This window comes from Lontra canadensis, unplaced genomic scaffold (assembly GCF_010015895.1).
Source record: "Lontra canadensis isolate GAN:19392208 unplaced genomic scaffold, GSC_riverotter_1.0 scaffold64, whole genome shotgun sequence".
NCBI lineage: Eukaryota > Metazoa > Chordata > Mammalia > Carnivora > Mustelidae > Lontra > Lontra canadensis.
This window is the reverse complement of record NW_022631058.1, coordinates 1,348,158-1,420,246: the sequence shown is the minus strand read 5'-3', so window position 1 is coordinate 1,420,246 and position 72,089 is coordinate 1,348,158.

Sequence of the window (72,089 nt, the reverse complement as noted above, 5' to 3'; positions counted from 1 at the left end):
CTTATAAAAAACAAACAAAAGAAAAACCTGCTAAGGACCTCTCATGAAAGGACTCTGGCAACTTAGGGCCCCTCCCTGGTATTCATCCCAGCCAATCTGCTTTCACCCTTGTTCTCCAGAAATCCCTCTTGCCTTAGTCTTGTCTCTCCTCCCCGCAATCCGCAAATGGCTTTATCTTGTTCTCCTGCTTTGTAAAGGCAGGGAGACCTTCTCTGCAGATTGTTCCAGGAAGACCTTGGGTACCACCCACCTCTGTGATCCTACCAGTACTGCTTCCCAGAGATTCTTCCATCTCCTGCAGGTGGGATGGCTCACAAACCATCTTTCTCCTCCAGAGGCCATAGTGCCAACTCAATATATAGTTACAGAATTAAATTAAAGCCAAAATCACTGACAAATTTATAATTTACTTAACAACTATAGCTAGCCCAGAAGAAAACAAAAGACTTTTTAGCACTTTCAAATCCCATCATTCCTTCCCTGTGCCCCCAATCATGCCTAGCCAGGCCTCCTAAAGAGTCACTCGAGAACTTTGCAGGAGAACTGATTATCCCTTGCTGGCAGTGCTAAGTCATTTAAGATTTCTCTCCAGGTCTTTATGCACAGCCTGGTCTCCAACAGTGTGTCAGAGAATAGTGGTCTTAGATTAAGTTTTTAACTTCACAATTAAAGAGAAATAAAACCTTTGAAATACAGCAATTTATACAGCAATAAAATGCAGAGTGAAGCACGAGACTTCCCAGGGTCATGAGTGAGCCCCTACACCTCGTTGTTCTCTCTGAGAGACTTGGGACAAACCCTGCCCAGCCTTCCTGGATCTTGTATTATGTATTCCATATGTATTTTCCAGACTCAGTTTGATGTATGCTAATTTTCCATGTTTCTTTGTCAGTGTCCCCAAGTCAATTCTCATGTGTGGATTTTATGTTTAGAAGAAAATCCTTCAAGAGCATGGACTTTCAATGTCCCCCTTTATTTCTCATGGCACTTCATCTACTGCATACTGAGTAGATGGTCAGAAATGGCTTGTTAACCAGCTTACTTACAGGCCCCTGCTGTGCACGGGGTAGGTGCTTGGTAAATATTATTGAGTGCCTGCCTGACTTTTGAGGCTAATTATTCTTTTACATCTTATGTTAAGGCTCCCCCACATCCTGTGAAACTACAACCTTGATGCGAGGGGTCTCATCGTCAGGCTTTCCACCATATAACAAAGAAGCAACTAAAATGGGAGCGTCTTGCAAACATGAACTTATCATGTTGTTTATTTTATATCCGAAGGTTGGAGCCACAGATTATTTGATGTGCAATAGTAACACAATATCGGGAATGCCGTAGAGTTTCAATAAATACCTGACATCTTGCTGGATTTAAAATTTCACTGTGCCTTCTCTCTCTCTCTCTCTCTCTCTCTATATATATATATATATATATATGTAAGTGTTTGTAAATACCCAGTAACACATCTCTTCTCTGTTGTTGCCTTCTAGAGAATCAGAACTGAGAACAGATGATTCAAATGTGAAAAGCTTAACCTCAATCAAAACTTTTAAAATTGTTTTGTATATAATGGTGATTGGGCTAGATTAGGGATATTGCAAGTAATATCTTCCCTTATTTTCTACTTCTCTATGACTTTTTTCCCATTTTATTTTATTTTATTTTATTTCTTTTCAGTGTTCCAAAATTCATTGTTTATACACCACACCCAGTGCTCCAAGCAATATGTTCCCTCCATAATACCAAGTTTTGAAATAAAAATAATTACTCGATTTATGTATCACCTAAAAGTTTAATTATGTCTTCATTAGATAGATTCATAATGTCATTATTGTGTTATACAGTCTGCGTCTGTTTAATAGAGACCCAACAGCTTCGATCTAGTTAATACATACAGCTAAACAGTTGTGTTAAAGTATGTTTTTAAAACACTTTTTAAAAAAATGCTCTGTACGTAACTTCCTGCTTAAAAACAGCATTATTTTCCGATGTGTGTGCTGTGTTACAGTAGTTGGATTGCTTTTATAGAACGCTCTCTCCTATCCTCATAGACTGGAATCTCTGAGACTTTGGGACACTCTGCGGACTTGGCCGGGAGAAAGTTCTTGCCTATTCAGTTTTTGCCACTGCCTTTGGCACCTACAAGCCTCCTTCCTCTTCCCCTCCTGGGTTTCTGTATAATAAGTGTGTCTGGGTTTCTGTTGCACGGAACGTCCCAGAGCAAGAGACTCTGGGGCAGTCAAACAAAAGCAGGATTTCATTCACCTGGCACGCTGACCCCTTGGATCCTGGCTGGAAACTGGGCACCGGGGCCCCAGGGCTGAGAGCAATGCCTTACATAAGTCCCAGTGCAGGCAGCTGCTGCCTGCCTCATCTGCGACAAGGGAGCTGTTCTCTCACCCAGGTCCATGGATTTCTCATTGTTGGCCAACATATTTCTCCATAATTCAAAAAACTCCACTGTTTTCTGCAGATAGTATTCTCAGTGTCCCTATACTCATATCTTGGCTCAAATGGAAGAGGAAAATGTACTTGTTGATAGTTTAATTAACTATTGGCAAAACTCCCTTAATGATCTTCTCACCCTTTTTCTCTTCTGTGCAGCTGTGACATGGTTAAAATAGCAACAGGACAGGTTTCCTATGAATGTCCTAAATCCCCTATCCTGTGCTATGTACACATTCTCAGGTGACCCCTGAGAAACCAGAATGAGAGCTTTGTGAGCTTTGTGAGCCCAGCCAGGATTCACTACTGAGCCACAATCCTTGAACCTGAGCGGGGGGAAATGAGATTTTAAGCAATTGTTCCAATTACTGGTTATATGGATTGTAGGACCAAATCCCCACACTGGTCCCCCGAGTAGTTGTCTATGTAAGGCACATGTCCCAAGGCCTCTGGAAGGCTGATGGATCATCCCCACTCTTGTGTGTTCCCAGGCATAAGCAAAGTGGAGGCAAAAGGACTCTTCTTGCCACTTGTAGAGGGAACATCCACACCAGCCAGACCCTCCTAGTACTTTTTCATGTGATAAGAGTTGGGGTCTTTTCTTCTTAGAAACTATGAAGCTCCTTTTATAAACCAAACCAAACCAAAATAATTTGGGGTGGAGGGTCTTTAACAGGAAGAGTGACAAATCAACCCTCTTAGACAAGTAGTTCTTAAAAGAAAAAAAAATGTGTATGTATAATGTTTTAAATTCATAGCAGAAGGTTTATATTCATCAGCTATTTGCTGTTTTTTATTTTGGCTGTTGTTCATAGACCACTGCAGTTTGTGTACATAATTTCAACACCCTGAATCCCAGTTTTCGAGTGGATCACTTAGTCATGGGGTTTTTGCTCCTGCTGTGGACTGAACTTTTTAACCTAACATGACATCTGTTCCATCAGGCAGGTCAGTTGGTTCAGAATTATTCTCCCTGCCAATAGGCAGCTGAGTGAACTTGACCTTTCCCTTTAGGTTTAGTTTGGCTTGAACTTTACATTTTATGTTCCCGATCTGGGAGTGGGCATTGAAGTCAAGGGTGAATGAATGACACGGTGACTTGTATCCTAAGAAGTTTGCTCTTTCTGAATGGAGAATTAAAGTTGGGGTGGGGGGAATCCACATAATTCCAAATTGGAAATCCAAAGAGATCAAACCAGTGTACCATGCTGGGAAAGGGTAGAGCAGGTCTCTGTTGGTGATATCCACTCACAGTTCACATGTCTTTGATTATATTAACAAGCCAGCGGGAAAGGTATCTGTGCTATGTTTAGAAAGTTTCTTCATTGCTTATTTCCCTTATTCCCACAAACACAATGTTCATTTTCAAGGAGAATGGCTCAGTAATTATCTGTTGAGGTGCGTATATACAGGAGGAGGGGAATAAAACCCCAGGTAAGAAGAGGACATCTTCATGTGTCTGGAGTGCATATAGACTTTGAATAGTAAAACCTATTCCTCCATCTCTGGATAAGGAACAAGGTGGACCTTTTCAGGCCTCTGGATGAGGCACAGTCTAAAAATAAGAAGACTTTGAAGGGGAATGCTGCACTTGGGCCAAGAATCATGAGCTCAAGGATTGGCTTTTGCAGACACGAAATACTCCATTGGGACTCTAATATTACCCATCTTGAGAGTAGTGGTGACCCACTATTTGCACAGTTCCAGCCCTGGTCATATTTTTGCCTGTCTTCATTGTGGCCTTTGGAGTGCCTAGCTGTTCTCTCCACATTCTTACTTTCTGTCTCTGTTATAGCAGTGGGTGTCAGCTGAAAAAAAAAAAAAAAAGTTACTGCTTTGGGAAGTGGGAAGTGTGGGCAAAAAGTCACTTCCTCAGGTAAACAGAGAAATATGGGAGGGGAAGAACTATGGAATTTGGTTGAGGAAAAAGAAAAATAAGTTTATTCTAGTCCTCTGGGAGCTAAATTTGACAGACTCCTGACTTAATAAGGAAACCCAAGCCTCCCAATACTCAATATTATGTACATAAAAGAGAATAGTGTCTTAGGGAAAGGCCTTCCTGAAAACTTCATGTAGGACAATTTGGCTATTCTTGATTTAATATTTTCCATATTTCCCTGTCCAAGTGGATTCCTCATAAAAGAAAAGATTTTGAAAATGGAAAGAGTTCCTCTTTCTCTCCGCTATGTCAAGGCCATAGATGACAGGTAACACTGAAGTAAGTGAATACCTTTATAAGAAGTGCAAAAATATCTGGAGAAATACACAGAAAAGCTTGTTTAATCTGCGGCTTCCCCAGACAGCTTCTAGGTAATGAGATTAATCTTATGCTAAGGGGGAACTGGTGGGATTCTTACATCCTAGGATGTTTGAGCAAATACATCTGAACAAGAGCAGAATCACAGGATGATGACAAAAATGGTCAGAGGAGAACTCGTGCACCCGGGACTGTCAACCACCTTGCTTTTTTCTGCTCTTTGCTCCCAAAAATTGGATTAAAGAAAAAAAAAAAGAAAAAGAAAAAAAGTTGGCCACAATTCATGAGAAGTGTGGAACTTCATTTTGGCTGTGATCCCAAGGAAGGTGTTCATAAGTAAATCATTAATCCAGTCCAGGCATAGATACACACACTGTCACGTTCTGACTCTTAATGTCCCTTGACCTCTTGGAGAACTTTCATGTACCTCAGTGCTTGCTACAATGGCAATGATAATTAATGACTTGCATGAGTACAGCTTTTCAATTTGTTGAGTGCTTTCTTATTTATCACCTTATTTTGAGCCTCATCACAACCTTTTGAAATAGTGAATATTTTGTTATTCTCATTTTTTTAAGGGAAGGAGATTGAAGTATCTGGAAGTTAATTGGCTTACCAAGCATATTGTAGATGGGGAATAGCAGAGTCAGGGCCAGACTCCAGGGTTCTTGATCCTTAATCCAATGACTTCCTATCAGTTCTTAGGAGCAAGTCAGGGAAGAAGTACCCAAATCCTCTAGAGAACTGTATTACACAGGCTTCTCCAGGTTCCACATAACAAAAAACTCAGCTCAACTTCTCTTAAGGGAAAAGGGGGAATTCATTTGTTTATATAACTGATGAGCCTGGGAGGATTGCTGATATAGCTGGGTCCAAATCCTCAGATATCTTGTCTGAAATATAATATGTCCAATCATAATATTCTGGTTTGAAAACAGAACTCTGGGCATTCTTTGCTTCTATGTGTGTTTAATTCTTAGGCAAGCTCTCCCTCTGTAGTATATAGACAATAGCAGCTCTTGGCCTTATAATCTTCCAGTTAAGCAGTTATCAGTGAAGCAGTTCCTCTTGTTTTCAATGGTTACAGCCCAAATCTTTACATTGATTTTCATTGGTCTGGTTTGGGTCATGTACCAGGAAATGTGATGTCTGCTAGGGCAGTCCTGGTTCATGGGCCTTCCATCAATATGGGGATGGAGCAGCTCTAGCAACATAAATTCAGAATGGAAGAATAGTGGTTTCTCAAAGGAAAGTGGGGTGCTGTTTTCTGAAGGGAGGACAGTTGCTTGGCAGAAAAAAAAACAAAAAAGAAAACAAAAACAAAAAACAGCAAATCTCCTCCTAGAGGAGCTATTTTTTTTTCTTAAGATTTTTATTTATTTGACAGAGAAAGACACAGAGAGAGAGGGAACTCAAGCAGGGGGAGTAGGGAGGGATGTAGGAGTAGGGAGGGAGAAACAGGCTCCCCACCAAGCAGGTAGCCCTGGGGCTCAATCCCAGGACCCTGGGATCATGACATGAGCCAAAGGCAGCTGCTTAATGACTGAGCCACCCAGGTACCCCTAGAGGAGCTATTTCCAACCCACATCCCTGGCCAAACCTCCTCTCTGAGAAAGGCTCAAGGAGCAGGTGGGGATGTCTGTGCATAGACAAGCTCCACAATGGTCTTTCCACTACCTCTTCTTGTCCAAGCCACCAATACACACCCTCATATCATGCTATTCCTCAGTTGACTCACTTGCTTAAAATACTCTTTTCTTCTTTATCCCTGTACATTACTTACTCATCCTTTAAAGTTTAATTCAGATGACACCTCAGCTGGAATGTTGTTATGGACTGAACATATGCGCCCCCACCCTCCCACAAAGTTTGTACCTTGAAGCCGTAACTCCTAAAGTGATGATAAGAGAGGAAGAGACCAGAGTTTGCTCTTTCTTGATTTTTCATTCTCTCTCTCTCTGTCTTCCCGTCATATAAGGACACACCAGAAGGTGGCTGCCTGTGTGCTAGAAAGAGGGCTTCTCAGCAGAACCCTTCTGTGCTGGCACCTTGATTTTGGACTTTTTGCCTCCAGAACTGTAAGAAAATAAATGTCTGCTGTCTAAGCCCCCTAGTCTATGGAATTTGTTATGGCAATCTGAGCTGAATAAGGCATATACTGTAGCTAAGCTTACATTCCACACTCACCTCCTTTAGCTCCTTACTCTCCTTAAAGGATAGAAAGTCTTAACCAGAATTTTATTTTACCCAAACTACCAAGGCCTCATCATCTGTGTGGATACTGCTCCAGACCAGGAAACAAACATGATCCATTAAAGAGAACACTGATTTAAAGCAGCATCTGTTTAGCATTAATCCTGATGGTACTGAGGTTCTCCAGGACTTAATGAAAATTCTGATCCCTAGGTTTCAGGCATGATGAATACAACTGAAATTGTATTTCAATTTTGCTGTAAGATCCACATTATAAACTTGTCAAAAAACTTCAACAACTCCTACACTGTTTCAATACTTCAAGTATCCAGGTGAAGCAAAGAAGGGAAAAAACAGATGAACTCAGAAACTTCCACTGTTGTTTTCTGAGGTTACTGCTGATTTCTGCTGGCATTTATCACGTTCAAGATAAGATATGTGCATTCCATGAGGCACCCATTCCAGAAACAAAGCAATTGCTTGAGCCTTCCTGGGGCTACTCAATTTCTGCCATGCTGTACTTCCACAAAAAGCACCACTGCTAAGCCTCTTCATCACCTAATAGAAAAAGACATTTGGTGGCATTGACTCATGACTTTAAAGTATTTGGGCCTTCTCAGGAATGAAAAGCAGTTACTGAATTCTGAGTCTATTCTAGCACTTTACAGTGCACATAAACCATTTACCACTGACTCATCTCTTGGAACATTTGAGATGTACATTGGTGCAAAATGCCACATGACACCAAGGTCTCATGGACTTAGTTCTCAATGACAATGTGATCTACTGTTGAAGAACAATATATTAGCACAAATTTAGAACCCATATTTACCCACATTTCTATGTTTCCAAGACAGGGTTCACTTTAATATCCTTATTAGTAAAAATAAAAATTATCTATCCCTCCTCCCAATACTTTCAATTTTATCAATCGTATGCTTTCCAACTGATGACTAATTACAATGAATAGAGATCTGACATTTAGTATGAAGCACTGAAATGAGCTGTCATCTCCTGCCCTCCACATTATTTCTTTAGGGTAGGAAAGATACTATGAAAAGCTACAGATATGTGTAGCATCTTTCCTTGAGTGAAACATTTGTTCAAGTTAATTTCTGGGATTGTTTCTTATTGAAATATTCTGGAATTACTTCTAATTGAAAAATTCTATAGATGTGTGTGGGAAAGGCCAGGATCTGTGTGATGAGCACCCTTTTTCTATTAGAAGAAGCCAAAACACAACAACACAACACACACACACACACACACACACACACACACACACACACCATTGCTAGGAACTGTATTAATTTTGCAGAATCGTGTCAGAGGAAAAACTTCTTAGCTCTATCAGACTCCTTCCCCAAATGGCTCGCTGTACTCAAAAGTTCACCTCAGAGTTTGCTGCCATGAGTCATAGGCCTTTGCATGTGATAGGAAACATGCTGGCTGCCACTTAATACTGTTCCTGACCCCAAATGAGGATAAAGAATTTGTGGACAAGCTTCTTGGAAGCCCCTTTCTACCTGCTAGTTGGGATGCTGCCTAATTCATGAATTGTTGAATAAAGCCAATCACATCTTCAAATTTTTTAAAAAAGGAATTTATGGACAAGCTTCTTAATTGTCACTTCTGTTTCATTTGCCCTCATATCACCATCAAGTAAATGATCACTCCAAAAGAATGGGGCAGCCAACCAAGGGTGACTCAAAGCAGGTTGTGGGAAGAAATGAACCAAACCACTAGCCAAATTTCTCATTAAACATGTCATTCAATAGCATTCAAATGACATTTATTCAACAATTATGGGTCTGACATATTTGCTTATAAACACTGTAAAGGATGCAGAAAGAAGAACGAGGATGAGAGATTTGTAATTAAGAGAGTTTAGCCAAGGTTCAGAAATTGAATTACGTAGGTGCAGAATTAATCTCAGCTGTTCTGTTGCAACCCTGTGCTTCTCTCAGGGTAGCCTGGGCCATGGTTCTGATTCTTGGCCAGACCTGAGTAAAAGGTACTGTTATAAACTGAAAGTTTGTGGCCCACCCCCCCATTCATATGTTGAGATCAATCCCCATTATGATGATGTTTGGAAGTAGAAACTTTTGGAAGTGATCAGGTGGTAAGAGTGGGACCTCCCATAAATGGGATTAGTAGCCTTCTAAAAGAGAAACCAGAGAGATCCTTCACCCTTGTGCCATGTGAGGTTGTAGTGAAAAGACAGCCATTTATAAACTAGGAACCAGGAAGTGCATTTTCACCAGACACCAAACCTGGTGGCACCTAGACTGTGGACTTAACAGCCTCCAGAACTGTAAGAAAGAAATGTTTTTTATTTAAAAGCCACCCAGTCTTATGGCATTCTGTTGTAACAGCCCAAATGGACTATTTAATCAGCTGATGATTAAGAGCTTTGTGCTAATATCTGAGACAGGCCAGGGGCAACTTGTTCATAAAGTATCCAATCTTGTAGTCTGTAGCTGGATTCTATTACATTCTTCTGTTTTTTTCTTTCCAGTCTAGCCATGCAGCTTACTTCGACTATGTTACCACAGGGATATGAAAAACACCTCTTTGGATGCAAATGTGACTCACCTAATGTTGACAACAACCTTGTGTTGTAGGCAGGACTGTCTTCATTTTATCAGCAACCAGCCTACAGTAATACAGAATAGTCAGGATTTGAATCTAGGTCTTCTCTAAGATCACCAACCTCTATATTTTTATATTCTTTTCTCCTAAATTAACTTCCCTCAATTGTCTTTTTCAATTTAGCTGAGGACTAAAGGTAAAATAATAATATATTCCAGAAGGAACTCAATATGCATCAGTTAGTCTTTGCTGAGATGAATCTCAGAATAGTGACTGCCCTCTAAAAGGTCTACTAATGAGAGCTTCCTCCTCCCATGCTTCCACATTGCCTCCTACAGAACACAACTCTGCCATCCAAGCATCCCTATTTAATAAACAGAACCATGCATCAAGAGTGAAATATTAATCTTACAACTCTTGCTTCAAAGTTTGTAGGGAGAGAGGAAAATCACACTATGGAAAGAAGCTAAAAATACAACACAGGATAATATTTCATTCTATCTGTAATACCATTTTCCTTAGCAAAGAAAAATAGACTCATGTGAAGTCTACCTATAGCATTAGTGCCAAGAGACCAATAGTATATTCAAATATGAGATTTTCCTTGTTAGTTCAGATAAACTAAATTTAGCAATTACTTATTGGATCCTTACTGAGTGGTTAGCACATTCTGGAAGGGTCCTTATCGAGCAAATTGTGATGTGAAAAAAATTTAAACATATTTTCCTTTGCTTCTACTTCTACACACTCTCCCTATTTTTCCAATATCAAGGTGCCTAATTTTGGCAAAATCCCTCCCACCCCGACGTGAATATATGCTCCCAAGGAAGGATTTGACAGGTCCGTACATATAGCCATATAAACCCATGGCCTTTTTTGCAAGATATTTTCTGCTTGCTCCTTCAGATTCTGTCTTTATTCTTTTTCACTATCTGCTCTGCCCCAGACAATCACATATGTAGCTTATATCAAAGAACTCTTTACCCCTCTGGCTTTTGGTTTGGTTTGGCTAACAGAAGTCCCTGGCAACAGATTGGAGGAAGGGAAGAGAATGAAGCCAAAGTATTTAATCCCATGATACCTCCCTACAGGGTGACTCAGGCTTGTGTCTCCTTTCAATGAAAGTCACATCTTCTTTCAAGGTGGTCCTTTCCCCACAATATTTACCTTCTAGGGTCTGATAACTGCTCTCTCTCCTAGATCCTTTGGGTCTTGGAATTGTAATCATCTTGGGATACTGTGTTATCTTGTGTGTGTGTGTGCATGTGTGTATTTAATACTCTGACCACCCTTATAAATTAATGCCTTTACTAAAGCCTTGTGGAATTATCCTAATTTTATTGTGCCATATTTTCTTTCCCATATTTTCATTTTTTCATATGGTACAACTGATGGTGTAATGCACACTTTAAAGGAATAATCCATGAAGTCCCAGGAAACCAAACTTAATTTATGAAATTTCACTCTTGACTAGAGAGAAAGAGCTTTAAGTTATATCAATGATCTACTGCCATAAAATTTATTAGTGTGCAATAATAAATAGTCATTTAGTTCATGAGTCTGCAAGGTTTTGCTGATCTGAGAAAACTGATAATGTTAGCTAGGCTAGTTTATGTATCTGTAGTCAGCTGCAAGTCTTCTAGGTGGCTCTGCTGATCTTGACTGGGCTTATTCAAGTTGTCTGAATCGCTGCTGGCAGATGGCCGATTTAAGCAGGCTTCATCTGGAACAACTAGGCTATTTGGTTCTGATCCACATGTCTCTTATCTTTTAGCAGGTTAGCCAGAAATATTCTTATGGCAATGGCAGAGGTCAAGGGGGGAGAAAGCCAATTGTGCAAGTGCTTTTCAAGCCTCTCTTAACATCAGTCTGCTATCATTTCATTGGGTAAGGCAAATACCATGGTAAGATCTGTAGTCAGAAGGGAATCTCACTATAAGGTTACATAGCAAAGAATAAGCACCCACGATGGGATGAGGCTTTAGGGCCATTGATGCAACCAATCAATTTTTTTATAGCTCTCTGTTTCTTTACTCCACAAAGGAAGTGACATTTGTAATGAGTCTTGAACAATGAGGAGACTGTCATGAGGCAGAGGAATGAGATAACCTTAGAAACATGAAAACACTTGATGAGCCTATGAAATGGTGAATAAACAGGAATGCTTTTTTTTGTTTGTTTTAATTTATATTAATGGATCATACATTATGTAGTCTTGTGTCTGACTTTTTCACCAAACATAAGGGAAGATTCAATATTGTGAATATGTCAATTTTCCCTATTTTGATGTAAAAATTAGTGCAATTCCAATCAAAATAATAGGGTTCCTTTTTAGAAATTAATCAGATAATTATAATATTTATAGGAAAGTCAGCTAAGAGTAGAAAAAGAATCTTGAAGTAGAACACAGTTGAAAGAATTATACTACCAGATATTTCACAACCAAGAACATGGTATTTCCTTTTATTTATTTAAGTATTCTTTTAATAGGGTTTTGCTTTAGGGTTTTTTTTGTTTGTTTGTTTTAGTTTTATTGTAGAACCCTTAAATAAAAGATGCTGGATTTCTTACTTCTATCTCAGTGCGGCATACAACCAATAGATTGGTAAGAAGATGAAAACAGACAGATGGTTCTTTTTTCTGCCTTCTTGTGTTCTTACCCAACAAGATAAAAGGGCTCCATTTTGAAGAGGAGAGAGAAGGTTTGCTGAGATGATGAAATCATGGAGGGGCCTTTGTATAATGTCTTTCTGAATTTGCCTATAAAATTGAGATCCAAGATTTGGGTAGATTTGTAAGCTTGTCTAGAAGTTTTTGAATACAGCAGCTCCACTGATGAATCCAAGCCATGGTGGCATGCATATCCATTTGGGATGTCTTATTCTCATTTCCCATAGTCCCCAAGTGACTTTGAGAATATTTTATGTCTTCTGAGGCTATGAGTAAAACCTAAATATTAGGTAGGAGGAAAAGTTAATATGTCAATCAGACAATCTCAGTGCAGAGTTGGGGCCTGTGCTATCTGCATAGAATGGATGAGGATATAGCTGCATCTTTGTTGGAATTGAGATGCCAAAAAGCTGTAGAGGAGCCAATGGAGAAATTCCAGATAGACCAGTTGCCACCTGTCAAACAAGCACTGGGTATCACCTAAGCTGGGAAACAGAATGAGGACTTTAACTACAGATGCCAGCATGACCACAGAGGCCAAAAATTGTGTTGGTTACTGTGTAGTAGCATAGAGGGAATTGTTGAATCACCCAGAGATTTAGAACCAGAACCAAGAGGGGAGGGAAACAGAAAACACTTTGAAGGAACTAAGGAAGCAGAAAATCCCAAATTATATTCAGTTTTAAATGGAGAATGACTCAGTAATTACTGGACAGCAATAGAGAAAAACACAGAATTAATTGAGTTTACTTTGAAATTTCAAGGCTTAGTACAAAATGAAAATTTTAGGAAAAAAGAAAACCTAGAGTTTTTTAGACTTGAGTTTTGTGGGCCATTGAGACAGTTAATAGTGTGCCCATTTGAGATAGAGAAGTTAATGAGGTGAGCTTTTAAACAGTTTTGACTCACAGAAAGGGGCTTGGATTTTGATGTGACCTATAGAATAAAGATTTTCAAGCAGAGGAGTAATAGTATCATCCCTATTTTATAAATATTCTCTAGTAGGAATATTTATATTTATATCCACTTTCATTGAAAGTGAATGACATTTATAGCACATCACGTAGGAAGCTTTTTAGAAATCCAAGCAAGAGATGATGAAGGCTTAAATCAGAGACTTGAAAGTGAGGATGGAACAGTAGGGTAGAAGATGTTTTTCACTTTAGACTTGTGTATGGTCAGAAGATGAGAAACAAAAAGAGGGTCAGGTTTTGGGGCAGACACATTACTTTCAGTTTTGTACATGGATTTGAGGGGCCTTTGTAATATTGAAGTGAAGATTAGTAACAGCCAGTTAAAATTGTAAGTCAGGAGCTTAGGGTATTTTGAAGGCTAGAGATGTAGGTATGGTGGCTGATTAATTTTTGTGTTCCAAGAACTTCTTTAAGGACAGTTTTGGGAGAAAGATAGAAAGTCTAGTAATCTCTGTTCTCCTGCATTTTGTGAGCAGGTAGTAACATGTAGGGCCCTCTGATATTCCTTGCCACAAATATACCACCCAGATGCCTAAAGACTGACTGCTAGAGATATATTCTTTTGTTTCAAAATAACTTTCACATTGTCCATTTTTTAAATGCAAATAATTATATAAGTGATATGCCATTGAAATCCCTCATGTCTTGGTAAAAGTAATTCTGGAAGAAGGAAAATAGGAAAATACTAAAAAAGAAAGTGAGACAAGAGTGGATGGCTACAATTATACCTCTCCTTCATATTTTGGTGAAGTTTGCTCTGTGAATAAATCTTGGCACTACACCTCAAAGATCCCTTCATGGAAATCTACAACTTCATGGAAATCTGGGATTTCAGTCACTATTTCAAACTTGTGTATTTTTATCTTCTGATGTGGGTCTTTTTCAGTGTAACCTCAGCCACATCCCTGGCCCCTTTTTTTTCTGAAACACTCTCTTAAAGGCACATCTTTAGTGTGTAGTATATATACTACAGCCTTGGTATATAGTCACACTTTGGATGCTCATTGTGGTCTCTTCCAGAAAACTACAGAACATTTGAATGTGAAACCAAGGGCAGTAATGACCTTGCTCAATTGATCTGAGAAGAGTGGAGCTTTGGAGAGAAAAATAGCTATTAACTCTAGATTATTCCAGAATTTTGTTACTGAGACACAGAAAAATTGAATGATTTCCCAAGAGACCCAAAAAACTCTTCTTAAAATCCCAGCTTATCCCATTTATCACAGCTATGAGAACTTGAGTGTCTCTGTGCCACAGTTTCTAAATATGTGAGATGAGGGTAATAGAGTTAATTTTATAAGGTTGTTTAAAGGATTCAGAAGCATAACACATCAGATTAGCAATGTGCTTAGTGCTTTATATGCAAGAACTCTACGAATTGTGGGTGTGTAATGCTCGTGGTGAATACTCCAAAATAATGAGTTTCTGACCTTCATTTTTGAGCCGAGTTCCCTGAAACACATTTCCTTCTGAATGTCTCTGAATAGAAGAATGAGACTCAAAAGAAAGTACATATGAAAAAGAAGAGACAGTCACATGAACCTGAAATGTGTGGAGGCAAGGGAGATTGAGACGTGTACTAACTTGATAATAATGCATCTTCATATATCATTCCTTCTTACTGCTTAGCCAGTTGCACATCTGACAGAACCCCATTAGGAGTGGAAAAGGATGAATCATTGCACACTGTGTCCAAGGGGGGATAAATCCAGGCAGTGGCTGAAATTTCATATTGAAAATGACTTACTCTCCTCTCACAGTGGGCTTTGTGATTTTCTTGGGCAGCATCCTTAGTAGAGCATGTTACATGTGAAGCATATCATCTCATTCCCATCAGCAAAATAACATTCTCTGGTGGTGTTTTGGGAAGGATGTGTAGATGTTAACCAAAACCACAAAGAAAGGATGTTGTCACTTTCCCGTGGCATGTAAGAAAAACATGGATGTTTTGATGTGTCCAGTTACATGCAAACTCAGCATAGCTAAGGAAAAGATCAGATTTCAAAGTACTACTGCACTGAGTAAATGAGGTATGACTACAAAGAAAGGAAAAAATTATGTTTCCAAGTGAAGCAGGTCACATTTGCTATGTGTACCTATGGCTGCTCATGTGTGTGTTTATGTGTGTCCTTTTCAAGCATTTTTGTCTACCACTTAATTTAATATTGAAATAGTTCAATGGATTACAAAAACAACTCCCATGCATTAATACTATATTTTTAAATATCTTATTGCTTGAGTCCAAGTTGCTCATAAATAAGCACCTAGAAAACAGAATATCTGATGATAATAAATATGTACATTTACATGTTTTAAAAAATAGTTTTTGCTATGGGCATTAGAAGATAGAACTTTGTACTCTAATTTCTGGAACCTTACCTATCAACATCTCTTTTGAGGAATGACTTACTGAAGCTGTCTCTTTTATGAATATTTCATATTCATAAAGGGATGGCTTTCTCCTGGCAGGACTTTTCCCCACTCAGCTGAACTGGAAGTCATTTTTCTGAAGAGAGCCTCACTATTGGAACAAAGAACTCACATCACACATAAAAAGCTTTTGGAAGAGACCTGGGATTGGCTCTGGAGTGGACATAATTCAAATGCAAATGCATTTCATCAGTGGTTTGCCTTGGATGCCAAATTTTGGGGCAAAAGGAGAACTAAAACTACTGATCATTTGCTCTTTTCTACCAATCAACAGAATGCCAACAGCAGAACTAATATTCTTTTTTCAAATAAATGTTATTGGGAGACTTGCAGAAAGCATTGTAATGCCCAATCCATCATTATAGAAAGACATTACCAATGATACCCCTATTAGTATTTCTCATTGATCCAAACTTATAAAATTAAGGATAAAAAATTCATAATATAAATGACAAAAATTAAAATATACAATAAAAAGGATAAAATAACCTGTATTTTTAAAAATACTATTAAAAATTTTTATGTATTTCCTTCTTTTTTTGTTATTTTTTTTATTTTTTATTAAGTATTATTTACATTGTTATGGTTTAGCAACCAGCTTTTTTTAATACTTAATATCAGGTATATCTCTTCTTTTTTTTTTTAAAGATTTTATTTATTTATTCAACAGACAGAGATCACAAGTAGGCAGAGAGATAGGCAGAGAGAGAGGCGGAAGGAGGCTCCCTGCGGAGCAGAAAGCCTGATGCGGAGCTTGATCCCAGGACCCTGAGATCATGACCTGAGCCAGAGGCAGAGGCTTTAACCCACTGAGCCACCCACGCACCCCTCAGACATATCTCTTTTTAACAATACTTTTTCGTGTTCATATAGTATTCCCAAATGTAGCTATGTTCAAATTTACTTAACCTGTTTCTTCAGGGAAAGAAATTAGACATTTAGGCACTTTAAAAAAATAACTTTTTTGGGTTATTTCCTTATGATAGATTCCCTAGAAGTGTGATTAATAACTCAAAGGTTATGAGCATTCGGTAAGGCTTTTGATAGAGTGTCAAGTGGTTTCACTCCCCAAAAGTAGTGTACACAAAGGTCTGTTTCTACAAAACCTCACCGTACCTCTTAGTTCATTCTAATTTCTCTAAACCAGTATTTTTCATCTGGATGTGATTATTGCCCCTCCCCACAGGGGATGTTTGACAAATCTGGAGACATTTGTTTTACACAACTAGGGAAGTGCTACTGGGGCTAACCATCCTACAGTGTACAGGGCAGCCTTCCACAACAAAGAACTATCTGGCCTGTAATGTCATGACTCCTTTCTTGCTGAAAATTAATTGTCTTGATTATTTCAATGGGAAAAGGCTGGTTTAAAAGAATGCTAAGAAAAATCTTCCAAGAGAAGGAAGTTGTATGAAAAAAAATGTCAATATAGTTCCAGACATTGTCAAATGTAGCTGAGTGGATAAAGTAGCCATCAGCTGAGAACTACTGGCTTATAGTGTTCAAACTGCCCTGCTCTTAGTTGGCACTTAATGCATAGTTATCACTAAATGTATGGATTATTTTGATTATGATTTTATTGAGGTATTAGTTCCTTCCTTCTTTCCCAAAATAGTAGCTCACAAATTGAAATGCAATTTATCTATTTAGATAAAAACTGAGAATTTTTTAGAAATGAATTACTGAAACACACAGAAATTAGTATTTTAATAAGTAGTGAAACCATCCAGCATTCCTCATAGACAAATAAGTGGGTTTCCTCCAGAAAGAGAAGCTTTCAGCTTTCTTCCAGAAAGAGAAGTTCAGGAGTATGGGCTGATTTATCCAAGGCCACACAATAATTTCCATGCTGGAACTAAATAGAACCTTCTTCTCTTGAGGACATAGGTAGAGCCATCTTCACATTTATCATTTCACCAGCATCTTTTCCCCACAGCTGTATTCCCTGCGATAGAAAAGTCCCTTTGAGAACAAGGACTGGATCTTACATCTACTTGTATTTCCCACAGTGCCAAGCACTGGGGCATGAGTATAAAACGTTTAAATGAGTAATGAAACAAATGTGATTTAAATGAATAATGTTTCCATTTACTCAGGATCTAATTTCCTTTCGATGTCTAATCAGAATCCTTATCTTTCAGCTGTCATAGATCACAGCCATCATTAACCATGATGGAGATTAGCCAAGGCTGTAGATTTATGGTTCTGTGAGTCAACAAGGTACAAGTTTTTGTCTGCACTCCAGATGGTGTTTTGGATGGATACTCCATGAAGTTGTTATTTGGAAGCCTGGCAGCATCCTTTGCAAAGTGGGGAGTCACAGTTGGCATTCCTCTTTTTAGCATTTTGTTGCCTAATAGATGGTCTCAGATTAATTATGTGCCAGGGTCTGGGCAGCAATAATGGAGACCAGCCTTGCCCCAACAGGCTTTGGTGAGACTAGTTGGCTGACTGTCTCTTTCCTTCAAGTCAATAAATATTTATTGAGGCTATACTCTGTGCAAGGCACTTGGCGAGGCCCAGTTAGAGATACAGCCATGGTGTAAGATATATCGCCAAGCATTAAAAGGAGCTCAAAAGCTCAAAAGGGAGAGAAGTAGCGAAATTAGCATAAATCAAAGAAAAGCTGTAATTAGAGGTATGAGTATGGACTTGTGGGGACAGAAAGGAGGAAGATCAAGATCAGTTGATGAATTAGGAAACACAAAGAAAGAATTGGCCTTTGATCTGGGCATTGAAGGATGGATGAGTTTTTGACAGCTCAAGAGAAATTCAAGAAGTAAGATAAGCAAATTCACAAAGATTAGGAAGTATAGGACATGTCCAGTATATAATAATAGTAATAATAATGTGATAGTTAATAAGCATTAAGATCTTACAATTTTTAGATGTATTTTCTAAACTTTATATTCTTTTATGTTAAAAATGGAACCTGTTCATTGGGGAGGGTATGTGCTATGAGTGTGGGGAAGTGTGTAAACCTGGCGATTCACAGACCTGTACCCCTGGGGAAAAAAAAATATATGTTTATAAAAAATAAAATTTAAAAAAAAATGGAACCTGTTCCATTTTTTTCAATAGGCACAGTGCTTAAGGCCCACAATACTCTCAGGGGCCCATGAAAATATTTTAATTTCTTTTTCACGGTCAGAAGGAAAAATAATGCAATTCATCCTGGATTTCATTTGTCTTTATACCAATCCAGTCATAAAATAAAATTTTTTAATATTATTTTCATGGTGAAAGGGCCCACAACAGACATAATGTGGCACTGAATGGAACTATCCTTGATCCCTCTCATTTGTTTCTACCTCCAAAGTATTTCTGAATCTTTCCTTTTTCTTCATTTCCATTGAATCAAAGACAAACCACCAAAAGCTCTTGTATGGATTACAATATGAGCTCTTAAGCAGTTCCTTGCTTTCTGTCTTATCTTCTAAAATCCACTTTCTACACGGCTTCCTGGGAAGCTGTGGTCATTCCTCTTTTTAAAGAGTTCTGGAACTTCCTATTACACTAAAAATACAATTTCATCTTCTTATCTTAACCAAAGGTCCCTGGATATCAATCTCAACTCAATCTGTATTCTCTTCACCATGACCACTGCCATGGTGACCTAGCTGTGTTGGCCTTTTCTCTACTCATGGAACACATTTGCCTCAGGGACTGTTCACTTTAGATTTCCCCAACATGTAATAATCCCACCTCCTCTAGTTTTATATGACTTTTTTTTCCCCAATATTTAGGTCTCATTTCCTATGTGACCTCTTTAAAGAGTTCTTCGTGGCCACAAAATCAGATGTTTCTGTGTATCACCCCATTATAATTTTAAAATGGCATTTATTAATACATGAAAATCAAATGTGTATATGTATATTTACTTGTGGATTTGTTTATTGTCTTTTTTACTTCACCAGAAGGTGAACTTTATAAGAACCATCATAGTATCCTCAGAGTTTAGAAAAATACCAGGCAGATAGTAGATACTATCTAAGTATGTAATTATCTAGTGGATATATATTCAGTGTTTACTACAGACATGGCATTGAGTTTGAGTGTGGAATATAACAAATTTCGTTTCTGCCCTCATTGAGCTTACAGTCCAGTGGGATTTACATTTGTCATCTAAATAAATCCTCAAAAGACATAACGTAAAACTATTATATCCCATTTTCCCTGAGACTGACACTGGGGCTAGAGAAATTAATTCTTGTGCTCAGCTGGGATTTGAACCGGCAGATAGCTCATCTTCAGAATTTGTCTCTGAACACAACATTGAATTCCTGTCAATAATAAGGATACTTGTCCCAAGTTTAGGTAATGGTTAGATAATGTAAAGCTAGAAATTTTGAAGTGTCTTGGATACCAAGCCTGAGAAAACTGTTCTTAAGTGAGAAGACAATGAATAGTTGTTTAAGGTTTTAAACAGGAGTAGGTTTTAGAAAGGATGCTCTGAAAGTAGTAGGGAAGATCAACAAAAGCAAGGGAGCCTGGGGATGGATAGTTAGAAGGCTATTGCTATGGTCTGTCAACCACTCACCATATTTTAAGAACTTAATAGCAGTTCAAAATTGTATGTTGTTTGCACACATTTCCCTAATAACAGCTGCTGGATGAAGGAAGGTTCATTTTATGCATTTATTGAGGACAACTCTCAGGCAGAAAACTCTCCAATTCTATTCTGGAAATATCTATTTCACATATTTTCAAATGAAAATTACCAGTAGCCTCAAAGATGATTATAGCTATTCTTTATAACAATTATCAACTTGAGGCCACAGTTAACTGTATCCTTGCTGTCTTGAAAGAGCTTTGTATTCCCTGTTCCAGATTGACTACAACTGCCCAACGTTTACTCATTCATTTCTTGATTCATTAATCACACATTTATTGAACACACTGTATGTTCAGGAATGCCAAACTCCCAGTGTAATGAGGGAGATAGACCTATTCACTGATGAAAGAAATTCTCTTGAATCTATATTCACTATACCCAGAATAAGAAACTTCTCCCCATCTCCACTTATTACCACTCTATCTCTTCTCACTTGGTTTCTTTTAGTACCTCTTCTTGTTTTTTTCTAGATAATTAATCTCTCTGCTTTTACATTTCTCCCCTATTCTCAACATAGCAACCAAAGTGACTCATAAAATATAAGTAAGATCACATCACTCCTCTGTTCAAAACCTGCATTGGCTCCCCACTACACTCAAAGAAGTAATCATACCTTAAAGAGGACTACCAGGTCCCATTAATCATGAACCTTATCTTCTATTGCTCTTCCCCCTACACACCCATCCCATTCACTCTGCTTCAGCAATAGGGACCTCTTTATTACCCCTCATAATTCTGTGTATGCTCTCATCTTAGGACATTTGCACTGGTTATGTTTCCTAGCATCTACCAATTCCTAACATCCTACATAATTTACTTTTTATACTACATTGTCGGTCTCCCTCACCTTTGCATCCCTCCACAAGGTCAAGGTCTTCCTCTGTTTTGTTTGCTGATGATTTCTCATGCATCCAGAATAGTGTTGACACTTAGCAGTTTGGATGAATAAATAAATATGCACTTATTAAATGCAACATGGTGACTTCAAGGAACAAAGTGTTCATGAGAATAGATCAAATAGCAGAGACTCAAATGGAAAGAATTGTGAGAGAATGCTGAGAAAAATACCCATCTAAAACCAAATATCCAATATTCTAATTCACTGAGACACAGCTGAAGTTAAGAGTGATCTTTAAGTTTATTGAATAGTCCCACATCAAAGAGAGGAGAAGGTCCCTTAGACTAGACAAATGCCAAGCTCTGTTTGCTACCTGATGCCCTTCTATGTGCACACAGACTCCATTTATAGCTGACTCTCCACAGTACTTTCATCTTCTCTAAAATGGAGGCTTATTTCCCATTGTAAATAAACAGGAATTTTGCTTACTGTGCTGATGATTATTTGTTCATCATCCTCAGTGTTTATTAGTTATGTCTTAGGTTAGAAGTGGCGTATGGGCTGGAAGGTAATACACAGGGTCCAGTAAGTTGTTTCCTTACCCCCAAGTATCTTCCCTATCCACATTATATAGAACCTTAAAGTGTTAGTAGAACAAATATTTGTTGGCCTCTTTAAATGTAAATAATCTGGTAAGAGTAGTATTAATCTAATAATATTTTGGAGTGAATATTTTATTAAGTCTTTTCAACCAAGAACTAAGAGAGAAGGTACTGGTGGAGTAAGGAAGGTGAGATGGAAGAGAGGTGGAGTATGGGGTGCTAATTGAAAATGATTACCTTTCAAGGAATATTAAAATAAGGTGTGCATGTGTGTGGGGCAGGAGGAGGGTGGAGGGTTAGTGATTATAGGGCTAAATTAAGTGATGTCGGTGAGGCCAAACCAGGAGAGGAGTTCTCAGAGGGTTGAGGAATTGTGGTGACACTGAAGAGAATTCTTATCTACTATACCAATTATACTTGTCCTAAGCCGGGAGTGCAAGGAACATCATAATTGACTGGACAGAGCACTGGGACTGAGACTTTGTCCTTAGCTTCACCCCTTTCTATTTTTGTCACCCTGGGCTGTGGTTTCTTCATCTACATAGCAGAGATAATAATGTCTCTCTTCCTCTCTCCAAATGTTAGGGTCAAATGCACTAAGCAAAGGAAAAACTATGTAAAACATCTAGAAGCTTAAAAAGGTGCTTCCCACAGGAGAGGAAGAAAGAATGTCAGAACCACCCAAAGGGAGTTTTCACATGACACTAGGTCCCTCCCCAAGCTCCCAGTTGTTTCTTTTTTTCCCTGACACTTTGATTTTTTTAGATTTTTATTATGATAAGTTTCAAATATATATAAAAATAGAAGGAATATTATAATAACTTGCCATTACCTAAAGTCTAGCTTTATCAATTATTAGTATATTGCTAACTTGATTCATCTATATCTCCCTACCATCTACCCTTTCTGGTTATTAACTTTTATAGCTTTACTGAGACAATATTTACATAATATAAATGCTTACATTTTAAGTGTATAATTCAGTGAATTTTTGTCAATATTTAAAATTATGCAGCCATCACCAGAATATAATTTTAGAACATTTCTATCACCCAAATGAGTTCTCCCTTGTCTGAATGCAACCAGTTCCTGCTGCCACTCCCAGCCCCTTTATCAAGTTGAAGAAGTTATTTTCTATTACTAGTTTGTTGTGAGTCTTATCATGGATGACAGCTGAATTTTGTCAAATACATTTTTATACATCTATTGAGATAATCATTTTTTCCCTTCATTTTATTAGTTTTCATTTACTACAATAACTAGCTTTTGGAAAGCTAAACTAAATTTGCAATACTGAGATAAATCTCACTTGGTCGTAGTAAATAACTCAGATTTTTGCATCTCTAAGAGAGTCATTGGCTTCACAGAATGAGTTGGAAATTGTACTTTTCACCTTTATTTTCAGTAAGAATTTGTAAATGTTTGGTATTATTTATTTATTTTTTTTTTTAGTATTATTTAATATTAAAATATTTACTAGAAACCACCAGTGAAAGCCATCTGGGCTTGGGCTTTTCTTTTTGGGAAGTTTTGTTTGTTTGTTTAAGTTTTTATTTAAATTCCAGTTTAACATACAGTGTAATATTAGTTTCAGGTATACAATTTAGTGATTCAATACTTACATACAACACCCAATGATCATCATAACAAATGCACTCCTTAATCTCCATCACCTATTTAACCCATCCCTTCCCACCTCTCCTCTGCTAACCATCAGTTTATTCTCTACAGTTAAGAGTCTGTTTCTTGGTTGCTTTTCTCTCCTTTTCCCTATACTCCTTTGTTTGTCTTTAAGTGGCTTTGCCATTCCCATGCAGTGTTGTCTCTCTGACTCAGTAATTGGCAATACACCAGATGGTAGCTGTTCTGAGATTTCTCATTAATTGCATTTCTTTGTTGTTGTAGGTATTACATGCCCATTTATTTTCTAATTCCATTAAGCCATGGTTTTTTGTATCTTTTTAGAAATGTTTCCTTTTCATTTAATTTAAAAGTTGTTAGTATAGAGTTGTTCATAGTATTCCCTTTTAACCTTAGTATCTGTAGGATTGGTAGTGATGTCTCCTCTGACAAGCTTTCTTGATTTTGTTAATGTGCGTCTTCTTCTTTTTCTTGTCAAAAAAATCTGTTTGTTGATTTTGTTAATTTCTTTTTAAACAACCACCTTTGGTTTCCTTTATTTTCTCAACAACTGTGCTGTTTCTCTGTCTTGATTTCTGCTTTTATCCTTATTATTTCCTTCTTTCTTCTTGCTTCAGATACAGTTTACTCTTCCTTTTCTAGTTTTCTAAAATGCAATCATAAGTTATTGGTTTAAGACCCTTATTCTTTTCAATATAGATGTTTAAAACTACAAATATCCTCTAAGCATTGTTTTAGCTTCATCTAACAAACAATATGTTTAATTTGTAATTGTTCAAAATCATTCTATTTTTCCTTAATATTTTTTTTTTCCTCTGACTCATGTGTCTTTAAAAATATTTAGGTTAATTTGCATATGTTTGGGGATTTCCAACATTTGGATTATTTATTTCTAACTTAATTTCTATCAACAATGGATAACATACTTTTTGTGATTTTAATTATTTTTTTTAATTTTTAATTTTTTTTAAAGATTTATTTCATTTATTTGAGAAAGAGAGCATGTGGTGTGGGGAGGCAGAGGGAGAATCTCATGCAGATTCTCTGCTGAGCAGGGAGCCTGATGCAGGTCTCAATATCATGACCCATGAAATAATGACCTGAGCTGAAACCAAGAGTTGGACACTTAACTGATTGCACAACCCAGGTGACCCTAATTCTTTAAAATTTATTGAGACTTGTTGTATTACCTACCATATGTTTTATCTGAGAAATCTTAGACAATATTCCATGTACTCTTGAAAAGAATGTCTATTTTGCTGTTCTTTGGCAGAAGTTTTTATAAATCTTACTTGTTAATCTGTGTGATACTATTGATCAAGTCTTCTCTGTCCTTGCTAATTTTTTATCTTATTGTTCTCTCAATTATGAAAAAATGATCTATTTGTCCCCAAAAGTTTTTGTGGAATTGTCTATTTCTTCTTTCAGTTCTGTGAAGTGTTACTCCATGTACAGGCATGCCTCATTTAATTGTGCTTTGCTTTATTGTGCTTTGCAGATACTGCATTTTTATGAATTGAAGATTTGTGACAATCCTGTGTTAAACAAGTCAATCATGCCATTTATCCAACAGTATTTGCTCATTGTATGTTTCTGTTCACATTTTGGTAATTCTTGAAATATTTCAAATTTTATTATTATTATTATTAATATTATTATTATATTTGTATGGTGATCTCTGATCAGTGATCTTTGATGTTATTCTTGTAATTTTTATATGCACTGGGAAACCAAAAAAATTCATTGGTCTTACTCTGTTGTGATATACTTTATTATAGTGATCTGAAATCAAACCCACAGTATCTCCAAGGTATGTCTATTTATTAGGACTGTGTTTTTAGCTGTATTTATATTTATAATTATTTTTTTCCTTATGATAATCATTTCTATCATTATCAAGTGTCTGTCATTGTAGGGACATTTTATATGAGTTAAATTTTGTAATATAGTCATTTTCAACTCTCTTATGATTACTTTTTCATGTTTTATCTTTTTAATCTTTTTTTACTTTCAAACCATTTGTGTCTTTGAACATAAAGTATATCTCTTCTAGATTTTTTCTTTTGCTCTGTTTTTGTTTGTTGGTTTGTTTGTTTTAGTTAATCTGTTCTATTACTTCTACCTTTTAGTTGGCAGGTTTAATCCACTAACATTTAATGGAATTATTGACAAAGTAATATTTATATCTGGCATTTTGCTGCTTGTCTTTTATATGTCTTATGTCTTTTTCCCTCTTTCTTTGTTCCTTCTTTTTTTGTTGTTGTTGTCAAACAGACATTTTTTCCATGTATATTGTAATTATTTCATTGGTTTTATCCCTAAATTTTTTAAATTCTTTTTTTGATGATATCTCTAGGGATTACAATATGCATGTTAATTTGTCAAAAGCTACTTTGGATTAATATGAATAATGCTAGTAAAATCCAGATATTTTGTTCTGATACAGCCCACTTCATCCCTGTTCCTTTCAGCTATTATTGTTACATAAATGTTATAAAGCCAACAGTACAATTACTGTTTTTTGAAATTTTAAGTCTGTTTTTAACACAGTTAATATATATTCCTTTATATAGTCATTAAAATTTATGCATATATTACCTTTTCCATTGTTTTGCATATCTTTGAGTAGATACCTCATGATACTATTTCCTTCTCTTCACCCTGATTTTTATATATATATATATATATATATATATATATATATATATATATAATATTTCTTGTAAGGCAAAGCTCCTAAGAAAAACTTCCCTCATTCTTTGTTTGCTTTAGAATATCCATATAATCCTTAAAAAAACTCTTTTTTTTTTAAAGATTTTTCCATTTATTTGAGGGAGATACAGAGAGAAAGAGAGAGCAAAAGAGTGAAGGAGGAGCAGAGAGAGAGGGAGAAGCAGACTCCCCACTGAGCAGAGAGCCTGAGGCAGGGCTTAATTCCAGGACCCTAGGATCCTAACATGATCTGAAGTTAGATGCTTAACGAACTGAGCCACCCAGGCACCCCTAAATAGAATTCTTAGGTAACAGTTACTTCATTATTTTCAGTATGTCATTTCATTGCATTCTCAACTCCATCATTTGTTTTGGTTTATTTTTTTTTTTAAGATTTTATTTATTTATTTGACAGACAGAGATCACAGGTAGGCAGAGAGAGAGGAAGGGAAGCAGGCTCCCTGGTGAGCAGAGAGCCTGATGTGGGGCTCAATCCCAGGACCCTGGGATCACGACCTGAGCTGAAGGCAGAGAGGTTTTAACCCACTGAGCCACCCAGGCACCCCCTATTATTTGTTTTTAAACTCATTTTTTCTTTTTAATTTTTTTAAAGATTTTATTTATTTATTTGACATAGAAAAAGAGATCACAACTAGACAGAGAGGCAGGCAGAAGGGGAGGGGGAAGCAGGCTTCCCACTGAGCAGAGAGCCTGATGCGGGCCTTGATCCCAGGACCCTGAGATCATGACCTGAGCCAAAGGCAGAGGCTTAACCTATTGAGCCACTCAGGCACCCTAAACTCTTTTTTGTTTTTGTTTTTAATATTTTATTAATTTGTTTGACAGAGAGATAGAGCCAGAGAGCACAAGCAGGGAGAAAGGCAGAGGGAGAGGGAGAAGCAGGCCACTGAGCCAGGAGCCAGATGCGGGGCTCTATCCCAAGCCCTTGAGGTCATGACCTGAGCTGAAGCAGATTTTTTGACTGACTGAGCTGCTCAGGTGCCCCACAACTCCATTTTTTATGAAAAGTCAGTCATTTAATTGTATTTTTGTTCTCCGAATGTGGTGAGCTGTTTTTCTTATTGATGTCTTTAAGAGGTTTCCTTGGCTTTCAATGGTTTTACCAGGGTGTGTTGTATTACAAAATTAGGCATTTTGTATTCTACTTGGGATTTGTTGAGTATTGTATCTTTAGATTATTTTTCATTAGATTTTGGACATTTTTAATCATTATTTATTTAAAAAAATTATGCCTTTTTTATTACTCTTCTCTCTTTGGTACTTCCATTGCACACATTTTCATATGCTTGATATTGTCCTACAGGCCTCTTAGGCTCTGCTAATTCTTCTTCAGTTTTTTTCTCTGTTCTTCCAACTGAATAAATTCAGTTAAAATATCTTCAAGTTTATTAATTCTTCTGTTACTTTCAATTTGTTATTTAGTACCCTTACTGAATTTTCATTATCTGTTGTTTTACTTTTCAACTCCCAAATTTCCATATTTTAAAATTTCCATTTCTTGTAACAGTTCTGTATTACTGGCTTATTATCATCATTCTTTCTCTTAATTCTTTAAGCAGAATTTCATTAGTTCTTTGAACATAGATATAAAACAACTCCTTGGAAGTCTTTACCTAAGTCCAAAATGTGGGCCTCCTCAGAGATAGTTTCTCTTCATTTTTTTCATGAAAATGAGATATACTATTGTTTCTTTCCATGTGTTATAATTTTTGTTGAAAATTAAACATTTTTAAAAAATTGAACATTTTAGGTTATTTATTGTAGAAACTCTGGATTATAATTCCACCCAAATTGTTGCTGCTGTTGTTTCTTTATTGCTGCTCTTGCTTGTCTGTTTAGTAACTTGCCTATACTATACCTGTGGAATTTGTTTCTCCACATTGTATGACTATTGTTACCTCTATTCCTTTTTTTTTTTAATTTTTGGTTTTGATTTTAAGCCTGATCAAATAGGGATCATGTCTCTATTTCTGCATATCTCAGTAGTCAGCCAGTGATTAGCAGGAGGTTGTGCTCAAAACACCTCATGACAATAAAATTTCCACCCTGTGTCAATGGATATGTTTGTGTTAGTGAGTGAAATCAAAGTTCAGCAGATTTAAAATTTGCCCAGATTTTACTTTTCTCTGAGTTCTCTAATGTATCTTGTGCAGTTTTATGTAGTATAAAGATCAGTCAAAGATGTGTAGATAATTTAGGCTTTCTCTAGTCTCTCCTGTGCAAATGTGTGAAAAGGTTATGAAGGCCCTATCGATGCTTTATTTCCATATCTTCCCATAAAATTTCTGGCTAGTTTGATGTTTATCCCAGTGAGGAATGCAGCTTCTGGCTAACTGAGCCTCTGGTATTCCCAATTCATTTGCCACTGAAATTTATTTGCTTCCCAGTTCACAACTGTTATAAACCCACTGGCTGTGGGATCTTTTTGTGTTGGGATCCAAATGAAGGCATTTCCCTCCAGCAACAAAGCTTCTTGTTTTATACATTGCTTTGTATTGTAGAATCACTGTGCAGATTGAGCTGGGGTGAGGGATGGGAGTAGTTCCAGAGAGGAATGTCACAGATTCCCACTGTTATTATACAAAGTTCACTGTTTCTGTGTTTTTTTTTTTCTTTTTTAAAGAATACCCTCTTCTTAATTTGGTGTATTATTTTGGTCAGTTTCCATAACCCTGAAAGTTTTTCCAGTTTTATAATTTTTTTGGTTGGGACAAAATTTACTGAACATTTTATTCCTCTATCTAGATTTTTTTTTTTTTTTACTTTTTTCATTTTTTTTTCAGTGTTCCAAAATTCATTGTTTATGCACCACACCCAGTTCCCCATGCAATACTTACCCTCCATAATACCCACCACTAGGCTCACCCAACCCCCTACCCCCACTCCCCTTCAAAATCCTGTTTGTTTCTCAGGGTCCACAGTCTCTCATGGTTTGTCTCCCCCTCTGGTTTCCCCCAACTCACTTCTCCTCTCCATCTCTATCTAGATTTTTATATGCCTCTTTTCCCTATTTTGAACCGTTGTTAGTATGAGCAATTCTTGCTGATTGAGATGTTCCCTACCCTTAAAATTTGTGTTCAAGTGAGCAAAATATGTGATCATAAGTGTGGAGTTATAGCCTTAGAAGAGACAGTTTTAAGAGGGAAAATCCTTGCATGAATCTGGATAGCACAAGTATACACATATGAATGTACTTTCCTCTAGACCCTCATTACCACCTAGGTTCCCCTAATTTCTCTCTTTTTTTTAAATTTATATGGAATGGTAAAGAAATTAAGTAAATGAATAGGTGAAAAAACATCTGCCTACTTGTCCATTAAAATATTTTTCAGTCTAGAGTGACCAACTGTACTCGTTTGCAAAAAAATATAATTACAGGGCACCTGGGTGGCTCAGTGGGTTAAGCCGCTGCCTTCAGCTCAGGTCATGATCTCAGGGTCCTGGATTCGAGTCCCACATTGGGCTCTCTGCTCAGCAGGGAGCCTGCTTCCCTTCCTGCCTCTCTGCCTACTTGTGATCTCTCTCTGTCAAATAAATAAATAAAATCTTTAAAAAAAAATAAAATAAAATTACACGAAAATTTCTGCCTATTAGGAAATCCCTCAGTTCCAGACATATTGGGAGAGTTGGTCATCCAGAACTCAGAATATTCTTTTATAACTAGCCATATTGTGTCGACATTTTTTTGCTTACTTTTCAGTTGTCTCAGCTAGCTATTTGCTGGCAAGCAATTTCGTAACAAACAACGACAAAACAAAACCATACATACAAAATCAAGTCTTTATTTCTCATCTAAGTGATGGTTAATTGGAGTTCTGTTAACTTAGTCTGGGCCCACCAGGCTTGGCTTCAGGCTCCAGGTTACATTCAGATCTAAGGCCAGTAGGCTCCTTGTGTTTGTTCTTCTTATGGCATTGGAAAAAAAATATAAGAGCATTAGCTCAACTGTCCAATCAATTTCAAGCTTTTGCTTATATCATGTCTGCAACCATTCCACTGGCCAAAGGAAATAATCTGGCCAGCACAACATTCACGTGATGGAGAAATAGTCTGAAGATCTAGTCTGAGGATCAACAAAGTTACATGACTGAGGGTATAGACATATAGATAAATACATAGATATAGAAGTGGTCAAGTATTAGAAACAATAGCATAAATTTCCACACCGTTTCTCCCAAATCAGCCTGAGCACAGAAAACATGCTCTGTGCCTGGGTTATAGAACTGGCTCACGCATTTAGGAGACTGTGCCTTTGGGAAAGTTGCTCTGCAGCTTTATATCTAAATTTTCTCATCTATAAAATAAAGATAATAATGGTAACTCTTTCACAGGATTGTTGAAAATATTAAATAAGATTATCCAGGTGAAGCACTTAATGCTGTGCCTAGCATAAAGCCTCATGCCTCCTGGCATATAATAGGAGGCAAGAAAATGTTTGTTGAATGTGTAGAGATAAATGAAATGGAAAGAGTCTCAGAAATATGCAAATGAATATTTAAAATTGTTGGGATAGTATACAATTTAGACTTGGGATTGGGAAGGCCAACTGGGAGAGTGAACTAGGGTTTAGTTGTGGTGAAAGAAAACATATTGGATAGTTGCCTCTGGGTAGAATTAAGGCACTTACCCAGCTAATCAGACTTCATAATAAATAATTTCATTTGACAAGGAAAAGTTCTAAATATTGGCCAGTACCTATTGTGGTAAGTACTCCTGGTGCTGCAGCTGTAGTGCAGTTCTTTGTAAGCATAACTTCACCTCATGTTCACTTACCTGACCTTAATTGTATGTCATGTGACTTTGTGTTTCTTTTTGAGGGCCTTCTAGAACGTCTTGGGAACACACACCAGAAGTAAAGGGAGTTATTGCTCCTGGGACAATCCTCAACCAATGGACATAAGACTGGATAAATGTTTCAGCCTCCCAATTTCATAAAGTAATCAGGAAGTACCAGCAGAATTGATCCCGAGGTGTAGAAAGCATCCCCATATCAGCTTTTTCTCCTTCCTTTTCTCAGTCTTTCCACTCTGTGTTTCATAATTCCTGGGATTATTCCTAAGCAAATTTACTGTATACTCTCTCAGGTTCTACTTTCTGGGAAATCCAAACTAAGGCACACATATTTTTAACTTTTTTATAAAACCACAGTCTGTCCCTCCCCAAATCTGTTCTGTGCTCCTATTTGAGATAAAAACTCTTATTTAAGAGTCAAAGTTTATTCAGTCTATTTTACCTACTGAAATTTTGTTGAAGCTTAACTGGCAACATTTTGTGTTATGAAACCTGTAGGGTTTATTTTTGTTTTCAAAATGCAAATCAAATTATAATATGAAAATTATAGTGTTGAAATGATTTTTCAAGTTATAAAGGCACCTTGGGAATGCTGATATTCTCTTCAAGAAAGTGTCTTCCCCCTGGTTAAGATTTAACAATCTATATGATCACATTTATACTTTTCTGAAAACATTGTTCCAGACCACAAGAAAAATAGTTTGATGTTTTCTGGCAAATTGTTGACCCTGAGGAATACATAGCTATAGAAAGCACTAAATGAAATAATCTTTCTTTAAATAGAATCCTTTCTGCAAGTATATTTCAATAATCTTTCTGGTAAAAGTTCAAAATTCTGTCTTTAGTTTTCATTGTGGTCTTTGCATAATGGATTAATCCATGGAAATTCTATAACTGGAAGCCAATCTATAATGAATTTCTTAATGAATAAATAAGGAAACTGAAAAGAAAATAATTTCCTTGAGAAATTATCTTGAGAAAGAATGGTTTCCCAAAGCTCCTCAACTAATTGTGACTAGAATCCCAGACTCTGAGCTCTTGAGCTGGTCTGTCTTCCATATTTTCCCTACTGAATTTATACCATAAACATTCCCAAATTAAGGTGAAGTTGCACAAAAGGTCCACTCTCTTCGTGTAATCATATTTCAGGAACTCTCTATTTTGTCTGCTATAAAATTTTCTCTTTATATTTGTACTGAGTCTCTTATTAACCTATTGGGTTTTCAACTGCTTTGCTTCTTGAGTCCACCCTCAGCTGAGAGGTTGCTCTTGGTGCCATCTAACCCCTTTCCACCATGCCCAGCTTTGCTTTCTGAAACTCTAGGTAGCCCCAGTGCCTTAGCACCTGAAGAAGAGGAGCCTTACTCATAAATCCATGCTTATTGACTATCAAAGGAAATAAAAAAGTGAGATGTCTCTTTTTCCATCTTTGATGTTTTGCTTCAGATTCTAACCTGAAAATCATCTATAGATACCACTCTTAACTTTCCCATCATTTCTTCATTCCTGCTCATAGACAAAGAGTTTCTTCTCTGATTGATCAGTTTAGAAGAATGAAGTGAACATATTACCATGCTCCTTAATCTCCTTACCCCCTCGCCTTGGAGTCTGTCTGATGCAGAATGCCCACAAGTTCTGCTTTGCTATTTTATTATGAGAAAGGAACATTTTTGTTCACTGCTGTCAGTGGCTTTGATTGAAAAAGTTTGGGTAATCTTGAGAAGCTGCATCAGGAAGCCTCTCATTGATCCACATTTGAACCATGTTCTCCAATAGCTTTATCAACAACAGGGAGGAAGTCTTGACTTTTATCTATTTGATTCATACACTTAGTGATAACTTGTTCCTAAAATCAGAAAAAAAAATCCCAGTGAGATCTCCTAAAATCCCAATGGTAAATCAAGAAAGGGCTTCTTTAAAAAAAAACTTTAAGACCGCAATAACTTCAACAAAGACAATAGTCATGGGAATGATTAATAAAAATAGTAGTTTATTAATAAAAAGAGTAAATGCTTAATGCAAATTAAAAAATGACAATAACATTCAGTGTTTAGTTGATTGGGATTTTGGAAAATTACAGTATCCTGTGGGTTAAAGGTATAATTGGATAAATATATTATTTATGTGGAAGGAGATGAAAATAATCCAGAAACTTCAGTATCATATACTATTACTTCAGTACTTAATATTAAAAGATACCATAATATGTACTTTAAAGCACTCATTTACTAAAATGTTGAAAAAGCCTTTTTATTCTTACCACATTTCTCAAAAGTAATCTTAGTTCTTTCAAAAATTCTTTTATTCTAGAACTGCTATTTCTCCATGTTTTAAAATAGCTCTTTAATTTCTACAACTCATGTTGCAATATGAAATGGCAGAACTCCTGGTCTCATGACTGTCTAACTACATGAATTGGTAGAACTGAAGTGGGTGGGGACTGATTTGAGTTTAGTTTGCAGTTACTTTTGAACAAGGTCTGTGATCTCAGTACATTTTAAAGTCTCCAAACATTTTGCATGTTTGCTTATTTATTTTAATGCAGGTGTTATTTTTATTGTTGATTTAATTTAATCAAATTCAGCTAGAGAATATGATTTATAATGTTTTTTCTTAGAATTTATCAAACCTCACTGTTGGTAATTTTTCTAAGTATTCCTTGTGTACCTAAAAATAATGTACATTTTATTTATAGATATCAAGTTCTACTAAAAATCTGTTAGATAGGTTTTGTTAATTTTATTCTAATTTGCTATACTTAACTAATTTTTATTGGTTTCATATACTGGTTTCTGAGAGAAGTGGTATAATCCCCCCTGTTGGTTGTGGGTTTGTCAATTTTTCTATATAATTAAATCAGTTTTTGCTTTATATATTTTGATTTCAAATTTATTAGTGCATGTAAATTTGTGATGATTAAAACTTCTTGGATTTTTCCTCCATCACGATTATTGATTTTTACTTTAAATTCTAACTTTTGGAATTTAAACTTTAAATTCTAAACTTTTCGAGGGGAATGGGGTGAGAGGTTGGGTGAGCCTGGTGGTGGGTATTAAGGAGGGCACATATTGCGTGGAGCACTGGGTGTGGTGTATAAACAATGAATTTTGGAACACTGAAAAAAAAGAAAAGAAAAGAAAATTTAAAAAAAATAAATTCTACCTTTTTTTCTATTATCATAGCTATATCAGCTTTGTTTTGATTAGCACTTGCCTGATATAAATTTTAATGTCCTTGTGATTTTAACTGTCTGTGTGATTTTTTTAAAATAAAACTGTTTGGCTATATATTTTTTAAAGTTCATTTGGTTAGTCTGTTTTCTGACCTGCAAATTACCATATCATAATAACTAATATGTCTGCAATTACTTCTACTACTTTAACTCAAGCTTACTATTTATTCTTTTTCTTTACCTTTATTTTTCTCTGTCCTTAGTTTCTCTTGGGATAATAATTTACAAAAATTCTCAACTTTTCTGTGCATATTTTCTTCAGGTAGGAGTTATAATGCTTCTACTTTATTAATGATTATCTTGGTTTTTACAAACATTTACATAATATGTCTTAACAAATCTAAAGATACCCATGTTTCCATTCTACTACATGTCAAGGAACTTTAAACTCTTTAAAGTTACACAGGATATCCCTTTTTCATCTTGTTATTAATATCTAGAGTGTTGTTGTTATTGTTTTGTTTACTACTAAATACTGGAGTCAATTTTCATCTGAGGAATAATGTTTTACTCAATTCCAGAAAAGTTTCTTGAAAAAGTTCTGATCTCTTCAAATATCACTTTTCAGTCATTTTTTTAAGAGACTCTTGATCAAATTTTCTTACCTCTTTCTTTCACTTTTATGTGTATACCTTTGAGTCTTCATGTTAAATTCTCAGTTAATTCCTTTAAACTATATTCTGATTTATTTATTCTCAGAGACATTGAAAATCAGCGATGTGTTATATAGACTGATGGCATTTTCATTCCTAAGTAAGCAAGAGCAAACAAGCCTTTCCTATACAAAGTCATACTACAGCTGTAAAACTGGTGATTGTTGTTTCTTCTGTTTTCTTTTCTTACCAGTGATAGCTCAGTGCTGCTTAGTTTCTCCCACCTTGTGAACAAATAAATAACTGATTTACTCAGATGCTGAATTGCTAGCTCACCCTCCTTAACGGCATTCAACTCAGAAGTCGTCCCCACTTTCCTGTCCCTCTTTGGAATAATCCAGGGAATGCCCATACATACTTTCAACCCTTTTTACTGAGATTTTACAAGGTCCATTCTTCTTTGTTGTAGCAAGCTAAATAAATCTAACTTTACCTATATATGTGTTTTTGATTATTTGACTACAGATATGTAACTGATTTGCTGATAGTCTTTGGCTGGTAGGTTTTAAAGTGCCCAGTCTAGATTTCCATGGATATGCTTTTATCTCCAAAATTTCTAATTCTTTTTCTTTTGTCTCTTTTTACATTTTTTTGTTTTTGTTTCATATTTCTTGTAAGTTTTTAATGTGAATTATTTCTCCCTTTATTACTTTAAGCACACTAAAACATGTAGCCTTTTTCAATCTATCCCACAAATTAACTTTTGTGTGTGTGTGGGGGGAGAGAATTTGCATTTTGATTACTGATTTTGCTGGCTTTCTTTTGTTTGCCATTTCCTTACACCCACCCATGTATACAGATTTGGCATTCTTTAATAGTCTCAACCTAGAACCCAAAGACCAAAGTCTGAAAATGATGGATTATTATTTCTGTCGTGTTCGTGCCAAGAGGGCATAACCTCAATGTAATTATGAGGAAACATCAGACACCATAAATTGAGAGATCTGCAAAATACCAGGTCTATGCTCTTTAGGAATCTTGATGTCATTAAAACCAATTTAAAAAAGAAAGATTAATTTGAGAGATGAAAATGACATGGAAACTAAATACAATGTGAATTATGAAGCTTGCTTTCTTTCTTTCTTTCTTTTTTGGCTATAAAGGATACTATTGAAACAGTAACTAACGTTTGAATAAGTTCTGTAGATAATCAAATAGTGTCATACCAATGTTATTTTCCTGATTTTTATCATTGTACTGTGGTTACAGAAATCCAAGAATTTAAAGGTAAAAAATACATAAATTCTGCAACTTCCCCTCAAATGGTTAAAAAATAGTGATTATGTTTACATACATACCTATTTATTTACATGCATATATTTACAGATATATCTACACATAGGTATATATACACATTTACATACAGATTAGGTATACATATATGAGTCAAATGTAGTAAAATGTTAACAATTCAGGCATCTAAATGAGATGTATATACACTTTCTTTCTACTCCTTTTGTAATTTTCCTGTAAATTGAAACTATTTCAAAATTACCAGCCTCCCCCCGAAAAAAAGCCATTGCACCAAGGCCACCATTGCCTCTCTGCTCCCCCTTCATGCACAACTATGCTTTCCTGGGTGAGGAGAGCTAGCCTTTCCTGGCTTCAAATATCCCCTGACTCTCAGTCACTAGTACTCTGTAGGAGCCAGATTTCTGAGTGGCTCGGTCCACTTTTGGCCACAAACCCCAGGAGTCTTGAGCTCTCCTTCACTTATGAGTTTGCTTTTCTCTTTTTATGTTTTAAATGTCACTGCTAAGAGTGTATTGAAGCCTCAAATTATGGAACCATTTTGACCAAAATTTCATTAGGTGGCTTTAACAAAACTACAATCACTGTTGGACCATTAGCAACAAATATTTTGTGTATAACCAAGACTATGCAGAATTCTGATCTTTTGAAGTCATTTCTGTTTTTGAAAATCCAGATTCAATAAATTTATAATCCATCACCTGGGTTATTACAGTATCTATGATTACTGCAATGACCATGGAACAATTAACAAAATCAAAAATAAGCTGAAAATAATTCATGTATCCATGATGTTTGATTTTTAAAATCTGATGCTAGCCCATTAGAAGCACATGCAGCATTCACCCAACAAATACTTTGAGTGCTTACTATGTGTAAGGTAGGTCTTGGGCATGCAATAATAAATCATACTTATCATAGCTTCCAGTATCTTTCACTTTAATAGAAAAGTAAGTCATCAATAAATAACCAAGATAGACTGAAACAAAATTACTCTTAAGAGTTGAAAGAAACGAGAGATGAATTCCAGCTCAAAGGATTAAAAAAGTCCTCTAAGAAGAAAACTTTTGGGTCATATCTTTAAAAATGGGATATTTACAACTTACAGGGAACAGGTAGGAGAGTCTAGTCTTGGGACAGGCAGGTTTATTTAATGGTAGAGCACAATTAGAAAGGAAATATTCTTATTTCCAACAGATGAGTTCTAGTGACATTTGACCATTTTACATGCTCATAATGACTAGGTTTTTCACCCATTCTTTCCCCTCATCATGTATTATCTTCTAACTAATTTATGATTTTTTAATATCTATTTAACTTTAGGTTTTCCTTTGCTAGCCCCTTGCATAGCCATGGTTATTAGATGGTTAGTTATCTGTTACAAGCATACAAACAAATCCCATCACAGGAGGAAAAAGCAGCAATTTTTGGTGATCATTTTTAATGTCTAGCAAGCCCTTTCTAATAAAAAAAAGGAAACCCTTCAAAAATGTTTATTGCTTCTCAAGGAGACGATGCAATAGTTTTGTGTTTATCTCAGCATCTCCTCTGTAATTACACTCTGTATGCTCTGGCAATGTAGCATAACGGACACATGCATTGAAATTCCGCTAATCAGGATACAAATCCTGAGTTTGTTGTATCTTCAGTCTCATGCTTCCCGATTTGCAAAAATGGAGCTACTTCTGTAAACCTTTTAGGCTTGTGGAGACAATGGAACAGGTTAAAGGAGTCAAAGTATTTTGAATAGTTTGTGTAGGACGTAACCCATAAATGCCACTCACTGTTTCTTCTCTTTGTTACACTCTTCCCTCAGTTTTGTATGCCCTCCTTTTCTTCCCCAACCTCTTTCTCTGTTTATGAAAATCCAGTTCATCATTCAAGACCAACTGTATCTTCTATGTGTCCTTGCTTAAATGCCCTGTGGTGGTAATTATTTAAACTTGATCTTGTGCTCCAGCAACATGTGGACTAAACTTTTGTTTAACACTTACAGAGAAGTCACATTGCTCAGGGCATCAGTTAAAATATCCATCTCAAGACCCTTGGCAATGATACTCTTGCAACATCTATATTAACAGGTAATGAAGGCAATCAAACCCCAGAGTCCATGTCTGTGGGCAAATACCCTGGAAAGAATGTGTAACTAGATCTAAGAGTTTTCTTTCATGAATGAGATGTGTCCCACTTCTTCAAGTGGTCTAGCAAGCTGCTGGTGATGCCAATATCAGGGATGACATTGAGAATTACTTTAGGCCATAAAGAAACATCGGACAATAAATAGTTTAAAAAGATCTTACATATGCCGAACTAGACCTTATGGGCACTTGGAAGTCCTGAGGGTAATTTTGACAGTATACAACTTCTGTCTTATATGTTCCCTTTAGAATCAAATGTTGTAAGACATGTCTTCTTTGTATTTCCTTCCTTCATATTTCTTTATCTCTTTTTAATACTACATTGTAACCTCTTGAGGATCAGAATTATACCTGGAATGTAACACATGTTTAATGAATATTTAACAAAATTAAAATTGAAAGGGGATATATTGAAATAAAGTGGTAGCAGAATAAGGCAGAAAGAAATCAGCAGGGAATCTGGCAGATAGTAAGCACTTTGAACAATCACAGCTAATCTTTTATTAAAGGCATAACTTACATTGTGTCCTTTAATCCAGTCCTATTTGATAAAAACAGCTATGATTCCTACCTTACAGAGGAAGAAACTGAGGGTAAGAGAGAGCTTAGGTAACTTGCTTGAGATCAATCTCTGGCAAGTGGCAGAGACAGGTTTCAAATGTAAATCTAAAACCGAATCGAGGGTCCACAGTCCTGAATCTTCAGCCACATTATGTTCCAAAAGTCCATTCCCATCTTCTTTCCCTTCTATTGTAGAAGACTAGAGGATTCTTCCTGCACAATGACAACAATAGTAATTTTCTAACCAACAAGAATTCTTTATTTTACTGCTCATTGAAGTAAGCTGAATAAAGTAGACATGGAGCTACTGAAAACTGAAAGACAGACCATATGAGGCACAATTGTTATCTTCATTTACGTCGGAAAAATCATCTTCTTTGTAGCAATAAATCACATCTAAAGGTGTGCTTAGGACCTGCTTAGGTTGGTGTGCTCCCAATCCTTCTAGAGAGGGATTAGGGAAGAATCAACCAAGAGGAGATTTTGTTTCCTCATGGACTTATGGGGATAACTCTCTCTCTCTCTTTTTTTTTTTTTCTTACTGCAAAATTATCTTACTTTCAACATTTTATGATTCACACAGGTTAGTTTGATGGAGTAAAAGCATGGAGATTTCAAGAAGAAATGTTTTTGACAAAGGCTTCTCTGGGTGAGTTAGAGATTTCCCTGTTCCCACAACATATGAATAGGCACATAGAATATTCTCTTGTGAAAGAGACTGGTGAAGTGCTTTGTTCAAAGAAAGATAGAGGTGAAAGAGAGGAATAGAAGACCAACAGAACTTGGCTCCTCTGAAAATAACTTGTTGAACAGGTTTTTTGCCCAGGAAAATGTTGGCTTTGGCTGCTCTCTAGTGGTGGGCAGTGTACACTGTCAGCAATTCTTTCTATAGGGATTCCAAGTTGAAGGACAAGATGGAAAGATGCAAGCATTTCCAAGGGCACTTAGAGCTGCATTGTGAAAGAAGGGTGTGTGGACCTCCCCCTGCCACACACACACACACACACACACACACACATCACACACACGCAAACATCTGGTAGTCCTGGGGGATATGGTATGAGAGTAGCTTTCTCTGAGTGGGAAATGAGAAAGGAGACAGGAGGATGGAGTCTTCTACTGAGGCTAAAGAAAGTTGGAGAGGAGAAATGCATACTGTGGTAAGAACCTTAGACTTCTGACAGCTATGCCTACCTTCCTCTTTGCTTAACTATGGGAAGTAGCCATAAAAGGACTCAACTTTCTCACTGATGTCCAATCTGAATTTAGATACTGATAATTTCCACGTTGGTATTGTGCTGACTCCAGAATTTTAACTGTTGCTTAAGAGCTGGCTTCTTGCACAACCCTGCAGAGAAGGTAGAGAGAATGGGACATTGTGACCTGCTCTACCCCCATTGAGAAGGAAATACATAGACTTCTCCCATTCTTTGTTCTACTCTGTGTCATCCAGCAAAAGTGGGGTGAGGACAGGAGGTAGTGGGCCTCTGGTGTCACTCAACCATTTCCCCTATATCCAGTATTATAGACAATTAAATTGATGTTTTGTTTCATAAGCACTTAGAGAAAGATAATTAAGTAAACTGGTTTGGGTTTTGTTTTGTTCGGTTTTGCTTTGGTCCATGGTTAACTTATAGCTTGTGTTTGGTCCTGTCCTTGCACTGATTTTCTATGAACATTTCTGTGGTCCCTTGCTCCCATTAGGTCTCAGTTACTACATCTGTAAAATGTACAACCTCCTTGATATTCTAGGCACCTTTTCTCTCTGATATTTTCTGGATATTATGAGTCATCAAAGATACCTGTTGACAATAACCCAGAAAGTATCCTGGGTTATGTGGGAAACTATGTGACTCTCAGGAGGCTGAGTGGTGGTTCATGGAGAGAAGAGTACTCAGCACAGAAGGATACCAGGCAAATGCATAGTTGTGACCTGAAGGCATGTCTTTTCAGAAGAGCAACAATAAGATCATAGCCCTCAGCAGAATAAAGATCCTACATGACAATCCCCATGGTTCTTCCATTTTCTAGATCTGCTTTCTTTGTGTTTGTGTCTCTATATATAAAACAGAGTGGAGAATTAAAGCAATTATTTGGATAATTCAAGGAGAAAGAAAGTCCACAACACCCATATAGGCTGCAATTATCTAGACATCTCAGGCAGAAGTGGAGCTTGAGCCCAAATTACCAGGATAGTGCTTCAGTTCTTCCAGAAAACAGCAATGCTAATTGCATGACACATTCAATGTAGTATCACAGAGGAGAGACAAGAGAATGAAATTCTCGTTTGACGTGACTTAAAAGGAGAGTGTGGAGTAAAAGTATTCCCCATCAGTTAGAACTTGGTAGAAAAAGATAAAGGGAGTGAAATGACTAGAGCAAAAATGGGTTATAAAAGCCAAAGAAGGCTTTTATAAATATGCCTGGGGAAATAGAGAGATGGGGGAAATTGGGGCTGCTAATCAGAGAGGATGGGTACGAAATTGATGATGATTCTAAGATGGCCAAGAGAGCAAACTCATTCTCTGAATCTAGTTTTAACACGAAAAATGAAGCAAACAAATTTGGACTATTAGGATATAATGAAGACCTTGCCAAATAGCTATGGGCAACAATCAGGTGAGGGAATACAGAAGTTGGAAAATTTGCACATTTATAAATCAGGTAGACAGGCACCTGAGATTATAAGGGAATTGGCTGATGCAAAATACTTACTAAACAGCTCACACTTACTTTTAAAAGAGAAGAAGAAAAAACTATATAGCTGTGAAGATAGTAAATGTCCTTTAAAGAAAGGATACCATGGGTCTCTCTTTCTGAAAGTTGTATTATTTCCTGAAAGAGCATTCCTGCAAATCTGAAGTTCAAATAGTAAACACAGAATGGACCAAATATCCTTTATTGTATTTAAACCATAGTTCCCTTTATAACCAATCCAGTCAAGGGGTAAATAATAATGATAAAAATAATAATAATTATTATTATAAGTATAATATAATTATAATATAATAAGTATAAATATAATTATAATAATTATAAGTGAAAACTAGAATAATAACAATAAAACTAAGGAGAGCCAAATAAGATAAAACATGAGTGGTGTACCTGAAAGTGTTATAGTTAATCAATGTTAGAATCCAGGAGTCCAGTGCCTTGTCAAATGAGGCTAGAAGAATTTCACAATGTGATGTAATGGAAAGAGCATTTTAAAAAGATTATTAGCTGTGTGACCCTGATCAATTTACTTAACCTCTCAGTGTCTTAGTGTTGGTACTTTTTGACAGGCCATGAAATTCCCTATATCCCTGAGGTTCAAATGAGCACACAATATGAGTACAGTGTCTAAAATTGGTCTGGCCCTTTGCAAATATTACTTTCCTTATCTTTCCATTAAAATCACCTGCCTTGGGTGTTAATATATGAAATTTGGAGATGTTCTGTATACTACTCCAGTTAATTGTAGAAAGGCATTTTAGAAATAATCTGGGCCAAATATCCTCTTATGCAGATGAAGAAACTGAGGCTAAGGGATACATCGTGGCCTACTGAAAGTCATGCAGACAGTTCATTCCAGCTGGGGCCAGGACACAGAATTTGGACTCTCATTCTCAAGCTTCCTTTCTCTTGTCGTGATGCAGTGATATATCACAATGACATTGCAGAGAAAGAAGAGATCCTAAGGGAGAAAGAACTTTTTAGAGAATAACTTCTTTACTATATGAAGTACTCCAAAACATATAAAAGAGGTCAAAGATGGAAAAGGTAATTTGGAGCCCTGGGAATCCCAGGAAATGACTCTTAGTTGTAAGATTATTGGTACACCAACACAATCCATTTAGATCATAGAATTAAGAATGGAGAAGAACCGTAGAGATTATTTAACATGGCCATTACTTCCAGAAGGCCCTTACTAATATTCTGTGCAAAGGGTTCTCTAATTCCTGATTAATTACTCCATCTGTGATGAAAAGCTTATTACCTTGTCAAGATAGTTCATTCCATCTTTGGGCAACTCTGCTTACATAAAGTCCTTTTTGACTAGCAAAATCTTCCTGCTTAGCTAAATGCTGTAACTTTGACCATTGGTTTTTATTTTAACCTCTATGGTTACCTAAACAATCTAAACTTTTCCTATCTGACCAACTCTCAAATCCTTGGAGACAATCACCTTATTGTCCCTAATGTTACGTCCTCAATTTAATTATTCTTAATTCCTCAGATGATTTTATTTCAGTTATCCTCATTATTCTGCTTGCTCTCTTGAAGTTCAAAGCCCTAAACTGAATATAAGCTTCCTGATGTAATGTAGTCAGTATGCATACCCAGAACACACACACTGGTCAAGCATTTTGCTTGAGCTGATATGACCTAAGATTCCATGAGTTTCCCAAACAGGGACTGCAGTGGAACACCTATCTTGTGAAATGTGTAAGAAATGGGTTCTGTGTTTACATGGGCCTGCATCAGCCTTCTCCTGTTGGAGATTAATCATGTACAAGAGCATTTTAAAGACTGAGAAATTCTGCAGTTTAAAAAAAAAAAGGATCCAAATTTATTTAGCACAGTATTTCCCAAGCATATATGGTAACAGAATTTTTGTTGGTTTTATTTTATTATATGGTAACATTTGAAAAAATGTTTTTTCTTTTTTTAATGATATGAAAATTTTCAAACCTATGCAAAGGTAGAGATAATTGAATAATGAACCCTATGTATCCACGATTTAGATAGAATTGTGATCAGTTTGTGATCAATTTTGTTCAAACATACCTTCATTCACTTTCCTTCTCCTAGACTACTAATGTAAGTTCCCATAAACATAGCATTTTATCTATTATAATATTTAAATATTTTAAATGGTTGATCTAATGAGTGATTAGTACTCTGTTTTTACATATAATTATATTGCCACTATCACACAATTAAAGCCAGAAATTCCAAAATATCATCAAATACCCAGTGTTTACATTTCTCCAAATATTATTTTTTGGGTCAATTTGTTATTGAATCAGGATCCCAATCAGGCTCAGCCTATATATTGTGATTAGTCAATAAGTTTCTTTAAATATATAGTTGCAAACTGGGAGGTAGAGACAGAACCAAGATGGTGTCATAGGAAGCACCTGAATTTCCCTCCTCCCATCGATACAATGATATACAGCCACACATGAAACAATTGCCTCTGAGAGAAATCCAGAATCTAGTTGAGTGACTACTATACATCAGGTAACTGAGAAAATATTCATATTAAAATCAGTAGAAAAAGGCAACTCGTGGAATAGGAGAAAATACCTGCTAACCACATCTCCAATAAAGGGTTAATATTAGAACTATACAAGGAGTTCATCAACTCAATAGCAAAAATGCAATCAATCAATCAATTAATTAAAACAATTAAAAATGGGTAAAGGACCTGAATATAAATTTTTCTAAAGAAGAAATACAAATTACAAATGGCCAACAGACCACATGAAAAGATGCTCAATAGCATCAGGGAAATGCAAATCAAAACAATAAGATATCACCTCACACCTGTAAAGATATCTATTATGAAAAAGACAAGAAATAACAAATGCTGGGAAGGAGGAAGGGGGACACATGTGCACTGTTGGTGGCAGTGTCAACTGTTATAGCCACTATAGAAAATAGTATGAAGTTTCCTTAAGAAATTAAAAATAGAACTACCATGGGGTCTAGCTGGCAATCCCACTTCTGAGTATATTTCCAAAGGAAACAAAATCATTACCATGGAGGGATATCTGTACTCCCATGTCTTTTTGTAGCATTATTTATCATAGCCAAGATATGGAAACAACCTAAATGTCCATCAGTGGACGAAAATATAAAGGAAATGTGGTATTTGTGTGTATGTATGTATATGTGTGTGTGTGTGTGTGTGTGTGTGTGTGTATGCTTTTAGATCTGTAATCTTTCTCTCTCTCTCTCCACACACACACACACATATGCAATAGAATGTTATTCAGTGTCAAAACAGAAGGAAATTTGCCATTTGCCACAATATTGATGAATCTGTATGGCATTAAGCTAAGTGAAATAAATCAGACGGAAAAAGATAGATACTGCATGGTATCACTTCTATGTGGAATCTAAAAAAGGATAAAGTCAAGCTTAAAGGAACAGAGTAAAAAAGTGGTTGCCAGGGGCTGGGGTATGTGGAAAATAGAGAGAGGTTGGTAAAGGTACAAGCTTTCCATTGTAGGATGAATAAGGTCTGAGGATCTGATGTATGACATGAGTAGCTATATTTGATAGCACTGTTATATAATCAAAATTAATTTCCTAGGAGAAAACTTAAGTGTTCTCACAAAAGTAAGTAAATAATAAACAAATAAAAAAGGGTAAATAAGTGAGGTAATAGATGTGTTAATTAACTCAATGGTTGGAATCCTTTCACAGAATGTACATAAATCAAACCACAATGGTGTACATTTTAAATATATCACAATTTCATTTGTGGAAAAAAAAAGAGTAATGCAGAACCACATTCGTGACATAAAAAATAGAAATGGATAAATGGATATATACTGGCTGTTTCACCTCCTCTCGATTAAATGAATGAATGAATGAACTATTTAAATGCTGTCGCTGTGTAGAGTAAACTAGGTTGTTTTCGAGAGCCTGAGTTTGGCTGATTACATCCCTGTGGTACCAGTCCCCTTCATTTCTTAAAGATTGGTACCAAATCTAAAGCCTTGGGGGTTTTTGTTTTTCTTTAGAATAGTTACAAATTCAAAGTTCATGACTACTTTTGATAGAAAGCCTAATAGACTTGGATAACTTCCTCAGTCTTTGATATGATAACATATTCCAGACCAGACTTCCACAAGTCCTACTCTGGACCAACTACCATTTTCCCAGGAAGCTTTGATACACTTCCCTGGCTGCTAGGGGTGCTCAGTGCTACTGCACTTGTCACTGTTTTTAGGTTGCTACAATGGAAAGAGAGAAAAATAAGTTTTTGCATTTTTGTTACAACTCTAATGTATAATTAAAGGACAATAAATTCTAAGTATTTTAAAAGTACACTTTGATCAGTTTTGACATGTGGAAATATCTGTAGAACTGTAATCTAGTTTTTATCACCCCCAAACGTTTCCACCTGCATGTTTGTAATTCGTCCCTCTTTCCTCTTTATTCCCAAAGCAACCACTGAACTGCAGACCATCACTTTCAATTAGTCTGCATTTTCCAGAATTTTATATGAATGAAATCATATGTAATATACTCTTTTGTCGAACTTCTTTCACATAGCATAATTATTTTGAGATTTACCCATGTTCTTGTGTCTATCAATAGTTTCGTTCTTATTGTGGGTAGGATTCCATTGCATGGTTATACCACATTTGGTAATTCATTCACCCATTGATGAACATTTGGGTATTTCCAATTTGGGATTATTAAAAATAAAGCAACTATAAACATTTGTGTAATTGTTTTTGGATGAATATATTTTTTATTTCTGTTGGGGAAATTCTTAGAGGAGTGGAATGCCTTGGTCATATGACAATTATGTTTAAATTCTTAAGAAACTGCCAACCTGTTTTCCAAAGTTGTACCATTTTACATTTCCTCCAGCAGTGTTAGTCCTAGTTTATACTGTGGTTTTAATTTGTGGTTCTCTGATTACTAATCATGTTAAGCTTCTTCCATGTACACTTCCATGTACACTTCTGGCCATATGACAATCTTCATTTGTGAAGTGTCTGTTTAAATTTTTTGCTCACATTCCTTTTATATTTTTAATTAATTATTTTGAGTTATGGGAATTCTTTCTTTAATTATTATTTTTATTAAGATACAATGTATTATAGGTTTGTGAATTGTCAGGCTTACACACTTCACAGCACTCACCATATCACATACCCTCCCCAATATCCATAACCCAACAACCTTCTCAACACCCCCTTTCCCCCAACAACCTCAGTTTGTTTTGTGAGATTAAGAGTCTCCTATGGCTTTTCTCCCTCCTGATCCCATCTCATTTCATTTTTTCCTTCCCTACCCTCCAGGCACCCCACTCTGCCTCTCAGATTCTTCATATCAGGGGAACATATGATAATTGACTTTCTCGGATTGACTTATTTCGCTAAGCATAATACCCTTTAGTTCCATCCACATCATCGCAAATGGCAAGATTTCATTTCTTTTACTGGATGCATAGTATTCCATTGTATATATATATACCACATCTTCTTTGTCCATTCATCTGTTGATGGACATCTAGGTTCTTTCCATAGGTTGGCTATTGTGGACATTGCTGCTATAAACATTCGGGTGCATGTGCCCCTTCGGATCACTATATTTGTATCTTTAGGGTAAATAAACAGTATTGCGATTGGTGGGTAACTCTAGTTACTCAGAGGGTAACTCTATTTTCAACTTTTTGAGGAGCCTCCATACTGTTTTCCAGAGCGGCTGTACCAGCTTGCATTCCCACCAGCAGTGTAGGAGGGTTCCCCTTGCTCCACATCCTCGCCAGCATCTGTCATTTCCTGACTTGTTAATTTTAGCCATTCTGACTGGTGTGAGGTGGTATCTCATTATGGTTTTGATTTGTATTTCCCTGATGCCAAGTGATGTGGAGCACTTTTTCATGTGTCTTTTGGCCATCTGGATGTCTTCTTTGCAGAAATGTCTGTTCATATCCTCTGCCCATTTCTTGGTTGGATTATTTGTTCTTTGGGTGTTGAGTTTCATAAGTTCTTTAGAGATTTTGGACACTAGCCCTTTATCTGATATTTGCGAATATCTTCTCCCATTCTGTCAGTTGTCTTTTGGTTTTGTTAACTGTTTCCTTTGCTGTGCAAAAGCTTTTGATCTTGATGAAGTCCCAATAGTTCATTTTTGCCCTTGATTCCCTTGCCTTTGGTGATGTTTCTAGGAAGAAGTTGTTGTGGCTGAGGTCAAAGAGGTTCCTGCCTGTGTTTTCCTCAAGGATTTTGATGAATTTCTGCCTCACATTGAGGTCTTTCATCCATTTTGAGTCTATTTTCATGTGTGGTATAAGGAAATGGTCCAGTTTCATTCTTCCGCATGTGGCTGTTCAATTTTCCCAACACCATTTGTCGAAGAGATGTCTTTTTTCCATTGGACAGTCTTTCCTGCTTTGTCACAGATTCATTGACCACAGAGTTGAGTGTCCATTTCCGGAATCTCTATTCTGTTCCATTGATCTATGTGTCTGTTTTTGTGCCAGTACCATGCTGTCTTGATAATTTCAGCTTTGTAATAGAGCTTGAAGTCTGGAATTGTGATGCCACCAACTTTGGCTTTCTTTTCCAATATTCCTCTGGCTATTCAAGGTCTTTTCTGATTCCATATAAATTTTAGGATTATTTGTTCCATTTCTTTAAAAAAAATGGATGCAATTTTGATAAGGATTGCATTAAATATGTAGATTGCTTTAGGTAGCATAGACAATTTCATAATATTTGTTCTTTCAATCCATGAGCATGGAACATTTTTCCATTTTTTTGCATCTTCCTCAATTTCTTTCATGAGTACTTTATAGTTTTCTGAGTATAGATTCTTTGCCTCTTTGGTTGGGCTTATCCCTAGGTATCTTATGGTTTTGGGTGCAATTGTAGATGGGCTTGACTTCTTAATTTCTCTTTCTTCTGTCTTGTACTTGGTGTAAAAAAATACAACTGATTTCTGTGCTTTGATTTTATATCCTGACACTTTACTGAATTCCTGTACAAGTTCTAGCAGATTTGGAATGGAGTGTTTTGGGTTTTCCATATAAAGTATCATATCATTTGCAAAGAGTGATAGTTTGACTTCTTCTTCGCTGATTTGGATGCCTTTAATTTCTTTTTGTTGTCTGATTGCTGAGGCTAGGACTTCTAGTACTATGTTGAATAGCAGTGGTGATTATGGACATCCCTGCCATGTTCCTGACCTTAGCAGAAAAGCTCTCAGTTTTTCTCCATTGAGAATGATATTCACGGTGGGTTTTTCATAGATGGTTTTGATAATATTGAGGTATGAGTATGTGCCCTCTATCCCTACACTTTGAAGAGTTTTGATCAGGAAAGGATGCTGTGCTTTGTCCAATGCTTTTTCAGCATCTATTGAGAGAATCATATGTTTCTGGTTCTCTCTTTTATTAACGTGTTGTATCACATTGATTGATTTGCAGATGTTGGAACAACCTTGCAGCCCTGCAATAAATCCCACTTGGTGGTGGTGAATAATCCTTTGAATGTACTGTTGGATTCTATTGGTTAGTATTTTGGTGAGAATTTTCACATCTGTGTTGATCAAGGATTTTGGTCTGTAATTCTTTTTGATGGGGTCTTTGTCTGGCTTGGGGATCAAGGTAATGCTGGCCTCATAAAATGAGTTTGGAAGTTTTCCTTCCAGTTCTATTTTTGGAACAGTTTCAGAAGAACAGGAATTAATTCTTCTTTAAATGTTTGGTAGAATTCCCCTGGGAAGCCATCTGGCCCTGGACTCTTGTTTGTTTGGAGATTTTTGATGACTGCTTCAATCTCCCTATAGGTTATGGGTCTGTTCAGGTTTTCTATTTCTTCCTGGTTCAGTTGTGGTAGTTTATATGTCTCTAGGAATGCATCCATTTCTTCCAGATTGTCAAATTTGTTGGCATAGAGTTGCTCATAATATGTTCTTATAATTGCTTGTATTTCTTTGGTGTTAGTTGTGATCTCTCCCCTTTCATTCATGGTTTTATTAATTTGGGTCCTTTCTCTTTTCTTTTTGATAAGTCTGGCCAGGGGTTTATCAATCTTATTAATTCTTTCAAAGAACCAACTCCTAGTTTCCTTGATTTGTTCTATTGGGTTTTTTGTTTTGTTTTGTTTTGTTTTTGGTTTCTATTTCATTGATTTCTGCTCTGATCTTTATGATTTCTCTTCTCCTGCTGGGTTTAGGCTTCCTTTGTTGTTCTTTCTCCAGATCCTTTAATTGTAGAGTGAGGTTGTGTATTTGAGACCTTTCTTGTTTCTTGAGAAAGGCTTGTAGCACTATATATTTTCCTCTCAGGACTTCCTTTGCTGTGTCCCACAGATTTTGAACCATTGTGTTTTCATTATCATTTGTTTCCATGAATTTTTTCAATTCTTTAATTTCCTGGTTGACCCATTCATTCTTTAGAAGGATGCTCTTTAGTCTTCATGTATTTAGGTTCTTTCCAAATTTCCTCTTGTGATTGAGTTCTAGCTTCAGAGCATTGTGGTCTGAAAATATTCAGGGAATGATCCCAATCTTTTGATACTGGTTGAGACCTGATTTCTGACCCAGGATATGATCTATTCTGGAGAATGTGCCATGTGCACTAGAGAAGAATGTGTATTCTGTTGCTTTGGGATGGAATGTTCTGAATATATCTGTGATGTCCACCTGGTTCAGTGTGTCATTTAAGGCCTTTATTTCCTTGTTGATCTTTTGCTTGGATGATCTGTCCATTTTCTTGAGGGGAGTATCAAAGTCCCCTACTATTATTGTATGATTGTTGATGTGTTTCTTTGATTTTGTTATTAATTGGTTTATATAGTTGGCTGCTCCCACGTTAGGGGCATAGATATTTAAAATTGTTAGATCTTCTTGTTGGACAGACCCTTTGAGTATGATATAGTGTCCTTCCTCATCTCTTCTTGTAGTCTTTGGCTTAAAATCTAATTGATTTGATATAAGGATTGCCACCCCAGCTTTCTTCTGATGTCCATTGGCATGGTAAATTGTTTTCCACCCCCTCACTTTAAATCTGGAGGTGTCTTTGGGTCTAAAATGAGTTTCTTGTAGACAGCATATTGATTGTTTTTTTTTTTTTTTTTAATCCATTCCGATACCCTCTGTGTTTTGATTGGGGCATTGAGCCCATTTATATTCAGGGTAACTATTGAATGATATGAATTTAGTGCCATTGTATTGCCTGTAAGGTGACTGTTACCGTATATTGTCTCTGTTCCTTTCTGGTCTACTACTTTTAGGCTCTCTCTTTACTTAGAGGACCCCTTTCAATATTTCCTATAGGGCTGTTTTGGTGTTTGCAAATTCTTTTAGTTTTTGTTTGTCCTGGAAGCTTTTTATCTCTCCTTCTATTTTCATTGGTAGCCTAGCTGGATATAGTGTTCTTGGCTGCATGTTTTTCTCATTTAGTGCTCTGAATATATCATGCCAGTTCTTTCTGGCCTGCCAGGTCTCTGTGGATAAGTCCGCTGCCAATCTAATATTTGTACCATTGTATGTTACAGACTTCTTTTCCTGGGCTGCTTTCAGGATTTTCTCTTTGTCACTAAGACTTGTAAATTTTACTATTAGGTGATGGGGTGTAGACTTATTCTTGTTGATTTTGAGAGGGGTTCTCTGTACCTCTTGGATTTTGATGCTTGTTCCCTTTGCCATATTAGGGAAATTCTATCCAATAATTCTCTCCGATATACCTTCTGCTCCCCTCTCTCTTTCTTCTTCTTCTGGAATCACAATTATTCTAATGTTGTTTCGTCTTATGGTGTCACTTATCTCTCAGATTCTCCCCTTGTAGTCCAGTAGCTGTTTGTCTCTCTTTTGCTCAGCTTCTTTATTCTCTGTCATTTGGTCATCTATATCACTATTTCTTTCTTCTGCCTCATTTATCCTAGCAGTAAGAGCCTCCATTTTTGATTGCACCTCATTAATAGCTTTTTTTATTTCAACTTGGTTAGATTTTAGTTCTTTTATTTCTCCAGAAAGAGCTTTTATCTCTCCAGAGAGGGTTTCTCTAATATCTTCCATGCCTTTTTCGAGCCCAGCTAGAACATTGAGAATCGTCATTCTGAACTCTAAATCTGACATATTACCAATGTCTGTATTGATTAAGTCCCTAGCATTTGGTACTGCCTCTTGTTCTTTTTTTTGTGGTGAGTTTTTCCGCCTTGTCATTTTGTCCAGATAAGAGTATATGAAGGAGCAAATAAAATACTAAAAGGGTGGCAAAGACCCCAGGAAAATGTGCTTTAACCAAATCAGAAGAGACCCCAAATCATGGGGGGGGGAGAAAGGGGATAAAAACAAGTTCAGAAAAAAAAAAATTTTAAAAAAGAAAACAAATAAAGAAAAAATATAAAAAAGAAATATATATATATATATATATATATATTAGATAAACTAGTTTAAAAACGTTAAAAAAGAAAAGGGTAAAAGTTAAACAAAATTAGCAGAAGAAAAAAATAAATAAAATTAAAATTTAAAAAAAATTAAATTAACCACAAAACTTAAGAATCATGGGGAGAAAGCCATGAGTTCCATGCTTTCTTTCTCCTCCTCTGGAATTCCGCTGCTCTCCATGGTAGGTGAACTTGGTTTTGGTTGGATTTCTTATTGATCTTCTTGGGGAGGGGCCTGTTGTAGTGATTCTCATGTGTCTTTGCCCAGCGGAATTGCATCGCCCTTACCAGGGGCTGGGCTAGGTAATCTGCTCGGGTTCACTTTCGGGAGCTTTTTTCCCCTGAACGCTTTCCGTAGAGTTCCAGAGGACGGGAAAGAAAATGGCAGCCTCCCAGTCTCCGGCTTGGAGGAGTGGAGAGCTCGGGGCCCCACTTTTCAGTGTGCCCTCAGAGAAAAGAGCCCAATCACTCCTGTCTCCCTGGCCTCCGGCTGCACTCTGAGCTCACCCAGACTGCGACCAGTTCAAGGTAACCCCGAGCTGAGAGCTCACTCCTCAGCTCTGTGTTTGTAGCCGGCTTCCCTGGTCTAATACCTGTGAGCTCTGCGACACTCAGACACCCCTGATCCTTCTGTGACCCTGTGGGACCTGGGGCCACATTGACCCCACGTGGGCTTCACCCCAGTTTAGCCTCTGGAGCGATGTCCCTCAGTGGAGCAGACTTTTAAAGGTCCTGATTTAGTGCTTCATTGTTCTGCCGCTTGCCGAGAGCCGGCCCCTCCCCCCGCGGTCTATCTTCCTGTCGCTTTGGATTCACTTCTCCACTGGTCCTACCTTTCAGAAAGTGGTCGATTTTCTGATTCTAGAATTGCTGTTCTTCTTCTCTTGATCTCACGTTGGATTTGTAGGTGTTTGCAATGGTTTGATAAACTATCTAGCTGATCTTCTGCTACCTGATGTAGTCTCAGCTTGCTACTTCTCCGCCATCTTGACTCCTCCGAGTCCTTATTCTTTGTTTTTGTGGTGAGTTTTTCCACCTTGTCATTTTACCCAGATAAGAACATATGAAGGAGCAAATAAAATACTAAAAGGGTGGCAAAGACCCCAGAAAAATATATGCTAACCAAGTCAGAAGAGATCCAAAACCAGAGGGAGAAGAAAGGGGGGGGAAAGAAATAAAAACAAAACAATATATATGTATGTGTATGTATGTGTGTGTGTGTGTGTGTGTGTGTGTACATATATATATGACTGGTGAATAGAACAGAGTCACCCACTTGATTTTGTGTGTATTTTGGTCTCTTAGAAGAAACTACCTCCCACAATTTTAAAGAAAGAAAAACTTCTATATATTCAAAAATAAGGGTAAACACAATGAAGGGATGAAATATGACTTAAAGATGAAAAGTTTTAAAAAATTCTATAAAAGGAATTGATAAGTTGTTTGGAAAAAGAAAATAAAAGAGGAGGGAATGTGCTCAGGCTGGAACTAGAACAAACCCATGTTCTAGAATAGGGTATATTTTGATCTATTAGAAGAAATTGTATCCTAAATAATTTCTAAAATCATTATTTTAGAAATAAAAAATCTATATGTATACAAAAAATAAGGTTTAATACAATGAATGGATAAAATGTGACTATAACAACAAAGGTTTAAAAAGATTTTTTTTTTAAGAAATGTATTGTTAAGATAAAGTAGTTAAAAAAATGTTAAAAAGGAAAGAGGAAAAGTTTAAAAAATAGAATAAGGAAAAAATAAAATAAAAAAATTAACTTTGCAAGACTAAAGGATCATGGGGAAAAAGCCATGAATTGTATGTGTTGCTTTCTCCTAGTTCTGGAGTTCCACTGTTCTCCTTGATCAGTAAGCTTGGTCTTGGCTGGATGTTCTTGCTGATTTTCTGTGGTAGCGGTCTGTTGCAGTGATGTTCAAATGTCTTTGCCCTAGTGGATGTGCACCGCCCTTGCCAGGGGACAGGCTAAGTAATCTGCTCAGGTTCACTCTTGGAGCTTTTGTTCCCTGAATTCTTTCTGTAGAGCTTTGGAGTACAGGAATGAAAATGGTGGAGTCCCAATCTCTGGCCCAGAGTTGCTGAGGGCTCGGGGCCCCACTCCTCAGTGCACCCTCAGAGATAGGCAGTCAGTCACTCCTGTCTCCCTGGTCTCCAGCACGCTCACCTTGCCTGTGACTGAGCATTTCTATCTCTTGTGCACAGCCCCATTTGGAGTCTCCAAAACCAGCAGATTCCTGAGTGAATCTCAGGATGAGTCTCCCCAGGTGAGTCTCCCCAGATCTGCCACTTGTGGGGTCCCTGCTGTAAGAGCAGTGGTCCAACTATGCCTTGGATCACAGTTTAAGGTAACCTTGATCTGAAAGCTCACTCTTCGGCTCTGTTTCTGCAGCCAGCTTCTCCGTTCTGATACCTGGCACCTCTGCCACTCTCAGACACCCCCAATCTTTCTGTGACCCCATGGGACCTGAGACCATACTGTCCCTGTGAGGACTCCACCCCCGCTTAGCCTCTGGAGCCATGTCCCTCAGTAGAGCAGACTTCTAAAAGTTCTGACTTTGTGCTCCACTGCTTCACCACTTGCTGGGAGCTGGCCCCTCCCCCTTCCTGTAACTTCAGATTCACTTCTTTGCACATCCTACCTTTCAGAAAGTGGTTGATTTTCTGTTCCTAGAATTGCTGCTCTTCTTCTCTTCTCTCTCTTATTGAGTTTGTAGGAATTCAGAATGGTTTGATACTATCTAGTTGAACTCCTGGGATCTGATATCATTTCAGTCTGCTACTCTACCACCATCTTGCCTCTCACCTGGAATTCTTTATATCTTCTTACTACAAATCTTTTGTGTGATATTTATGCTGTATTTTCTCTTTCTGTGGCTTGACACTTTAGAAGAGCAAATGTTTTAAATCTTTTTGCATATGTTTTAAATCTTGATGAATTTACAGTTTATGCTTTTTTGATTTTTCATCTAAGAATATTTTGCATACCACAAAGTTATAAAAATCTTTTATGTTTTCTTCTAGAAGTTTTATAATTATAGATTTTTGCAGTTATATCTATAATCAATTTCAAATTATGCATTATGTAAGATAAAAGTCAATATTCATATTTATTTAATTATTTATTTATTAGAGAGCAAGAGTGCATGCACATAAGCAGGGAGAAGGACAATGGGAGAGGGAGAGAGAATCTCAAGCAGACTCCCCACTGAGCAGGGAGTTGACATGGGGCTCAATCTCAGGACCCTGAGATCATGACTTGAGCTAAAATCAAGAGTCAGATGCTTCACTCACTGAGCCCCTCATTTTTTTTTTTTTATTATTTAAATACTTAGTTTATCCAGCATCATCTCTGGAAAGTTCCTTTCCTCATAAATTGTCTTTACACATTTGTTGAAACTCTATTGTTCATATTTGTGGGTATTCTATGCATTTCTGTAGTGTGTGTGTGTGTGTGTGTGTGTGTGTGTGTATGTGCGCGCGCACACACGCCAGTGCTTAACTGTGTTGATTAGCAACTATGTATTTCAGTCTTGGATACTTTAAGTCCTCCAAACATGTTCTTTTTTTTTTAATATTTTATTTATTTATTTGACAGGCAGAGATAACAAGCAGGCAGAGAGGTGGGCAGAGACAGAGAGGAAGGGAAGCAGGCTCCCTGATAAGCAGAGAGCCCCACACGGGGCTCGATCCCAGGACTCTGGGATCATGACCTGAGCTGAAGGCAGAGGCCTCAACCCACTGAGCCACCCAAGCACCCCAACTGTGTTCTTTTTAAAAACTACTTTGGTTATTGTATGTTGTTTAAATTCCCACCTAAGGTTTAGAATCAGTTTGACAGTTTCTGTAAAAATGTGTGTTGGAATTTTTATTGGGAATGAATTAAGTCAATAGGTCGGTCATTTGGGGGCAAAATGTCAACTTAATATTGAGTCTTACATCCATAAAGATGATATATCTCTCTATTTATTTAGGCCATCTTTAACTTTTCTTGATATTCTACACCTTTCAGTATTGAAGTCTTGAGTTTTTCAAATTTATCTGTAGTGTCATGTTTTATGGCATTATAAAGTATATTATTTAATATTTCATATTAATTTTTATTATATTTTAAAACATTATTGATTTCTGTATATTAAATTTGTGTCTTAGACATTGTTACTTTTATTCGAGCAGCTCTTTTGGACATTTCCTGTTATTTTCTATGTGAACAATTTCTTTTGTAAATAAGAACAATTCCATTTTTATATGGAATTTATACTTATACTTCTTTTTTAACCTTATTGTAGCGGCTAGGCCCTCCATTACAATGTTGAGCAGAACTGATGAAAGTGGGCGCTCTTGCCTTGTTCCTGCTCTTAATGGGAAAATATTCAGTGTTTCACCATTCAGTGTGATGTTGATATAGGCTGTAGGTTTTTTGTAGTTTCTATAGCTTGAAAATCTCCCTACTATTCTTAGGGTACAAAAGTTCAGATTCCACATTGCAATTTTGTGCCCCATGAAAAAAGTGGCTTGTTCATCCGCAACTCAAACTATACAGGTGCATTCCTTGAGACAATCACCACACTTCAGTATGCAGCAGAAACATCATATGAATACACTGTATTTGTTGCCTAGTGTAGGAAAAATACATGTAAACAAGAGTTGAGATTAAACAAGATTAATTACTTCTACAACTTCATCAAGAACATTCATAATTGAAACTTTCTTTTTGTTAGTCACACATGCATTGAGGTGAAGAATATAATTATGAATTAATACAGCTTTATGCTGTTGTCTTGATTAATGCTAAATTATCAGTAACTTTACCCACAATTGCTTTTGTACTTTTAGTGTGTCAACATAGTGAAAAGGGCAAATAATGTCTTATGATTATTATAAAAATAATTTTGATATCATGGCCCCCTTGAAAGGGTCTCAGGTTCCCCTAAAGGTTTCACAGACCATATTTTTGAGAGCTACTGCTCCTGTCTAGTTTAGACCTCCAAGTAAAGTGTGCCATTTTGAAATCTATACTAAACATCCTGAATCTTCAATGAGGTTTCTTTATTTTAGTGGGCCAAAACTTGATCATTGATATACTTTATGGGGGCTCTGAGGATCGTTTTGATCAGGGTGGTTCTTTGACTTGGCTCATGGAATTTTATCCTCAACTCAGTATTCAGCAAAGACTCAGTTAGATTCCTCTGCATTTTCTGGAGCTGTTCCTCATTTCTAGCCATCTGTCACACAAATTCTAAATTCTGTCTCTGTTCTTAAACTCAATTCGGTTTTGCTCTTCCTGCTACAGTCTGAAAAATGCATTGTGGAAGAAATCTGAGGAAATCATCAAGCTCCTCTCATTTGTTTCCCCTCTCTCAGATGGTGTGGCCCTCCTGCACCTGTTGTCAAATATCTGAAAATAGTGTGGGTATGACATTCATTTGAGTTTTCTAATTGCTCACCATTAAAGGGAAAAATTAATTCTATTTACTACATCATGCCCAGATAGAGACATCAAATTATTATAAATTTTAAGCCTAATATTTCCAGTGGGTTTTTCTTCAATGATTTTGTTTTCTTATTTTATAATGATTATGTTTCCCCTTATCTCCTGAAGTCTTCTAAAATCTTGGTTCATCTTTCCTCTAATAATTTTACTTGAGATGGTAGATACACATAACTCAATTCCTTAAGGTAGTTGTATTTCTTTATACTCTGGGAATTTTTGTTCCCTGGGCAGCAACTCTGACTGCTAGTGTGATTTGGAGAAGAACTTAGGGGAGACTTTCATCTATGTTATAGACTAATGAGTGGATTGACTGAAAACTCCAGGCAGTAGAGACCCCTTGTTTACTGCTTCCATTTATTGTCACTCCATCATGCAATTCTTCTGGTCTTGTATTCATCTTCTAAACTTTGAGAAACAAGTGAAAGGAGACAGTTTCATTATAGTCTAACACACCTGAAGGTTTTGATTTGAAGGGAATGGGAAGTGGATGCTTGAGAACTGATTAGCTGTACCTATTTTCATCAACTCCTCCTTCCTTCAGGGCCTTAGAATGATCCTACTGTTGGCCCTTCAGAGACGTGCAGTGAGGGTCTGGTTCACTTCTATAGGTTTCTCTCACTACGTTGGCAACCACTGGGAGTCTTAAAGCACCACAGGTAAACAGCATGAAATATTCACCTCTGTCCCAGTCTTTACTTTCACACATTTCTAGATTTGCTAGCCAAAAACACCCTGGGAGTTTTCCACAGGTTTTTGATATTTCTATTATTGTTGTCAATAGCTGGAATCCATGTCTTCCTTTTATTTCTAAGATTTCTCCAGCATTTATTAAATATTTTATTCATTTATTTATTTATTTGACAGACAGAGATCACAAGTAGGCAGAGAGGCAGGCAGAGAGAGGAGGAAGCGGATCCACGTGGAGCAGAGAGCCCGATGTGGGCTCAAGCCTAGGATCCTGGGATCATGACGTGAGCCAAAAGGCAGAGGCGTTAACCCACTGAGCCACCCAGGCACCCAATTTCTCCAACAGTTGGACTGAGCCATCGTGGCTATTATGTTATTTTACTATAATTAAAAATATTGGGGTGCCTGGGTGGCTCAGTGGATTAAAGCCTCTGCCTTCAACTCAGGTCATGATCCCAGAGTCCTGGGATTGAGCTCCTCCTGGGGCTCTCTGCTCAGCGGGGAGCCTGCTTCCCTTCCTCTCTCTCTCTCTCTCTGCCTGCCTCTCTGCCTACTTGTGATCTCTGTCTGTCAAATAAATAAATAAAATCTTTAAAAAAAATCTCTAAGTCTCCCCTTCCTCATTTAAAATGGGGGTAATATTAACATCTATCTTACAAAATTTTGAGGAGCTCCAACAAGAAAGCACCCAAAACCCAGTGTCATCTAGAACAGTGTGAAAACTCAGTAAAAGTTAGGTGTTACTATTCTTATTAATGGGGTCATTTATTACAAAACACTAAACAAAATGTTATGAAGATAATTTTACATGAGACCTTTTCTGCATTTATATCAAGCTATTGTCATTCAACAAGTACATTTATTAAACAGATTACTGAGCCACCTGATTTAATTGTTATCCAGTCATATCTTCTCCATCTTGTCCACAAGTATTTCATGGGAGGCACTGTTGATACCATGCTAAAATTCAGAAACATTACTTCTAAACAAGACTCTGCTCTAGTTTACCAGGATAGAAATGATCCAAAAATGAAATGAAGTAGGTCTGGTATAAGATTTTTATTGTGAATTTACCTTTAAAAATGGAACAATGATCACTGTGAGCAAAGTGCTCATAAACCACGTTTTAAGTGAAAAAATTGTCCCAAATTGACAATAATCTCACCAGACGATCATTCACAGAACCACATTTACTCCTCTCCTCTCTGCTCAACACTATCCTTTTAATCATGGTTCTTCAAAACCTGGCATGAGTGGTTTAGCACTGTGATAAATAAGGACTCTCAGTCATCAGGAAAATCACTTATTTTGGTCACAAGATTTAAACTTATTGAGTGAAGCTAGTTATTTCTTACATTTCCTGTTCTGATTTAGGCTTTTTTGCAGTGAGTGTAAGGGAAATTACAATTGGCTGAATAGCTGTGCTTCTCTAATTCACCCTCATCCCATGATTTTACTGGATCCAGCCTTCTTGATGCCCCTGCAGGCCACTGTTCAGCTCAGCTGTTTAGTCCAGAATCCTTTTCCCTTGATGAATTTACTTGGTAACTGTCTTGCCTGCAGTCATTCTTCAGGATTACTCTAGTCTACAATCCCCCTTTTCTACACACACACACACACACACACACACACACACACACACACGTGTTCTGGCCTTAACTTTCCTCCCAGAAAGCCCTGGTCTATTTATATATATTATTCCACCCTGTCCCTGAGCTCTGTCTACCAGAGGGAAACTGGGTGGGTTCATCTTTATCAAGCCACAAAAAACCTGTGTAATACATTTCCTTTAGGACATTGGGTACCTCTTGCATTTACATAACCCACTGTGACCCTTTCAAGTGTTTCCTTTCACCATGATTATCACATCAATATGCTCTTCAGTGAGTTGTTGTGTCCAGTGGCCATATGAACAGCTACACACTCTTCAGAGAATCCTTGTTTGAAGCATTCCATTAGGGGCCTTACCACTTGGTTATGTGACTTCCCTTCAATCCTTTGATACTGAGCTGACCACCAGCAGGCCTGCTTCTCAGCTACCTTGATCACTTTCGATTTCTCTCTTTGTTCAGAATTAAATTCAGAGAATTAGTTCTGCTTTTGTGCTTGTCCTTCCCTCCCTTCTTCCCTCCTTCCCTCCCTTTCTTTCCTCCCACCTCTCTCTCTGAGATGAGACATACTTATAGATAACACTAGAATCTACTTGTTTGTCTTTCTAAACAGGCATCCTTTTCCTCAGTCACCTCCCAGTTAAACATTATTTAGCTCCTTTTATTAGAATATCACTCACCATCCCTCTTCTATCCTTAAACATATCCCAAAGAACAATGTGATTATTTCTGCATTTCTCACAGGATAAAATTACGTCCACATTGTTATTTTTACTGTACTCATTTATTTGGGGGAGCACAGGGACAATAACCACACAGAAAGATGAACTCAAGTTGTTCCAGGAATGGTGACATGATGACTCTTTGATGTGACCTATAACCTCTACCAAAATATATATTGTTCCTTCTGTGAAGGAATAACAGTTCAGAAATAATGAAAAGCACTTCTAAAATGTATAATCTATATAGATAGGTAAGCCCACAGATAACACTTTGAAGAAACTTATGTAAAATGAAGTCTCTCATTTATTTTGTTCACCAACTTCTCTCTCTCTCTCTGTCTCTCTCTGTCACACACACACACACACACACACCACATTTTCTTTATCCATATGTCTATTGATGGACCCTTAGGTTGCTTCCATGTCTTGGTATTATAAACAATGCTGCTGTAAGCAGAGGGGTGCATATATCTTTTTTGAATTAGTGTTTGCATATTCTCCACTACTCCAGTAGTGGAGTCACTGGATCATATGGTAATTCCATTTTTAATTTTTTGAGGAACCTCCATGTTGTCTTCCCCAGTGGGTGCACCAGTTTGCATTCCTAGCAATAACGCAAGAAGGTTCTTTTTCTTTCCACATCCTCGCCAACTCTTGTTCTTTCTTGTTTTCTTGATTTTAGCCATTCTAACAGGCATTAGGTAATATCTTATTGAAGTTTTGATTTGCATTTCTCTGATGATTAATGATGTTGAGCATATTTTCATGTGTCTGTTGGCCATCTGTATGTCTTCTTTGGAAAAATTTCTATTCAGGTCCTCTGCCCATTTCTGAATCTAATTGTTGGGGGGGGGGTTGGTGTTAAGTTGTCTAAGTTCTTTATATATTTTTGGATATTAACCCTTCATTGGATATATCATTTGCAAGTATCTACTCCCATTTAGTAGGTTTTCTTTTTGTTTTGTTGATGGTTTCCTTAGCTGTGCAAAAGCTTAATTCATGGTTTTTGCTGTCAATAATTTTTTGGGAGAAAAGCATATGTCTATGTACCTAATTCTAGAACAAAACCCACCATGGTTACTACTTGAGTGGAGATATAAGGGGTGAAAGACTGTGATGTTTTGTGTATGTGTCAGTCTGGTTGGGTTATTGTCCCCAGTTATTCACCAAACACTAATCTGGGTATTAGGGTAAAGGTAATTTTATATATGTAATTAAACTTCACAATCAGTTGACTTAATTAGAGGTGATTATTCTACATAATCTGGGTGAACCTGATTCAGTCAGTGGAAAGACTGTAAGAGCAGAGCTGCCATTTTCAGGAAGAAGAGACTCTGCTTATGGACTGCAGCTTCAGTTCATGCTGGAGGGCTTCCAACTTCTCCTTCTGATGGTCTATCCCACAAATTTCTGACTTGTCTAGAAATCATCCAAAATTGAACAAGTCAATTCCTTTCAATAAATCTCATATTCTATATCTCTATGTCTATATACCTTACTGTTTGAACCCTGACAGACACAGGGTTTAATTCTGGATTCTTGGTGGTGGAGATTTTGAGCCGTATCTTCAAGGATGATTGGGATTTAACAAGGCTATTGGGAAGTGGAAAGATGTGGAAATTCTTATCCTCTAAGCTACTATCTTTTCAGTCCTTCAACTATTAGGCCTGTGCCTACTTTCTTTTATACACACTATCATTTCAATTCACTGTTTATCATAATGGTGATAATTTACCATTGGAACACCTATATGTGCTACAATATGTGTATTTTTTTCTAAATCCCACAGCAGTTTTTAAAAATTTTATGAATGAGAAAATTGGGTCTCAGAAAGTTTAAGTACAGCCGTAAGGTTTACTTCATGTCTTTGTAGTCTTATTAGTTCTATTTCCACTGGAGATAGCCATCTTGATTTCAATAAGAGATGATGACAATGAGCCTGAGGGGAAAGGCAGAAAATCTCTGAAATAGCTATAGAACACTATGTTGAAAATGAATGCTCATAATACTGTCTCTGTAATAAGGGAAAAGACTGTTCAGATCAGTATTTTATATTTAAGAAACAAACAGAAATATTTGATCATAATATTTGTCAGGGTCATGCAGAGACATAGAACAATGAGATACATACAAATATATGTATATTTATGTATAGATATAAAAATAGAAGTAGAGATTTCATATGAGGAATTGGAGGAATTGGTTCACATGATTAGGGAAACTGACAAGTCCCATGACTTCTCCCTGAAAGCTGGAGACCCAGGAAAGCTGGGGGTCTGATTCAGGCTCCAAGCCCAAGAACCAGGAGAGCTGATAGCTTCTGAGTTGAAGGGCAAGAGAAGACCGATTGATGTTCAGCTTAAATAGTCAAGCAGAGAGGATATTTGCCCTTCTGCAGTTGTATTCTAGTCAGGCCCTCAATGGGTGGGATGATGCCCAACCACACTGAGGAGGACAGTCTGCTTTTACTCAGTCCCCTGTTTCAAATGCTCACCCAGAACATGGGTTCTTTCCCAAAAGTAGTCTAAGAGCAGGGTCTTTCAAGGAAGATGAGGAAGGAATTTTAATGAGGGTGTGATATTCTAAGGGAGAAAGGAAGATGGGCCAATAAAATGAAAGAACTAAGGTTATGGGCTAAATACCATGATTGCCGATTTTATGATTTTGCCTGGAGCATCACAGTTACATGGAATGAAGAGTAGATTTGAGCAAGAAGCATGGAACTTGGTTTCTTCAGAGTCTTAAGACTTCCTAACCCTGCTGTTCTTTTAGCTGCCCGAACTAAAATTATGTAAATATTAGTTGTCTTTTGGGCCTAGCTCTGCTTATACCCACAGTGTGTGTTACTGTTTTCTTCACTGCTGTCTGTGGTTGTCATTGGCCAGAAGCCCTAGCGCAGAGACAGTGAGTCCAGCCCCCAGCGTATAAGCATGGCCTGCCAGGCTCTGCCAACTGTGAGAGTTTCCTGATGGCCTCAGGCACCATCTCAGCAAGGGAGGCAGTCTCTGTGAATCCTCAGTGTAGCATCTTTCTGCCCTACAGGCAGTTTCCATATCTTGGCTTACAGTGCAGCTCTCCTGCTTTGAGCTCCCATCCAGCCTGTCACAAGGAAGACACAGACTTTTCCACTTGTCATTTCTCACTGTCCATCCCATCCAACTCCTCAGACCACACACAGAACCAATTATCAACTCATAAAGAACCATTCAGGAGCTCTGGAGCAGGAAAAGAGTGGGATGGAGTGCATCTTCTCTCTTCCGTCTCCCATGCTGCATTCAGGATACTCCCCTTCCTTTGGAAGCTCAAGACACAGGGAGACCAAGTTCTGGAACCTACTGATAAGACTTGTGCTCATTCTATATTTTATAATTCCCATACAACCAAATATTTTGCAAGGCCCATGGAGTTTGATATAAAAGGAATTATATGGAGCATACCTGTTTCTGTTTCTACCAAAGGGGACAGAATGAAATACCCCTCCCTTTGCAGTGGCACAGGCAAGACACAGGCAGGACCAAATGGTGCTCAGGTATATCTGGAGCCTTTTGGAAACTAATCAGATGAGTAATTCATAGCTGGTATTTTACAAAGGAATTGGCTGAAATTAAAATATTTTTTTCAATAGAGTGGATAAAGACTTGTTACTTGAAATCTGATCTTTAGACTAGTTCAGAAGATATTGAGGATGATGATGTAAAAATTGACATCCGAGAGCAAGTCATTGTGGGACAGGAACAAAGTGGCCTAAACTTAATTCAGCAGGACTTTGATGGTGCAAGATGAGAAATTTGGACTGGACTAGAAAGGGTATTCCCAGGAATACCTTGTAAAGGGTATTCAAGGGTTCCTTAACTAAGAGAAATATAAATTTTCCATCAGAACTCCATTTACATCTTTCTTAAATATAATTAAGCATAAAAAATAGTTACAGAGATTTAGCTTTCTTTTCTTATAGTAGATTGGTATTTTGAATTAATACTTTTCCTATCTTTAGAAAGACTCAGGTGAAAGAACCCGATCAAATTATTGTTATATATAGGACATGGCAGGGAAGATCTCACCTGTTATTGCCCTTAAGATTAATTGATTAATTCATTGAGTCATTTATTCATCAAATACTTAACAAAGCATGCTTACCACTCTTCTAAGTATTTGATATGTATCAGTGAATAAAACATATTAAAAAAAAATCTCTGCCCTCATGCAAAGCCAGGTTAGTTATATTCTATAGAGAAAGCTACTGTGACAAAGCCTGTTTCTGCCAGGATGAAAAACTAAAGAGAAAAGAGGATTGAGAGAGAGAAAGAGAGATTATTTATGAATGAAAGGGGAGAGTTCCTTAGTCTCATCCTAAAATTCTACTTACCTCTGGCAACCCAGTTCCTAACACTTCTCCATCTATGCAATCAGGTGTTAGATATTAGGTGCGGATAAAGAGATAGGTACTTGTGTGTTATCTGCTCTCAAATCCCATAATTACAGTGGATTTAATCAGGAAAATGTGAAGTTCGTTGGAAACAATTGTGTATTATGTCTAGCATGAGTCAATTCTTCTGGGAAAAGGAGGGGGAGTGAGAAAGGTTTGGGCAGGGGAAGAGAAAGTCAGGGACTGGTGGGGAAGAAGCAAGTTTGATAAACAAGAAGGAGATCAAGAGTCTAAAAGAAAAAAGCTGCAAAGTAATTTATTAGGGTCATGATGCTTTCCATATTTCAGGCCAGACTATGGTAATGATGGTTTGTTTTATTTTTTTTTCCTCCCCTCCTCTTTCAAGCCCTCAATTAGGCCTTGAGAAAGGAGTCAGTGCACCTTTAAAACTTTCCACTTAATCACCTATAGCGAATGCTCATTTAATGATTGTCTTTTTGTACCAAACAAGAAGTAACAGTGCTTTTAGCAAAAGAAATGGAATGGGAAAGAAATTGCCTAATCAGCCCTGCTCATGCAGTGCTTTGTGAGAAAGATTATTGAATTTTCAGTCTCTGCAGAATTTTAATGAAGCTCCATCTTGCTGGAAAATCCAGCCCTTTGTCAATAGAGTTCAATAACTCGACCACCCATGTAATAAGATGTACCAGTTGAAATCTTTCACTCTGCCAAAGCCAGAGGCATGCTAGAAGTACCCTGGAAATATGGAACCACTTTCTGTGTCTGCCACCATTGATAAAGCTCTGGAGGTCATGGCTAAAAATGCTATGATGTCATTTGTCTAACTATATAGTGGGCACAGTATTGATATCATAGCCTTAGATAAATAATGTTTGTAAGGACACAATGATGTTAGCCATGGTTATGATGTGTCAGGTACTCTGCTTTACATATATTTCCACTCCTCGTAACAGTTCTGGGGGGGTTACTCTCATTATCTCTGCTTTGCAGATGAGAAAACCAAGGTTAAGTGTAGAAGATAGAATGACCCCAAAAGTATCAGTATCCTGATCCTTGAAACCTCTGAATATGTTATCTTATACAACAAAAGGGAATTTTCAAATGCACTTAACGATCTTCAGATGGAGAGAGTATCTGGCTTTATCCAGGTGGGCTTGATATAATCACAAAGGTCTTTATAAGAAGGAAGCAGTAGAGTCAAGAGACACGGAGTAGAAGAGGTGATTATGGAAGCAGAGAAATGCAGGAAAAGGTCATGATCCAGGTAATCTCTACAAGGAAGAGGTAAGGGAACAAGCTCTCGATTCCTTTCCCATTCCATTTCTTTTACTAAAGGCATTGTTACTTCGTGTTTAGTACAAAATGACAATCATCGTATGAGCATTGGTTATAGGCGATTAAGCAAAAACATGTTCCATTTGAGAACAAGAGCCTTTAAGCCATGAGGATGAAAATCATAAAGTCCCTCAGTAGGTCAGTGGGTCATTGGAAGTAACTTTGAGTGGGACATACCTGCAACCACCCCTTGATTTCTGGACACATTTATGTTTACCTACTGTGTACATAGTACCGTATACAGATTTGACCTTTGGTCTTTATATCTTTGATATAATGCACATATTTCTTCCTGGAGAATGACTTTCCATCCTTCGTGAGTATTGCCTATGAGCTGGTGTTCTGGATGTGCATTTAGTGGGCTGTTCTATCAGTTTGGCACTTTCCAAGTGGTGAACACTTCCTGGTGATGCCTTTCTTAGAGCAGCTATGGTAACTCAGCAAGGTAAGAGTATAAACTGGGCATCATGATTTTTATTGCTAAATCTGGCAACCTTACATGTTACGCATTTCAAATAAATCTCATGTATTAAGCCTCCTCTTATCATCATGGGCTTTAGTCATCTATACACCTGGCTGTGCTCTAAGTAAAACACTTTTGCATGGCTCTGTATTCATACCCTTCCTCTGGAATGTTCTTTTCCCATGTGTCCCCCCCTCCCCACCCCCTATCCCCCACCCAGTGGATTGTACCCATCCTTGAAACCTCAGTTTGGCATACTCCCTTCACTTTCTACAAAGTCAGTTCATCACATCTTTCTTATCTTCTCTATTTCCTTCAGCCAAAACCCTTCTGCTACTCTCTACCTAACCTCTTTTTTAATCTGTGTATCAAGATTTAGAGCAAGGCATAGCTGTTCCAAAAAACCACTACTGAGCCTACCATGGGCTCTCTTATCTCACCTTGACAGAAGACCTGTGGCAATTCTATTTGCACCATATACTTCAGTACCTGGCTTGGGATTGCCTTTTATTTTCTGCCTCTTATTTTTGTTCGGCCAAGATATTGTAACCTCCTTTTGCTGGAGAAACTTCATCATTCCCAATCCTTGGAATGCGTAACATAGTGCTAAGGTCTACAGCTCAAGTTTTCTTGGTTATTGAGATTCACATTTGTTTAAAATTATCCAGAAGTTGTATTCATTTTTACAAATATTTGTTTTCATAGTTAGGTTTCGTGACAGTTAATTTTATATGGTGTTGCCTTTTTATTTGTGATTTCTTAAATGAATATAAATAGCATCTTTCAAGAGGAAAAACCACATGGAAAAATTAGGACTCTACGAGGGGCTAATTCATTAGACTGGTAGCTGTGGGGTTTTGCATTTATGAAAAACAGGAACAAGATCTTGAGAGTTTGGTTTCATTACCACCAGTTTTTTGTTCTCTGCAAATCAGAATGTAGCATGTGGTAGTGATTCCTCCTAGAAGTTCTCAGAAGCTCAATAGCAAATATATTACCTGGGAGATATGAAACTCATGCTGAAGGCTAGACAAACACCTCAGATCCAGATGTCAGGGATGAATTTGGATTCAAAATGCTGCAAATAATACAGTTTTCATTTTCATTCCTAGTGAATATATCTTGTAAATATAATTGTTTCATGTGCATCTTTTAAATTCACTAATTAGCTATAAATCACTGTTGTCTCAGCACATTTTTAGTGTGATCACATGACACTTCAGGAAAATTAGCTTGTGATAATACTGCAATGGGTTAAAGACTAGAGAAAGAGAGAAGGATCTCAAGGAAGAGGTTGTTATAACACGCTAGTGTGACATGAATATGACCTGAACCACAATAGTAGCACCAAAGAGATTACAATAAGACATTTATAAGACTGGTGATTTGTGGACATAGACAGTAGAAGATTCCCAGTCTTCAAGTTTAGGAAGGTGGAAGAATAAGAGTGACATTCTGAAAATTGGAGAAAAAAGAGGAATCTCTGGTTGAAATATAAAATCACTGCTTTAAATTAACCCAGAAGTTGTGGGCACCTGGGGGCATACAAACCTGAATTATTTGTCAAACCTGTATTCAAGATGGTCATGCTGGCATATTTTTATTCCTTCAGCAGACATATATTGGATACTAACTAACTCTGTATTTTGGTATCTTTGAGAGGACATGATAATCTGGTTAAATAATAATTGGATTAGAATATAATGTAACAAATCTATTATAGTATTGTTCAAAATGAGCACTAATTCAGTTCGGGTCAATTCATGACTTATAAATTTCAGTAACAGGAATTTTCTTGAGATTAAGTATTATATTCAGAAAAATCTAATATTAAAAATCAAATAAGACCTTAGGGAATAAGCTACTATCAGCCATTTATATGTTAAAGTGAATTTGCTAATCCAAATGGAGTAGACTAGTAAGAGTCTAGGAAATACATCAACATCTTCAGCTTCAACACAGTTTAGTTTTGACCAGTCTCAATGAAGATACTTTTTCAACTGTGATAAATAAAGGTTGGAAAAGAAAAGACAAAGTTAGTGGAGTTTGGTCTCCAATATGGGGGAAAAAAAAACTTAAAATAGTATGGACATAGATCAATAATGTGCTGAGAGTAGATAGTCATGTGAAGATTGGCTAATGTTCTTCAATGGAAGAATATATTTATTTATATCCCATTCTCTTGAAACCAAACTATCAGGTTTTCTTATTCAGCTTCTATTTTGAAAGATCAGTTTTCCCTGGGGCACTTGGGTCGCTCAGTCGTTAAGCATCTGCCTTTGGCTCAGGTCATAATCCCAGGGTTCTGGGATCCAGCCCCACATTGGGTTCCTTGCTCGGAGGGAAGCCTGCTTTTCCTCTCCTGTTTCCCCTGCTTGAGTTCCCTCTCTCACTCTCTCCTTTTAAATCTTTAAAAAAAAAAAAAAAAAGAAGAAGAAGAAAGAAAGATCAGTTTTCCCAAAAGAAAGGAAGAAAGAATTACTGCTTCAGGAAACATTGTTGTCCAACTGTCCTGGTTTGTTCAAGAGTGAAAGGATTCCCAGGACATGGGCCTTCCATTTTAAAAAATCAGGATAGTCTTGGTCAAAGTGGGAAAACTTGGTCACTGGAGAGCCTCAAAGTGAAAAACATGCCAAGTTCTAGGAGCCATATATGTGAACTTGGATGCTGAAGAACCTGGGCATCTTATTCTGTAATAGTTCTTATGGCTCCTGGAGGTCTGGCTGCCAGCCAGAGACTGACATTGGGTCTAGGTTTCCAGATGGCCATGGCAACCTTGGACAGGCCATACATGGACAAGAACGTTTGTTCCTTTTATATCCTGTTGTTAGAAACATGGTTCCCTGTTATTAGAAACATGGTTTGTCAGATGATGTGATGTGTTCCCATAAGTAGTTTAATTATACACAAAATCTAGGTGATTTGCTACTGGTTTTACATGATCTGAACTCCTTAAAAGAAATAAACTTGCAGGCAATGAGAAGTATAGATGAAAGGGCTATTACCTTTCTAGAAGTAAGTGATAAAAAGTCTGTTCTGGCTGGCAGGGAGAAAACACAATGTATCTGGTGAGTCACTAGGATACTTCGTTCATCCCCAAAACAGGAAAGATAGAAGTGTAATAATACTTCACAAACAGCTGGAAGTCAAACCTCCAGGGCTCTTCTTTGGTCTCTCGTGTCTACTTCTCATTGCATACAACGGTCTACATTTCACCACATGAAGGAAATATGAATACCAAGAGCTGCTATACTTCCAACCTTGGGATTATTGTACCACAGAGAAAGATTCTTACACATCCAGTCTCAAGTTAAAAAAAAAGTCCCAAGGAAATGCTCTGATTAGCAGAACTTAGAATAGTTGCATAGTCTTGCACAAGCCACCCATGGTGGTATCAATAGGATCATCCCAATACTTCAGAGGCTGCATGGTTGGAGTTTCTGGAAAGTGTGGCACAATGAGAGTAGGGGCAAAAATATCTATTATAGATCTCAAAGGTGTGAGCTTTGCAAAAGGATGTCTCCACCTATGTTATGAAAGTATTTCACAAAATATTATCTGTGGACCATAGGCATCAGTATCACCAGGGAATATGGCAGGCATATGAATTCTTGGTCTCACTTTAGAAGTAGTGATCAGAAATTCTGGGAGGTGGGACCCAGCAATCTGTTTTAACAAACTCTTTGGTGATTCTGATGCACTCCAAATTTTGTAAGCCACTACCTTATAAACAAAAGAACTACTTCTGAGTAATTGGAAACATTTATGAGAGGTTTTGTTATACTTGACATAGATGATAAAAGGAACCTTACTCATTCAATGAAACATCTCCCCCATCCAGCCCCTTGTCGGAAGAGAGTATCCTTGAAAATTCTTTACTGGGATTGCTAGCTTGCTATCTCATTCTCTTTCGCCAAGGAACATAGCAAAGCCTCAATTAACAGAGATGCCCAAGAAGTAAGTTGTCCTATACAACGGATTTTCTGGATAACTAGGAGTTAAACAATCACAACAAAAGGAATAAAAAAGTACCCCAAATGAAATACAGATTAGATGTTCTATAAAATTGAAACAAAAGTATTTGACTTTATTTGCTCACTCACTTTAATGTGTTAGTGAGGAAAAGTGAACCTAAGTGAACTTTTTTGGATGAACAGGTACAGTTGGTCTTCTCACATTATTCTAAGAATTACTGATTATTTTACAGTAATGAAAAAACATTTGCTAGAGAGATTGTATTTTTAACAATTCTCTTCTTTTTTCCTCTTTTTTTTCCCTTTTTGCTCAAAGCTAAGCATCAAAACAGTGTAAGTTATTTGAATGTCCTGATGAAGATGGTCTATGCTTGTGATCCAAATATCTGGTAGCAAAGTTGCTCAGGTGCCCTTGCACTTGAAACTGTAGCAGTTGAATGATTATCATTTTATATGCTTAAACAGCCATTTTGGCCATTTAAAAGCTTTGAAGTAGAAATTGAATGCTGGGGGCACCTGGGAAGCTCAGTTGGTTAAATGTCTGTCTTTGGCTCAGGTGATGGTCTCAGAATTGAGCCCTGCATCAGGCTCTCTACTCAGTGGGGAGCTTGTATCTCCATCACCCTGCTGCTCCCCTTGCTTGTGCTCTCTTTCTCTCTGTCATATAAATAAATAAATAAAATTTTAAAGAAGAAATTTAATGCCAATTGTATTTACAAAAGGGCTTGAGAAATTTGTTTAGTTTCTGTCCCAGTATTTCATAAATTTTATTTTCATTCTATACTACTGTGATGTTTGATATTTCCCCAACATTTATATTATAGAATTGGGGTCAGACTACCTGACTTAAGTTCTGATTCTACACTCTTTAACTGTTAAATTAAGCAAATTATTTATCTTTAAATCCTGATAAGTTCCCCCAATAAGTGCTAGTGATTATTACTATTCCCTTTGAGGGAGGTTGTCTCGCTTTCTCTTTCTCTCATCAATAAGCCCAGTCAAAGACTTGGCCAATTTCATTTGCTGCTTATGAAAAAGAAAAAAAAATACCTACGAATGAGGAAAGGTGTTAAGAGTTCCTTCCATTGTAGTTTTCCAAATTATCTAATTAATAAATGGTACTCAGTAAAATATACAAAAGTTTTATAATTCTAAGAATTAATAAACCTATTCTGGTCTGAAAACAAAACAAAAAACTATGATGCTATTAAGAACACCTGTAACAGACATCACGATGCCTTATACACTGGGTTTTGGATCACTGGTTAAACAGTAATATGAGAAGTGTTTCATCACAGGAGTATAAATTTTTGTTGTTAAAGAAACTAAACTACAGGGTCTTTATACAACATGCTAATGCCTTTTTTTTTTTTTATGATAGAGATGATAAAGAATGAGTTCCTAATGGTCATTTTGAGCATGTTTATGCTATGTTGCAATCAGGCTCTTTCTAACATTGAAGAGTCTATAACCCCATCAATACATTTTCTTGGCATCAAAATTCCTGATTCTTGGAAAACAAAGGAATCTCTGTGTCTTACCTGTCCAAGTTCTCATTCGAAGAATTTTGTATAGATCCATTTTGTTGCTCAAACCGGGAGAAAGTAGGAGTGAGTCAAATAGAGCAGCTGTTTTATTGCTGTACAATGATGCCGCATAAT